The sequence below is a fragment of the Pleurodeles waltl genome, chromosome 5 (genome assembly GCF_031143425.1).
Source record: "Pleurodeles waltl isolate 20211129_DDA chromosome 5, aPleWal1.hap1.20221129, whole genome shotgun sequence".
NCBI lineage: Eukaryota > Metazoa > Chordata > Amphibia > Caudata > Salamandridae > Pleurodeles > Pleurodeles waltl.
In genome coordinates this window covers 366,448,141-366,520,229 of record NC_090444.1, presented here as the reverse complement: position 1 = coordinate 366,520,229, position 72,089 = coordinate 366,448,141, and positions in this window count along the sequence as shown.

Below are 72,089 nucleotides of genomic sequence, written 5' to 3'. Positions count from 1 at the left end.
TTTTTTGTGAAATACAAAAGCACCTACAACAAGCAAAGAACTGAAAACTAACTGCAATAATGGGGTAATTATGGCAGCTACATAGCCATAACTTTTAATGTCATGGGACAGACTTTCATAGATCAAGCAGGCATTGTAGTAAAAAAGAGAGAGAGAAAAATATGCGCTGAACAACGGAGACCATAGTTAACTATAGTGACTATGCTCAGGAGACACTAGAACAGAAGTATACGGTTCCCGCGATTTTGTCAGACTTCACAGCAATATTGGAAGAAGATGTCAGTAGATATCTCTCGACCATTAGATCAAGATCTCCCTTAGACCCATCCCCTCCTCAAGTACTGACGCTGGGTGCACCATTGACACTTCCTATCATTAAAGATCTTATTAATCTTTCACTGTCCTCTGGAGTAGTGCCAGAGCAGTGGAAACACACAATTGTTAAACCACTCTTAAAGAAACCCAACCTTGATCCGGTACTGCTTAGCAATTATAGGCCCATTTCACTATTGCCTCTTCTATCCAAGATTGTTGAAAAACATATTAACATTCAACAATCCAGTTTCACAGAGGACAATAATATCCTACACACCACTCAAATGGGCTTCAAACCATTACATGGTACTGAGACTGCATTGATTGCGGTTACGGAAGAGGCCAGAAGGCGCCTAGACCAGGGTTTGGACACAGCTATTATCCTCCTGGATCTGAGCGCCACCTTTGATACAGTGGATCTTGACATTTTAATTGATAGGCTACAAAAACTTGGAATATCTGGAGTGCCTTAGACTGGATCACTTCCTTTATCAAGAATAGATAATTTCAAGTTTTAGACAGATCATATTTTTCAGAGTGCATTAACAATAGCTATGGGGTCCCACAGGGGTCCTCCCTTAGCCCCACTCTTTTAAATATTTACATGTGACCACTGGCAGAAATAGTTGAACCTTATGGATTAGCCTTAGTGTCCTATACAGCTAGTCGTCTCTCTATCTAATGACTCCCGCAATAAAGGTACATCACTTGTCCCCTGCCTCCAAGCTGTGGCTGCATGGATGTCTAGAAGTAAGCTAAAACTTAATGATGACAAGACGGAGGTGATGATACTCGTACAACACACAAAGCCAATTCCCAATCCATCAATCATGGAGAGCTTGGGATCCTTACCTCCCCCGAAAGGACTTATTAAAAGTCTTTGCGTATGGCTTGATCCCCAACTCTCGATGGCTCATCAAGCCAACAAAATAGCAGCTACTTCTTTTGGCATCCTTAGGCATCTAATGAGGGTCTTTACAATCTTACCTTTCATAGCAAAAATAATTATTATACAGGCACTGATTAGCTCACGCCTAGACTACGGAAATGCATTGTTTCTTTGTGCACCAGGATACATAATTAAAAGATTGCAGACAGTTCTGAATGCTTCTGTGCGTCTGCTGTTGAACATCCTTAAACATGAATCTATAAGAGCAGGAATCTCTGTGCTTCGTTGGCTACCTGTGGCCAAGAGGATTCATTTTAAGACATTGGTGGTCATTCTGACCTCGGCGGTAAAAGGCGCCTACCGCCGGTCAGAAATCCTCCATAATCCCGCCGCGGTCGCGGAAACCCGCCACGGTCATTCTGACCCGCAGAAGGCAAACCTCCGAAAATCTGACCGCCACAACAGACCGCCAGACCAGCGGTCGGCGGAAAGGTGGAGGTGACCAAACCTCCACCGCCACGCCAACAGAAATACGCCCATCCCATTACGACCCACGAATCCACGCGGCGGTCATTCAAACGCGGTATTCCATTGGCGGGACACACCGCCGCGGTCAGAATACACACAAACGAACAAAACTCAGCCACATTGGACGATTTGAATCCCACACACCTGATACACATACACACACCACTCCCACACACACAATACAATATAAAACACACACCCACATCACCCACAAACCCCTACGCTAAAAAATTCGTCAAGAAGGCAAGAGCGAGACACCAGCATCCAAAAAATAACAGCCACAGCCACTCAACACCATCACCCACACACTATCCACACACAAAACAACACACACCACCACACTCAACTCACTTAAATACACATACTCCACCCCACACATCATACACACCACCCCATGGCACCCCAAAGACAACCCCGCTTCACAGACGAAGAACTCAGGGTCATGGTGGAGGAAATCGTTCGGGTAGAGCCCCAGCTGTTCGGCACACAGATACAATACACCAGCATTGCCCGGAGGATGGAGCTATGGCAGAGGATTGTCGACAGGGTGAACGCAGTGGGACAGCACCCCAGAAATCGGGAAGACATCAGGAAGCGATGGAACGACCTACGGGGGAAGGTGCGTTCCATGGTATCCAGGCACAACATCGCCGTGCAGAAGACTGGCGGAGGACCCCCACCTCAACCCCCACAATTCACATCATGGGAGGAGGAAGTCTTGAACATCCTGCATCCTGACGGCCTCGCAGGAGTCGGCGGAGGAATGGATACTGGTAAGTTGAAGCTTCAATACTGCTTCCCCCCCACCTGCATGCCAAATCAGACCCCAACCCTCACCCCCATCCTCGAACCCCACCCTCACCCCCACCCCCATCCTCACCCCCACCCTCACCCCCACCACCATCCTCACCCCCACCACCATCCTCACCCCACCACCATCCTCACCCCCACCCCCAGCACACCTATTCCCCGCCAATGTCTCACCATCACAACCCACACATCCCAAAACCTAGGCCTGCATGTGTCCACCAAGCATGGACACCCATCACCAAAGCATGCCCAATGCATATACACATCCCCCCCACAAGCCACCCTCACCAAAGCCCCCACACACGAATGCCAGCACTTGGGGACACGAGAACCCACAGATACACCCATATGCCACACATTGAAACTATAACCATACCACTATACCCCTGCAGGACCCGACCGTCAACACACCGCGGCGGAGGGGCCAGAATTCTCCACACCCCCCACCCAAGAGGCTGTCAGCGATGACAGCAGCTCTGTCGACCTGGACACCGATGACCAGCCCGGACCATCGGGGACCTCTGGACAGTCGGTTCCCCTCACACAGGCCCAGGCCACTACAGACCCAAACCCCTCTGGGAACACCAGCACAGCTCCCACCCAGCGGGCCCATGCCTCTGTCTCCAGGGCGCGTCAATCTGCGGTGTGTCTACCACTACAGGGCACCCAGGATAACCCACCACCCCAACAACAACAGGGACCTGGGGGCAGTGGTAGTGGGCACACCGGCCAGGGGGCAGAGGCCCAGGGAAACAGGGGAACTCGGAGGGCAGCTGTGCGACAGGGGGGGGAGGAGAGGCCCAGGGAACCCACTCTCCACGAGGTCCTCACCACCATCATGAGAGCATACAACCGCTCCCAGGAGACGATGGCGACGGTACTGGCCCGGTTCCAGGAGATCCAGGTACTGCAGGAGGAACACTATCGGGGGTACAGGGAGGACATCAGAGCCATCAACACCACCCTGGTTACCATGGTAGGGCTGCTGCAGGACCTCGTCAACAACAGGGCGGACACTGAACAACACCCAAGGGCCCCTGCCACTAGCCTGGACCAAGAACAGCCAACCACCTCCGCCGGCGCTAGTGGACAGGAGGCCCCCGCACAGCAGCAGCCCACCAGACCCCCACCTCCTGCAGGAGAAGAACCACCCCGCAAGAGGGCCCTGAGATCTCGCAAGAAGACAGAGTAGGATGTCAAGACCCCCGCCAGCAATGGATACCACCTGATGTCATCCCACTGTCCCACATTGTCACCCTGTCCATCCTTGAACTGCCCATGCTCCATCTCTCCACAGGCCTCTGGACAATGCACCTGTGTGACTGTTACTCTGGACTCTGCCATGGACATTCCTTCACCATAGCCCCCACCCACTTGAAACCACCCATCCCATTTTGAGCACTTCAATAAACACCTATTTTGCACCAAAATATCTGGAGTCTGGCTGTGATTTCAATAGATTGTAATTGACATGACAGTGCAAATATGTCCTTGTACATGGTGAAGTCAACAAACAGCTGCCACAAAGCTGTAGTCCATGGGGAAACGAAGCACAGGACTCGTAGTGGGGACCCCAGATCTGAAATAGGGAGGGAAAAGCCAAAACTCAGTCATCATACACTGGGGCAAATAGACAGGCAGCAGAGATGCTGGAGAGTAGTTAACATTTACTAAATTATCTTTGAAATGTTACCTGTGTCCTATTGGAAGTACCGTTCAATGATTCTGTCCCTGTTGTCTGTTTCAGCCCCGTCGTCTTCCTCCTCGTCACTCTCCTCAGGTTCCACCGCTGCCACAACACCACCGTCTCGACCATCCTCCTGCAGGAAAGGCACCTGGCGGCGCAAAGCCAGGTTGTGAAGCATGCAGCAGGCCACGATGATGTGACACACCTTCTTAGGTGAGTACATTAGGGATCCACCTGTCATATGCAGGCACCGAAACCTGGCCTTTAGGAGGCCAAAGGTGCGTTCGATCACCCTCCTAGTACGCCCATGGGCCTCATTGTACCGTTCCTCTGCCCTGGTCCGGGGATTCCTTACTGGGGTCAGTAGCCACGACAGGTTGGGGTACCCAGAGTCCCCCACTAGCCATACACGGTGTCTCTGTAGCTGTTCCATCACGTAAGGGATGCTGCTATTCCTGAGGATGTAGGCGTCATGCACTGACCCTGGGAATTTGGCATTTACATGCGAGATGTACTGGTCAGCCAAACACACCACCTGGATGTTCATTGAATGGTAATTTTTTCTGTTCCTGTACACCTGCTCCCTGTCTCTTGGGGGAACCAAAGCCACATGGGTCCCATCAATGGCACCAATTACGTTGGGAATATGTCCAAGGGCGTAGAAATCACCCTTCACTGTAGCCAATTCGCCCACCTCAGGGAAAATGATGTAGTTCCTCACGGATTTCATCAGGGCAGACAACACTCTGGATAACACCTTCGAAAACATGGGCTGAGACATCCCAGAAGCAATTCCCACGGTTGTCTGAAATGACCCACTTGCCAAGAAATGGAGTACTGACATGACCTGCACCAGAGGGGGAATCCCTGTGGGTTGGCGGATGGGGGACATCAGGTCGGGCTCCAGCTGGGCACACAGTTCATGGATAGTGGCACGGTTAAGACGGTAGGTCAGGATAATGTGGCGTTCTTCCATTGTCGACAGGTCCACCAGCGGTCGGTACACGGGAGGATTCATCCGTCTCCTCGCCCAACCCAGCGGACGGTGCCTAGGAAGGACAACATGGAGCACACAGTCAAGCAACCCACAGGTACGTACTCACAGCTAGCACAGTATACGATTCTCTATGCAGTGAATGGCGTGTCTGAGTGGCTATGCAAGGCCTAGGCCTGTGTGACGCAGTTGAAATTGAGCCATGTGGGCCCTGGAAATGGCGGCTGCCTGACCTGTGAAGTGTGACAATGGGATGTGAGGTCAATGCGCTGGCGTGGCACACCGCGGCGGGCGGCGGGCGAAGACCGCGGCGCGAAGCCGCATTGGTTAACATTGAAGCCTATGGGTTTCAGGAGCCAATGGCGAAGGGCGCCGGCGGTGGCGGGACGCACCGCCGCGGTACGCACCGCCGCGGACGTGACCGCCATTTTCTATCTACTTATCCACTTGCGACTTGAACTTTCACAGGAGAGGACCTATACTGCAAGTGTTGCTGTGACCTCGGTCTGGAAGGGACAATGGCTGCTGCGCCTGGGGAAAGGGCCCCTGCCTTCACTGGAGAGGAGTTGGAGAAACTTGTGGATGGGGTCCTCCCCCAGTATGCGCTACTCTACGGTCCTCCAGACCAACAAGTGAGTTTAATTCAATATGGATTTGGGGCCACTGGCTGGCTTGGGGGCCTGGCGGGGGGCCTGGCGGGGATGGGGGGCATGTTGGGCCTGGCGGGGGGCATGGCGGGGGGCCTGGCGGGGATGGGGGGCATGTTGGGCCTGGCGGGGGGCATGGCGGGGGGCCTGGCGGGGATGGGGGGCATGTTGGGCCTGGCGGGGGGCATGGCGGGGGCCTGGCGGGGATGGGGGGCATGTTGGGCCTGGCAGGGGGCATGGCGGGGGGCCTGGCGGGGATGGGGGGCATGTTGGGCCTGGCGGGGGGCATGGCGGGGGGCCTGGCGGGGATGGGGGGCATGTTGGGCCTGGCGGGGGGCATGGCGGGGGGCCTGGCGGGGATGGGGGGCATGTTGGGCCTGGCGGGGGGCCTGGCGGGGATGGGGGGCATGTTGGGCCTGGCGGGGGGCATGGCGGGGGGCCTGGCGGGGATGGGGGGCGTTGGGCCACTGGAAAGGAAAATGCTGAGAAACTTGAACGTGGTATTTCTCCCTCCCTGTACGTGTCACATAGGTCCGCGCCCATGAGAAGATCGGGATTTGGCGTGCCATCGCCAAGGAAGTCCGGGCCCTGGGGGTCCACCATCGACGGGGCACCCACTGCCGCAAGAGGTGGGAGGACATCCGCCGCGGGACCAAGAAGACCGCCGAGTCTCTGCTGGGGATGGCCTCCCAACGTAGGCGGGGTGCCTGCCGTCAACTGAGCCCCCTGATGTTCCGGATCCTGGCGGTGGCCTACCCTGAATTGGATGGGCGCGTGAGGGCAGCACAGCAGACACAAGGGGGTGAGTACAAGCATTATCTACTCTGTTGTCGCGCAGTGGAGGTGTCTGGGTGGGGGAGGAGGGCTGGGGGTCCCCCTAGGCCAGGGCGATATCTGTAGGCTGGGCACCCCCGTAAGCCCCTGTGTCCCCAGCCACCACCCTCAGTAGTTTGTCAGTACAGCCATCCCTGGGCCGTGTCATCCATGGGTGCAGTTGTCAACTCTAGGCGTGTAGGGCATGTTCCACGGAATGCGTAGCGTACCCCAAGTGCGCAACTTAGTGCAGGGGGCATCTGTGTCTGTCATGTCCGCTAACTGTACCGGAGATCCATGTACTCAATATCCCTTTATTTCTCTCTCCCCCCCCCTTTTTGTTTGTCTTTCTGTGCTTGTGTGCATCAGCATCATCAGGCGGAGGAGAAGTGGCATCGGGGCAGGAGGGAGCTGCATCTCACATGGCCCAGGAGGGCCATGCCACAGAGTCAGACTGGACCAGTGAGACGGAGGGCGAGGGGAGCTCCACGACGGGGACGACTGGACCCTGCAGCGACACGGACACGTCCTCGGAAGGGGGCTCCCTTGCGGGGGTGGCACCATCCGTGCCCCCCGCCATTACAGGTACAGCCGCCACCCAGCGCACCATCTCCGCCCTCCCAGCAGCCCCTCAGCGTTCGCCCCGTGCCCGCTCTGCCAGGAAGCCGGGCATCTCCTTCGCCCCAGGCACCTCAGGCCCTGCCCCTGTTACCCCCGCTGCCCTCAGTGAGGAGGTCATTGACCTCCTCCGAACGCTCATTGTTGGGCAGACTACCCTTTTGAATGCCATCCAGGGGGTGGAGAGGGAGGTTCATCGCAGCAATGCGTACCTGGAGGGCATTCATTCGGGTCAGGCTGCCCATCAGCGATCGTTCCAGGCTCTGGCCTCAGCACTGACGGCACCCATTGTCCCTGTCTCCTGCCTGCCTCTACTAACTCCCTCCTCCCAGTCTCCTGTTCCTCTGCCTGTCCCACCCACACCATCAGACCAGCCTGCACACACCTCAACACCCAAGAGAAGCTCATCCAAACATAAGCACCACAGATCACGCAGACATTCACACACGCAACATTCCGATGCAGACATGCCAACAGTCACTACCACCTCTGTGACCCCCACCTCCTCGTCTCCCTCCTCCCTCCCTGTGACGTCTACACTCACACCTCCATTCACCTCACCATCAGCCAGTGTTTCCATCACCAGCACACCCTCCACTCCAGTCCGCACACGTGCAGTCACCACCCCCACTGCCATTTACACGTCCCCTGTGTCCTCTCCCACTGTGTCTGTCACCCCCTCTTCCACACCACACAAACGCAGCCACCCACCCACCCAACAGCCATCCACCTCACGACAGCCTATCCCTCCTGCACCTGCACCCAAAGACAGCAAACGTGACTCACCTACAACCACATCCTCTCCCTCCACTCCCATTCCCACTGTACCTACCACTCTCCATTGTCCCAAGAAGCTCTTCCTCGCCACTACTAACTTCTTTCCTGACCCTGAGCCCCCCCCTCCTTCTCGTCGGGGTAAGAAGAGCACCTCAGCCACCACCAGCCCTGCAGCCCCCTTGACAAGGGTGCAGGGGTATTGGAGCCCGCCAGCCCGCATGTCTGGATCTTCGCCCAGCAGCAAGGGGACAGCCAGCCCACCCCCTGGGAAGAGGAGCAGAAGGCGGAAGGGTCGCCGCAGGAGACCGCCTTCTACATCCCCCCCGGACACCACCCAGAGACAGTCACCAGCCACAGCTCCAAAGGGAGGAAAGGGCCACAGGCCCACGACTAAGGAGGGCAAGGGCAGCAAGTCGGAGAGGTCAGGCAGCAGGCCTGCTGCCCAGGAGGAGCCCACAACCCCCATAGCCGCTGCCCCGGGAGGAACCGGCACAGCTGCCCCGGGAGAGCCCACCACCCCCATAGCCGCTGCCCAGGGAGGACCCAGCCCAGCTGGCCAGGAGGGCCCCACCACCCACAGCCCAGGTGGGCAGTGAAGGAGCACCATCCCCGCTGCCCAGGAGGGCACCACCAGGCAATTAGCAGTTGGCCATAGACCGGCCGCCGTCTCAAGAACCGCTGAACTGGGCCCTTCAGGGCAAGGACCGCTGAACTGGGCCCCGCCGTCTCAAGAACCGCTGAACTGGGCCCCGCCGTCTCAAGAACCGCTGAACTGGGCCCTTCAGGGCAAGGACCGCTGAACTGGGCCCCGCCGTCTCAAGAACCGCTGAACTGGGCCCTTCAGGGCAAGGACCGCTGAACTGGGCCCCGCAGTCTCAAGCACTGCTGAACTGGGCCCTTCAGGGCAAGGACCGCTGAACTGGGCCCCGCCGTCTCAAGAACCGCTGAACTGGGCCCCGCCGTCTCAAGAACCGCTGAACTGGGCCCTTCAGGGCAAGGACCGCTGAACTGGGCCCCGCCGTCTCAAGAACCGCTCCGCTGGGCCCCGCCGTCTCAAGAACCGCTCCGCTGGGCCCCGCCGTCTCACGCACCGCTCCGCTGGGCCCCGCCGTCTCAAGAACCGCTGAACTGGGCCCCGCCGTCTCAAGAACCGCTGAACTGGGCCCTTCAAGGCAAGAACCGCTGGCCCTTTGGCAGACGTGGCAGGGCAGGATCTATCTCGGGCAGGGCTGCAGGATGTCCTCTGGCCAACTTGCCTCCTCCAGTGGCAGTGGGGTCTGTTATGGACTGTATGGACTGTGGCTTTGCTCTCCCCAGGATGGCCCAGTGGGCAGGCCACCCACTGTATGGACTGTTTGGACTGTGGCTTTGCTCTCCCCAGGATGGCCCAGTGGGCAGGCCACCCACTGTATGGACTGTTTGGACTGTGGCTTTGCTCTCCCCAGGATGGCCCAGTGGGCAGGCCACCCACTGTATGGACTGTATGGACTGTGGCTTTGCTCTCCCCAGGATGGCCCAGTGGGCAGGCCACCCACTGTATGGACTGTATGGACTGTGGCTTTGCTCTCCCCAGGATGGCCCAGTGGGCAGGCCACCCACTGTATGGACTGTTTGGACTGTGGCTTTGCTCTCCCCAGGATGGCCCAGTGGGCAGGCCACCCACTGTATGGACTGTTTGGACTGTGGCTTTGCTCTCCCCAGGATGGCCCAGTGGGCAGGCCACCCACTGTATGGACTGTATGGACTGTGGCTTTGCTCTCCCCAGGATGGCCCAGTGGGCAGGCCACCCACTGTATGGACTGTATGGACTGTGGCTTTGCTCTCCCCAGGATGGCCCAGTGGGCAGGCCACCCACTGTATGGACTGTTTGGACTGTGGCTTTGCTCTCCCCAGGATGGCCCAGTGGGCAGGCCACCCACTGTATGGACTGTTTGGACTGTGGCTTTGCTCTCCCCAGGATGGCCCAGTGGGCAGGCCACCCACTGTATGGACTGTTTGGACTGTGGCTTTGCTCTCCCCAGGATGGCCCAGTGGGCAGGCCACCCACTGTATGGACTGTATGGAGTGTGGCTTTGCTCTCCCCAGGATGGGCCAGTGGTCATGGAGTCCCCTCGTGGATCTGGCGTCGTGTACTCAAGTGGCTGAGGTGCCCCCCTTCCCTTCCCCCTGAGGTGCCTGTCCTATTTTCTTTCTGATGCCCCTGCAGTGTTCTCTCCGTGGAGTTCTTGTCGTGGGACTGGGCCTTGCCCCTTTGCACAGGACCCCTGTGATCCACGGACAGTGGTTGGACTACATTTAGTAGCTGTATATATTTTGTACATAGTTTATTTATTTATTGGGATTACTGGTGTACATATTTCAATATATCTGCCCGTTTATGATCTCTTCTTTTGGTCTTTGCATTATTTCGGAGGGGGGTGGTTTGTGGGTTGTGACAGTGATCTGTGGGAATGCATTGATGTGTGTGTTGTAGTGGGTGTGGGTGGGTGGGTGTGTGCCGGTAATCTTTTCCCTCCCCTGTGTCGTAGGTGCAGTACTCACCGATGTCTTCCGCGCCGCCGGGCGTGCTCCTGGTATATGAGCAGAAATAGGAGTGCGGGGATGACCTGCAACTCTGGTTCCATACTGCCGGAATCTCGCGTGGAGTGCGTAGAGGTGAGCGTTTTCCCGTTCGTAGTCTGTTTCCGCCGTGTTCTTATCGGCGGTGCTCCCGCCCCGGAAAAGGTGGCAGATTGGTGGGTCGTAATAGGGTGGGCGGTACATTGTCTGCCGCCTGGCTGTTGGCGGGAACCGCCGCGCTGTTTGTTTGTACCGCCGTGGCGGTCGGAGTGTTAAGTTGGCGGGCTGTGTTGGCGGTTCCCGCCAGGGTCAGAATTGCATATTTTAGACCGCCGGCCTGTTGGCGGCTTGGCCGCCGCTTTATCACCGACCGCCAGGGTCAGAATGAGGGCCATTGTGCCATATGCATAGAGCTCTTCATAATAAGGGTCCAGTAATGCTGAGGACCCTTCCATCCTTCTATTCACCTAACAGACTTCTTAGATCTTCATCTGCCTACTTGCCAGTGATCCCAAAAGTGAGGAAAGCTAGATGGGGTGGAAGATCCTTAGCATACCGGGGGCAAAGCTTTGGAATTCCTTACCCCATGGCTTACGAGTAATCAGCCATGAATTGAATTTTCGCAAGGCTTTAAAGACCTGGCTGTTTAAAATGTAACTCCCTCTTTTTGTTCATTCTTGCTATTGTTTTTAGCCATAAGCGCTGAGAGGCCTTCGGGTAGCCATGCGCTATGTAAGTCCATATAACATAACATAACATGACAGATGATATCATACTTATATTCATTGGGTCACTGTATGGGACTCTAAAAACATGTTTTAGCTTTGCTATCAAAGAGAGTGAAAGATACTGGCACAGAGCTCTCTGGTTTCCTCAGTAACATGAACAAAATCATGGGGCAACCTGCAGAATGTGAAGAGGAGCCCCCACTCCCCCTTATCTCATTCTTTGGACTGAATGGAGCCCCCTGAAGGTTTAAGGCTTTGTAAATAAAATTGTGACAGGAGACTAGGAGCAATAAATGGGCTACAGAAATTCATAGATGTCATTTGAAAAGAACATTGGACATGACAATAGGTTTCTGCTTCAAAAAGCAGAGTTCTAACATGGTGGACAACAATTTTCGAATGGTATATTGAAAACAAGAAAAAGTGAAACATTGCAGAAAATGAATAATCCACCTCAGTAGCAATTTGCAGCTGCTAAAACATTGAACAGAAAAAAATGAAAGTAATTTTGCAGTGAATTCGGGATAGGGAGCATCGGGGAGGGTAGTAAAAAGTGCAGAAGCAAGGAAAAAGTAGAGGAGAGAGCAATAAAACACATGCACTCTCACAGAGTGCTATCTGCAAGAGTCCAAGCACTGGCAAAGCACCGATCTCTGGCCTTGGCCTCCTCCATTTTAAGTAAAAGCCCCGGAAAGGTGGTGGTTCCCGAGGCATAAGGAAGCCCTTGGAGGTGGGCCCTGTGCTCCCCCTGCATTTTTCTAAATAACTGGCCTGGGACCTGTCTCACCTAGGGGCTTTATTAAAAACAAGTGCACCAAAATTCACAAATGTAAACAAAATTCCCCATGAAGTATAAAAAATACTTTTTGCCCTGACACAGTCCCAGGAGGACCCCAGGTCCACGGTTAAGGGATTAGAGTATTTGTACCATGCCTCCATTTCTTGTTTTTTGTGTTTTTTTAGGGCAAGTCCCCAAATGGCTGCCAACACTTCCTGGATGAAGTGTTGTCACCCAATCAGATCTCTGCATGAAATTGGGGGTATTCACAAAGTAATAGAGGCCCTAGATATAAAAATTTGGATTGCCTGTAATTTCTCCAAAACATTTGAACCGATTTACACCAATTAAGAAAAAGGGCACTTTCTGGACCAAATGCTACCTTTCTGCCACATTTGCTGTAATTTTGTCCAGCAGTGACTAAAATCTCTATGGGAATGAACATGAGAAACACACTTTTTTCAGCCCTCACTTGACAGACCACCCTAAAACTTTTCATGTGCAACACAAACCTAGAGGACACTTTTTTGGGAAGATTTCTTAAAGATTCGTCAAATGGTGCCAAAGATATAGCCAAGTAAAAACACTTTTCTTTGGAAACTAGGAGCCTGGTTTAGACATAGGCAGATGGTGGGGCTTAAACCGAGTCCCAAGATGGCTGCCAACACTTCCTGGTTGAAGTGTTGCCAGCCAATCAGAGCTCTGCAGATTTCTGCACAAGCTCATTATTATTTGCAAATCCATCGCACCTTTACATTCTATACTCCTTTTCCTTTTAATACTTTAAAAACGAATGAAAAGATTTACACCAATTAACAAAAAACACTCTTTCTGGACCAAGAGCTACCTTACTGTCAAATTTGGTGTAATTCCATCCTGCTGTTCAGACTGTAATCATGTCTGAAACCCCTATTGAAATTATAAAGGGTAAACACACTTTGATTGACCCCGCCCTTTTTGTTGGCCCCCACAGGATGGATCACCCCAAAACCTTCCATGTACAACAGGATTCCCTGGAACACTTTTTTTGGAACATTTTGTGAGCATTTGTCAAACGGCACCAAAGATATAGGCAAGTCAAAAAACACCTTTTGAAAGGAGACAAGGTCCTAACTATACCTACCTGTGTTACATAAAGGCCCTCCACCATGCACTGCGTTATCAGCAATGATGTGATTTCAGATGTTACAGTCATGTTATCAATGATGTCAGTGTTGTCATTGAACATGTCATGAGTGATGTTATGTATTAGGTAATTAGCAAAGCATGCAGATGGCACAAGTTATGGCACAAGTTATAGTTACTTTATGGAATTAGTTATATTTACTTGAGATAACTACAACTGGTGAATTTCAGTGGCTTTTTTTCACTTAAAATGGTATTTTCTAACTGACATTTTCATCTATCTATAACGTCCCTTTAGCCTTTGTTTTTTTCAGTGAATTTCAACATTTTTTCAAAGTAAGATAATATTACAATTCCTAACTATAACATTAATTTGTTTTTCAGTGAATTATATTTTTTTATAACATAAAGTAAGATGTTGATTGCCATGGGTGACATGAGGTTGGACATGGGACATGGCTCACGGAAAAATGAATGGGGAAAATGCTTTTTGGGACCCCACCTTTTTTAAGCCCCCACTTGACATATCACCCTGAAACTCTACAGGAAGAACATAAGGTGGATAAGATTTTGTTAGGAAAGTTTAGTGTAGATTTATCAAATGGCACTAGCGTTATAAGCCAACCAAAAAATACTTTTCCTATGGAAACATGGTCCTAACTATAATCACCCATAGATAGACAGATAGATAGATAGACAAGACACTATGGTGGTCATTCTGACCCTGGCGGTCTTTGACCGCCAGGGCGGAGGACAGCGGGAGCACCGCCGACAGGCCGGCGGTGCTCCAATGGGGATTCCGACCGCGGCGGTAAAGCCGCGGTCGGACCGGCACCACTGGCGGGCTCCCGCCAGTGTACCGCCGCCCCATTGAATCCTCCACGGCGGCGCAGCTTGCTGCACCGCCGCGGGGATTCCGACCCCCCCTACCGCCATCCAGATCCCGGCGGTCGGACCGCCGGGATCCGGATGGCGGTAGGGGGGGGTCGCGGGGCCCCTGGGGGCCCCTGCAGTGCCCATGCCAAAGGCATGGGCATTGCAGGGGCCCCCGTAAGAGGGCCCCTACATGTATTTCACTGTCTGCTGCGCAGACAGTGAAATACGCGACGGGTGCAACTGCACCCGTCGCACAGCTTCCACTCCGCCGGCTCGATTCCAAGCCGGCTTCATCGTGGAAGCCTCTTTCCCGCTGGGCTGGCGGGCGGTCTGAAGGCGACCGCCCGCCAGCCCAGCGGGAAAGTCAGAATGACCGCCGCGGTCTTTCGACCGCGGAACGGTAATCTGACGGCGGGACTTTGGCGGGCGGCCTCCGCCGCCCGCCAAGGTCAGAATGAGGGCCTATATTATTGTCTAGTGAAAGCATTTACAAGATAAAAATTAAGCCATATTGTTTGCACATCACTGCATTGCACCCACTGCACTGGATACCACTGTACTCTATCCCACTGCACTCAACGCCACTGCAGTGGAGTGGTATAGTCATTAGGTAATGCACTCCTCTACTTGCATCCCATTTCTAATGTAGTACTTTCAAGGGAGTACTGTGATACTTCAAAAACTTAAAAAAATATATATAAAGCAATATAAATAATTGTATCTACATGTACAACCTATGCTAATCTACCTCAGGTCTTACTATAGCTTAAACACATATGATTAATCTACATCTCATGTACAGACCCACAACACACCCAAACTGTGGTCTACACAATATGACTGCCTTTTTATTTCATTCTATGCCACTGCACTGTATGCTACTGCAGTGTATTCCACTGCTCTTTTTGTCACTACACTCTACACCTCTGCACTTTATGCCACTGCACTGTACCCCACTGCATTCTGTGCTACCGCACTTTATGACACTGCACTGAATGCCAGTACACTCTATGTCATTGTTCTGTACAACACTACACTATGGTGGTCATTCTGACCTCGGCGGTAAAAGGCGCCTACCGCCGGTCAGAAATCCTCCATAATCCCGACGCGGTCGCGGAAACCCGCCACGGTCATTCTGACCCGCAGAAGGCAAACCTCCGAAAATCCGACCGCCACAACAGACCGCCAGACCAGCGGTCGGCGGAAAGGTGGAGGTGACCAAACCTCCACCGCCACGCCAACAGAAATACGCCCATCCCATTACGACCCACGAATCCACGCGGCGGTCATTCAAACGCGGTATTCCATTGGCGGGACACACCGCCGCGGTCAGAATACACACAAACGAACAAAACTCAGCCACATTGGACGATTTGAATCCCACACACCTGATACACATACACACACCACTCCCACACACACAATACAATATAAAACACCCACCCACATCACCCACAAACCCCTACGCTAAAAAATTTGTAAAGAAGGCAAGAGCGAGACACCAGCATCCAAAAAATAACAGCCACAGCCACTCAACACCATCACCCACACACTATCCACACACAAAACAACACACACCACCACACTCAACTCACTTAAATACACATACTCCACCCCACACATCATACACACCACCCCATGGCACCCCAAAGACAACTCCGCTTCACAGACGAAGAACTCAGGGTCATGGTGGAGGAAATCGTTCGGGTAGAGCCCCAGCTGTTCGGCACACAGATACAATACACCAGCATTGCCCGGAGGACGGAGCTATGGCAGAGGATTGTCGACAGGGTCAACGCAGTGGGACAGCACCCCAGAAATCGGGAAGACATCAGGAAGCGATGGAACGACCTACGGGGGAAGGTGCGTTCCATGGTATCCAGGCACAACATCGCCGTGCAGAAGACTGGCGGAGGACCCCCACCTCAACCCCCACAATTCACATCATGGGAGGAGGAAGTCTTGAACATCCTGCATCCTGACGGCCTCGCAGGAGTCGGCGGAGGAATGGATACTGGTAAGTTGAAGCTTCAATACTGCTTCCCCCCCACCTGCATGCCAAATCATACCCCAAACCTCACCCCCATCCTCGAACCCCACCCTCACCCCCACCCCCACCACCATCCTCACCCCCACCACCATCCTCACCCCCACCCCCAGCACACCTATTCCCCGCCAATGTCTCACCATCACAACCCACACATCCCAAAACCTAGGCCTGCATGCGTCCACTAAGCATGGACACCCATCACCAAAGCATGCCCAATGCATATACACATCCCCCCCACAAGCCACCCTCACCAAAGCCCCCACACACGAATGCCAGCACTTGGGGACACGAGAACCCACAAATACACCCATATGCCACACATTGAAACTATAACCATACCTCTATACCCCTGCAGGACCCGACCGTCAACACACCGCGGCGGAGGGGCCAGAATTCTCCACACCCCCCACCCAAGAGGCCGTCAGCGATGACAGCAGCTCTGTCGACCTGGACACCGATGACCAGCCCGGACCATCGGGGACCTCTGGACAGTCGGTTCCCCTCACACAGGCCCAGGCCACTACAGACCCAAACCCCTCTGGGAACACCAGCACAGCTCCCACCCAGCGGGCCCATGCCTCTGTCTCCAGGGCGCGTCAATCTGCGGTGTGTCTACCACTACAGGGCACCCAGGATAACCCACCACCCCAACAACAACAGGGACCTGGGGGCAGTGGTAGTGGGCACACCGGCCAGGGGGCAGAGGCCCAGGGAAAGAGGGGAACTCGGAGGGCAGCTGTGCGACAGGGGGGGGAGGAGAGGCCCAGGGAACCCACTCTCCACGAGGTCCTCACCACCATCATGAGAGCATACAACCGCTCCCAGGAGACGATGGCGACGGTACTGGCCCGGTTCCAGGAGATCCAGGTACTGCAGGAGGAACACTATCGGGGGTACAGGGAGGACATCAGAGCCATCAACACCACCCTGGTTACCATGGTAGGGCTGCTGCAGGACCTCGTCAACAACAGGGCGGACACTCAACAACACCCAAGGGCCCCTGCCACTAGCCTGGACCAAGAACAGCCAACCACCTCCGCCGGCGCTAGTGGACAGGAGGCCCCCGCACAGCAGCAGCCCACCAGACCCCCACCTCCTGCAGGAGAAGAACCACCCCGCAAGAGGGCCCTGAGATCTCGCAAGAAGACAGAGTAGGATGTCAAGACCCCCGCCAGCAATGGATACCACCTGATGTCATCCCACTGTCCCACATTGTCACCCTGTCCATCCTTGAACTGCCCATGCTCCATCTCTCCACAGGCCTCTGGACAATGCACCTGTGTGACTGTTACTCTGGACTCTGCCATGGGCATTCCTTCACCATAGCCCCCACCCACTTGAAACCACCCATCCCATTTTGAGCACTTCAATAAACACCTATTTTGCACCAAAATATCTGAGTCTGGCTGTGATTTCAATAGATTGTAATTGACATGACAGTGCAAATATGTCCTTGTACATGGTGAAGTCAACAAACAGCTGCCACAAAGCTGTAGTCCATGGGGAAACGAAGCACAGGACTCGTAGTGGGGACCCCAGATCTGAAATAGGGAGGGAAAAGCCAAAACTCAGTCGTCATACACTGGGGCAAATAGACAGGCAGCAGAGATGCAGGAGAGTAGTTAACATTTACTAAATTATCTTTGAAATGTTACCTGTGTCCTATTGGAAGTACTGTTCAATGATTCTGTCCCTGTTGTCTGTTTCAGCCCCGTCGTCTTCCTCCTCGTCACTCTCCTCAGGTTCCACCGCTGCCACAACACCACCGTCTCGACCATCCTCCTGCAGGAAAGGCACCTGGCGGCGCAAAGCCAGGTTGTGAAGCATGCAGCAGGCCACGATGATGTGACACACCTTCTTAGGTGAGTACATTAGGGATCCACCTGTCATATGCAGGCACCTAAACCTGGCCTTTAGGAGGCCAAAGGTGCGTTCGATCACCCTCCTAGTACGCCCATGGGCCTCATTGTACCGTTCCTCTGCCCTGGTCCGGGGATTCCTTACTGGGGTCAGTAGCCACGACAGGTTGGGGTACCCAGAGTCCCCCACTAGCCATACACGGTGTCTCTGTAGCTGTTCCATCACGTAAGGGATGCTGCTATTCCTGAGGATGTAGGCGTCATGCACTGACCCTGGGAATTTGGCATTTACATGCGAGATGTACTGGTCAGCCAAACACACCACCTGGATGTTCATTGAATGGTAATTTTTTCTGTTCCTGTACACCTGCTCCCTGTCTCTTGGGGGAACCAAAGCCACATGGGTCCCATCAATGGCACCAATTACGTTGGGAATATGTCCAAGGGCGTAGAAATCACCCTTCACTGTAGCCAATTCGCCCACCTCAGGGAAAATGATGTAGCTCCTCACGGATTTCATCAGGGCAGACAACACTCTGGATAACACCTTCGAAAACATGGGCTGAGACATCCCAGAAGCAATTCCCACGGTTGTCTGAAATGACCCACTTGCCAAGAAATGGAGTACTGACATGACCTGCACCAGAGGGGGAATCCCTGTGGGTTGGCGGATGGGGGACATCAGGTCGGGCTCCAGCTGGGCACACAGTTCATGGATAGTGGCACGGTTAAGACGGTAGGTCAGGATAATGTGGCGTTCTTCCATTGTCGACAGGTCCACCAGCGGTCGGTACACGGGAGGATTCATCCGTCTCCTCGCCCAACCCAGCGGACGGTGCCTAGGAAGGACAACATGGAGCACACAGTCAAGCAACCCACAGGTACGTACTCACAGCTAGCACAGTATACGATTCTCTATGCAGTGAATGGCGTGTCTGAGTGGCTATGCAAGGCCTAGGCCTGTGTGACGCAGTTGAAATTGAGCCATGTGGGCCCTGGAAATGGCGGCTGCCTGACCTGTGAAGTGTGACAATGGGATGTGAGGTCAATGCGCTGGCGTGGCACACCGCGGCGGGCGGCGGGCGAAGACCGCGGCGCGAAGCCGCATTGGTTAACATTGAAGCCTATGGGTTTCAGGAGCCAATGGCGAAGGGCGCCGGCGGTGGCGGGACGCACCGCCGCGGTACGCACCGCCGCGGACGTGACCTTCATTTTCTATCTACTTATCCACCTGCGACTTGAACTTTCACAGGAGAGGACCTATACTGCAAGTGTTGCTGTGACCTCGGTCTGGAAGGGACAATGGCTGCTGCGCCTGGGGAAAGGGCCCCTGCCTTCACTGGAGAGGAGTTGGAGAAACTTGTGGATGGGGTCCTCCCCCAGTATGCGCTACTCTACGGTCCTCCAGACCAACAAGTGAGTTTAATTCAATATGGATTTGGGGCCACTGGCTGGCTTGGGGGCCTGGCGGGGGGCCTGGCGGGGGGCCTGGTGGGGATGGGGGGCATGTTGGGCCTGGCGGAGGGCATGGCGGGGGGCCTGGCGGGGATGGGGGGCATGTTGGGCCTGGCGGGGGGCCTGGCGGGGGGCCTGGCGGGGATGGGGGGCATGTTGGGCCTGGCGGGGGGCCTGGCGGGGGGCCTGGCGGGGATGGGGGGCATGTTGGGCCTGGCGGGGGGCATGGCGGGGGGCCTGGCGGGGATGGGGGGCATGTTGGGCCTGGCGGGGGGCCTGGCGGGGGCCTGGCGGGGATGGGGGGCATGTTGGGCCTGGCGGGGGGCATGGCGGGGGGCCTGGCGGGGATGGGGGGCATGTTGGGCCTGGCGGGGGGCATGGCGGGGGCCTGGCGGGGATGGGGGGCATGTTGGGCCTGGCGGGGGGCCTGGCGGGGATGGGGGGCATGTTGGGCCTGGCGGGGGGCATGGCGGGGGGCCTGGCGGGGATGGGGGGCATGTTGGGCCTGGCGGGGGGCCTGGCGGGGGGCCTGGCGGGGATGGGGGGCATGTTGGGCCTGGCGGGGGCATGGCGGGGGGCCTGGCGGGATTGGGGGGCGTTGGGCCACTGGAAAGGAAAATGCTGAGAAACTTGAACGTGGTATTTCTCCCTCCCTGTACGTGTCACATAGGTCCGCGCCCATGAGAAGATCGGGATTTGGCGTGCCATCGCCAAGGAAGTCCGGACCCTGGGGGTCCACCATCGACGGGGCACCCACTGCTGCAAGAGGTGGGAGGACATCCGCCGCGGGACCAAGAAGACCGCCGAGTCTCTGCTGGGGATGGCCTCCCAACGTAGGCGGGGTGCCTGCCGTCAACTGAGCCCCCTGATGTTCCGGATCCTGGCGGTGGCCTACCCTGAATTGGATGGGCGCGTGAGGGCAGCACAGCAGACACAAGGGGGTGAGTACAAGCATTATCTACTCTGTTGTCGCGCAGTGGAGGTGTCTGGGTGGGGGAGGAGGGCTGGGGGTCCCCCTAGGCCAGGGCGATATCTGTAGGCTGGGCACCCCCGTAAGCCCCTGTGTCCCCAGCCACCACCCTCAGTAGTTTGTCAGTACAGCCATCCCTGGGCCGTGTCATCCATGGGTGCAGTTGTCAACTCTAGGCGTGTAGGGCATGTTCCACGGAATGCGTAGCGGACCCCAAGTGCGCAACTTAGTGCAGGGGGCATCTGTGTCTGTCATGTCCGCCAACTGTACCGGAGATCCATGTACTCAATATCCCTTTATTTCTCTCTCCCCCCCCCTTTTTGTTTGTCTTTCTGTGCTTGTGTGCATCAGCATCATCAGGCGGAGGAGAAGTGGCATCGGGGCAGGAGGGAGCTGCATCTCACATGGCCCAGGAGGGCCATGCCACAGAGTCAGACTGGACCAGTGAGACGGAGGGCGAGGGGAGCTCCACGACGGGGACGACTGGACCCTGCAGCGACACGGACACGTCCTCGGAAGGGGGCTCCCTTGCGGGGGTGGCACCATCCGTGCCCCCCGCCATTACAGGTACAGCCGCCACCCAGCGCACCATCTCCGCCCTCCCAGCAGCCCCTCAGCGTTCGCCCCGTGCCCGCTCTGCCAGGAAGCCGGGCATCTCCTTCGCCCCAGGCACCTCAGGCCCTGCCCCTGTTACCCCCGCTGCCCTCAGTGAGGAGGTCATTGACCTCCTCCGAACGCTCATTGTTGGGCAGACTACCCTTTTGAATGCCATCCAGGGGGTGGAGAGGGAGGTTCATCGCAGCAATGCGTACCTGGAGGGCATTCATTCGGGTCAGGCTGCCCATCAGCGATCGTTCCAGGCTCTGGCCTCAGCACTGACGGCACCCATTGTCCCTGTCTCCTGCCTGCCTCTACTAACTCCCTCCTCCCAGTCTCCTGTTCCTCTGCCTGTCCCACCCACACCATCAGACCAGCCTGCACACACCTCAACACCCAAGAGAAGCTCATCCAAACATAAGCACCACAGATCACGCAGACATTCACACACGCAACATTCCGATGCAGACATGCCAACAGTCACTACCACCTCTGTGACCCCCACCTCCTCGTCTCCCTCCTCCCTCCCTGTGACGTCTACACTCACACCTCCATTCACCTCACCATCAGCCAGTGTTTCCATCACCAGCACACCCTCCACTCCAGTCCGCACACGTGCAGTCACCACCCCCACTGCCATTTACACGTCCCCTGTGTCCTCTCCCACTGTGTCTGTCACCCCCTCTTCCACACCACACAAACGCAGCCACCCACCCACCCAACAGCCATCCACCTCACGACAGCCTATCCCTCCTGCACCTGCACCCAAAGACAGCAAACGTGACTCACCTACAACCACATCCTCTCCCTCCACTCCCATTCCCACTGTACCTACCACTCTCCATTGTCCCAAGAAGCTCTTCCTCGCCACTAATAACTTCTTTCCTGACCCTGAGCCCCCCCCTCCTTCTCGTCGGGGTAAGAAGAGCACCTCAGCCACCACCAGCCATGCAGCCCCCTTGACAAGGGTGCAGGGGTATTGGAGCCCACCAGCCCGCATGTCTGGATCTTCGCCCAGCAGCAAGGGGACAGCCTGCCCACCCCCTGGGAAGAGGAGCAGAAGGCGGAAGGGTCGCCGCAGGAGCCCGCCTTCTACATCCCCCCCGGACACCACCCAGAGACAGTCACCAGCCACAGCTCCAAAGGGAGGAAAGGGCCACAGGCCCACGACTAAGGAGGGCAAGGGCAGCAAGTCGGAGAGGTCAGGCAGCAGGCCTGCTGCCCAGGAGGAGCCCACAACCCCCATAGCCGCTGCCCCGGGAGGAACCGGCACAGCTGCCCCGGGAGAGCCCACCACCCCCATAGCCGCTGCCCAGGGAGGACCCAGCCCAGCTGGCCAGGAGGGCCCCACCACCCACAGCCCAGGTGGGCAGTGAAGGAGCACCATCCCCGCTGCCCAGGAGGGCACCACCAGGCAATTAGCAGTTGGCCATAGACCGGCCGCCGTCTCAAGAACCGCTGAACTGGGCCCTTCAAGGCAAGGAGCGCTGAACTGGGCCCCGCCGTCTCAAGAACCGCTGAACTGGGCCCCGCCGTCTCAAGAACCGCTGAACTGGGCCCTTCAGGGCAAGGACCGCTGAACTGGGCCGCGCCGTCTCAAGAACCGCTGAACTGGGCCCTTCAGGGCAAGGACCGCTGAACTGGGCCCCGCCGTCTCAAGAACCGCTCCGCTGGGCCCTGCCGTCTCACGCACTGCTCCGCTGGGCCCCGCCGTCTCAAGAACCGCTGAACTGGGCCCCGCCGTCTCAAGAACCGCTGAACTGGGCCCCGCCGTCTCAAGAACCGCTGAACTGGGCCCTTCAGGGCAAGGACCGCTGAACTGGGCCCCGCAGTCTCAAGCACCGCTCCGCTGGGCCCCGCCGTCTCAAGAACCGCTCCGCTGGGCCCCGCCGTCTCACGCACCGCTCCGCTGGGCCCCGCCGTCTCAAGAACCGCTGAACTGGGCCCCGCCGTCTCAGGAACCGCTGAACTGGGCCCTTCAAGGCAAGGACCGCTGAACTGGGCCCCGCCGTCTCAAGAACCGCTGAACTGGGCCCTTCAAGGCAAGGAGCGCTGAACTGGGCCCCGCCGTCTCAAGAACCGCTGAACTGGGCCCCGCCGTCTCAAGAACCGCTGAACTGGGCCCTTCAGGGCAAGGACCGCTGAACTGGGCCCCGCAGTCTCAAGCACCGCTCCGCTGGGCCCCGCCGTCTCAAGAACCGCTGAACTGGGCCCCGCCGTCTCAGGAACCGCTGAACTGGGCCCTTCAAGGCAAGAACCGCTGGCCCTTTGGCAGACGTGGCAGGGCAGGATCTATCTCGGGCAGGGCTGCAGGATGTCCTCTGGCCAACTTGCCTCCTCCAGTGGCAGTGGGGTCTGTTATGGACTGTATGGACTGTGGCTTTGCTCTCCCCAGGATGGCCCAGTGGGCAGGCCACCCACTGTATGGACTGTATGGACTGTGGCTTTGCTCTCCCCAGGATGGCCCAGTGGGCAGGCCACCCACTGTATGGACTGTATGGACTGTGGCTTTGCTCTCCCCAGGATGGCCCAGTGGGCAGGCCACCCACTGTATGGACTGTATGGACTGTGGCTTTGCTCTCCCCAGGATGGCCCAGTGGGCAGGCCACCCACTGTATGGACTGTATGGACTGTGGCTTTGCTCTCCCCAGGATGGCCCAGTGGGCAGGCCACCCACTGTATGGACTGTTTGGACTGTGGCTTTGCTCTCCCCAGGATGGCCCAGTGGGCAGGCCACCCACTGTATGGACTGTTTGGACTGTGGCTTTGCTCTCCCCAGGATGGCCCAGTGGGCAGGCCACCCACTGTTTGGACTGTATGGACTGTGGCTTTGCTCTCCCCAGGATGGCCCAGTGGTCATGGAGTCCCCTCGTGGATCTGGCGTCGTGTACTCAAGTGGCTGAGGTGCCCCCCCTTCCCTTCCCCCTGAGGTGCCTGTCCTATTTTCTTTCTGATGCCCCTGCAGTGTTCTCTCCGTGGAGTTCTTGTCGTGGGACTGGGCCTTGCCCCTTTGCACAGGACCCCTGTGATCCACGGACAGTGGTTGGACTACATTTAGTAGCTGTATATATTTTGTACATAGTTTATTTATTTATTGGGATTACTGGTGTACATATTTCAATATATCTGCCCGTTTATGATCTCTTCTTTTGGTCTTTGCATTATTTCGGAGGGGGGTGGTTTGTGGGTTGTGACAGTGATCTGTGGGAATGCATTGATGTGTGTGTTGTAGTGGGTGTGGGTGGGTGGGTGTGTGCCGGTAATCTTTTCCCTCCCCTGTGTCGTAGGTGCAGTACTCACCGATGTCTTCCGCGCCGCCGGGCGTGCTCCTGGTATATGAGCAGGAATAGGAGTGCGGGGATGACCTGCAACTCTGGATCCATACTGCCGGAATCTCGCGTGGAGTGCGTAGAGGTGAGCGTTTTCCCGTTCGTAGTCTGTTTCCGCCGTGTTCTTATCGGCGGTGCTCCCGCCCCGGAAAAGGTGGCAGATTGGTGGGTCGTAATAGGGTGGGCGGTACATTGTCTGCCGCCTGGCTGTTGGCGGGAACCGCCGCGCTGTTTGTTTGTACCACCGTGGCGGTCGGAGTGTTAAGTTGGCGGGCTGTGTTGGCGGTTCCCGCCAGGGTCAGAATTGCATATTTTAGACCGCCGGCCTGTTGGCGGCTTGGCCGCCGCTTTATCACCGACCGCCAGGGTCAGAATGAGGGCCTATATGCCACTGCAATGTACATTACTCTACTTTGCACCACTCTATACATGCTACTGTAATTTATGCCACTGCACCCTGTCACTGAGCTGTATGCCATGCCACTCCACACAATGCAACTGTACGCTACTATACCCCACTCCACTGCACACAATGTCACTCTACTGTAAGCCACTCTACTCTATACCACTCTATTCTATGTTACTGCAAGCCACTGTGACCCACTTCACTCTATGCCACTCTACTCCACCCTACTGTACTCCACTTCGTACCGGTCTGCACCTCTTCATTCTATCCTACTTCACTGTACCCTCATCTATTCAATTACACTCTAGTCTACTCTACACCACTTTACTGAATGCCACTCTGTCTACCCCACTTCACTGTACCCCACTTCACTTTACACCAGTCTACTATACCCCACTCTACTGAATGCTAATGTACTATATGCCACTCTACTTCACTGTATGCCACTCCACACCACTGTATGCCACTGCACTGTATACCACTCCACTTTAGTCTGCACTACAGGCTACATTATGTTAGTCTGCACTAGTTTACTTTTCCTCGACTGCCCTCTACACCACTTCAAGTCACTGTATGCCATTGCACCTATGCCATTCTACTTTAGTCTGCACTACTCTACTCTAAACCACTGCGCTCTACAGCACTCCAAGCCACTGTACTCCACTCTACTCTACGCAACTGTACTTCACTGTACTCTACTCCAACCTACGCCACTGCACTCTATGCCACTGCACTCTATGCCAACTTACTCTATGCCATTCTACGTTACACCACTCTACTCTACCCCAGTTCACTCTTCGCAACTTCATTCTACCCCACTTCACTTTGCCACACTCTAGGCTACTCCACTCTATGGCACTCTACTCTACCTCACTTAACTGTAATCCACTTCACTCTATTCCACTTCACTCAGTGCCACTCTACTGGACACTACTCTATTCTCCGCTAGTCTACTGTAAGCCACTTCACTCTACCCCACTTCATTTTACCCATTTCACTCTATGCCAATCTACTGTACTCAGCCCCACTCTACTGTATGCAACTGCACTCTATGCTGTTGCACTGTACACCAATGCACTCTACTCTACCACACTTCACTGTTTGCCACTCTACTCCTCGTCACTTTATTCTACTCTTCGTCACTTTATTCTACTCCACTTTAATCCACCCCTCTTCACTGTGACCAATCTACTCTACTGCACTCTACTGTACACCACTCTTCTCTACCCCACTTCACGCTGTCATTTCACTCTACCACACCTCATTCTACACCACTGTGCTTTATGCCACTCTACTCCACCCTGCTTCATGCTCCCTCACTTCCTTCTAACTCACTTCTCTGCACACCACTCTACTGAACACCACTCTACTCTTCTTCACTCTACCCTACTTTACTCTATGCTACTGTACTCCATTCTGCACCACTCTACTCTGTGCCACTGTACTCTGTGCCACAATGTTCTATGCAACTCTACTGTACCCCACTCAACTCCACACCACTGTACACCACTCTACTCCACTCTACCCTATTCCACTGTATGCCACTCCACACCACTTTGCGTGTCACCACTTCACTCTATGCTGCTCCAGGAGAAATTATCAAGAAAGGACTGAGGTAATATTCAACAGTGACAGATGTCCCATCTGCTGAAATCCAAATCCCAAATCAAGCCCTTAATTTATTATTGTTATATAAAACCAACATAAACAACACAATCCTTAGAAATTAAAAAGTTATAGTCATAACTTAAAGTTATAATTTCTACCCTGACCAAAACCTGCTATAACTCACACACCCTTGCACAGAGTGTTGACAGCTAGTGAACTAAAACTATAACTTCTGCCTTCACCATGCACTGCTTATACCTTTTCATATTACATCACTTAGAACATGTTAAATCATAGCATTTACAACAACACTCATGACATCTCAAATTACTTTATTTATGAGAACACTGTGCATGGTAGAGGGCCAAAGTATAGTTGCTTTATTCTTTCTAGTGAATCAAAAAAACTCTGTAGGGAGATGCATGAGCTATAGATATTTTTTTCAATTAAGAAAAACAAAGGTTAACATTACAGTTAGGTGAAAATGTCAACTAAGACAAAATATACTGCTTTCTATGAACAGAACCAGTGAAATTCATCAGTTATATTTACCTCATCACTATAACTCATGTCCTAAACTAACTATACACCGCGCCTAAACCATACACTGTGTTTTCATCACGAATGCAATTTCAGATGTGGCAGTGATGTTGTGAATCATGGAACATGTCATGAGTGATGTAATATTAGAGGGAATTAGCAGTGCAAGATAACAACACACACAACACATCATAACTTGTGACATCCACAATGCACAAAACACCAAATTGGCAAAGGTACAGAAATAAAGAAAAGAGCAAACTAGAAAGCAACATAGCACCATAGTGGGTACCATGAGTTATGGTGTGTGATGTGTGCTTTTTCATGGAATTTCTTTGTTTTGTTTTTTGATTTACTACATTTTTAACCCCTTCTAAACACAGTTTTGGCCATGCCCAGCTTTGGCTATGCATTGCCTATGACCAGTCCCTGTTTCCCACCCACCATTGCCAACCAACCCATGTTGTGAATGGCCTGTGTCTGTGAGCTGTGGGGTTTGGCTGCAAGGCCAGGCGCTCTGCCCAAGATGGCAGCGCAACCTTTACTGTGCACGACCTGCCTTGTACTCATTCTGACCTGTGCACAGCCTTAGGCCTGGATCTGTGCACAACCACCACTAGCTGTCTGCAGTGGAGATGGTTGCAGCCCTTGGCGGGCCTTTCACCAGGATTAATGCAAATGTGCTACATAGTAATTAAAATGTGCCAATGTTATTAGTGAATGAAACTCTAATTGCCCTCTCATTTACCTTTGTCCCACTGGTCGATCTACTCAAAACTTGATGTACAGTAAGCTAAGCCCCTAAACATCAGCCAAATTGTAAGTGGATTCATCAAACAGTGTCAAATGTATTAGTAGCTGAGTACCTCTTCACCCCCTCCCATTAAGTCTCCCTCCTCTTGATGGACCTGCATGAAATTGAGAAAAACAAGTGTAGGCTAAACATGCTATGTCTCTGTCACATTTCATTAGCATCCATCAGATGGTGCCAACATTTTAAGTAAATAAAAAATGTCTTGTCTTCTCTAAATCCATTAACTTTCTTTAACTACTCCCCACAATGGATATGTTTAAAATCTTGCACTAGGTGTAACTTGCCAACTGCCTGCTTTTTTTATTTAGATTTATCAAACATTTCTAAAGTTATAAGAAATGTAAAACTGTATTCTCTCCCCCCCTTTGTTTTTCGGCCATCAATGGATTGGCACAAAATGTGTCAATCCAAAATCAAAGCCTCCAAGTTTCTGTCACATTTTGTTGAGATTCATCACACAGTGACAATGTTATTAGCAAATGTAAACCACTCCTCCTCCTTTTAACTCAACAACCCTTGGTGGATCTGCACAAGCTTACAAATACTAAAAGAAGATTACAAGTGTTAAGTTCCTGCCAAATTTCAGGCAGATCCATCAAACAGGGCCAAGATTATTAGTAAATCAAAAATTACTTTCACTCATTGATAACTTTGCTCCCCCATTAAATCTTCACAAAACATAATATACCTGCACTTGGTATCATTTGCTAACTACTTGCCACACTTTCCACAGATGGATCAAACTGCACCAAAAGTATATGCAGATTAAACTTTGACTACCCCACCACCTTCAACTATGCCCCCATTATGGATTGGTACACAACCTGACATAGAAGCAGAAAATGAATCCTCTAAATACCGCAAAATTCAGTGAAAATTCTACACACAATGCCATTATCATTAGCAAATTAACACATTTTTGACATAAAGCCACTTTTTAGCTGCCCCCTTTTATGAATGTAAAGTAAAGATCTACTTTCATTCCAAATGTGATGTTATTCTGTTCAATGTTTTTTTCTCTATCTTTCCCCAAAAATTCTAATGGCAGTTAAAATGGAAATTATACATGTTTTTGTCACCTCTTAGCCCTTTTTTCCAGTGGACGTCAAAAGATTTTATGCAAATCTATCCATTTGATCAAAAGTTATAAGTAAATCAAAAAATGCCTTTAAGTGGAAAGTAACACTAAACCATAAATGCTCACCTAATCACTGTGTAGTTAACACGCACACACACACACACACATATGTTCTTATTTTGACTTTTTTCCAAACATGTTGCTAGCTAGACAGATAAAGCTGTCTCTTTGATAACTACAATGGAAAAAGGAATGCATCAAAATAACCCTCCTGGGCTTCCTAAATCAGGAGGCACTGGAAAAGGGTGCTCTACATACAGAGGGATACTTTTTCTTTACAGATTTGTGAGTAGCAGCAGTTATACAGCATTTTTTTATTTAAACTAAAAAAACAAATTGTTTCAAACAAATAAACACGTCCAGTCAGATTAAACATGAGATGACACTAGAGTGAAAGCGGGAATAAATAAGGCATATTTCCGATTAGTGAAACATTTAGAATAAACATAACATCTTCTCGGGTTCTTAGGGTGGCCTAAGGCTTGTAAAAAGGAAACAGATAGCAAAAATGACATTTTATTATCAGTCCCTGATTTAGGCCCTCATTACAACCCTGGCGGTCGGTGTTAAAGCGGCGGTAAAACCAGCAACAGGCCGGCGGTAAACAAATTGGAATTATGACCGTGGCGGAAACCGCCAACAAAGAGAGACACTTTAACACTCCGACCGCCACGGCGGTACAGACAAACAGCGCGGCGGTCACCGCCAACAGACAGGCGGAGGACAATGTACCGCCCACAGTATCACAAACTACCAATCCGCCACCTTTTCCGGGGCGGATTCACCGCGGATAAAAAAACGGCAGAAACAGCCATTTCAAAGGGAAAACGCTCACCTCTACACACTCCACGAGGAACGACGACACCATGGAGCGGGAACTCCATATTCTGCCAGCGATAGTCTTCCTGCTCCTATACAAGGATCATCAACGCCGGCGGCGAAGACCACGGTGAGTACTGCACCTACGACATAGGGGAGGGGGAGGGAAAAACACAGGGACACACACAACCAACATCCCAACCTCCACCCCGACCCTCACCCACTACAACACACACCAATGCATATCCAAACATTACAGTAACAACCCCAAACCCCCCCGGAAGAATGCAAAGACAAAAGGAAATGAGTTGAACCATTGTAATATATCAAAATACAGTAATCAAAGATATACATATATATAGATATATATATATATATATACATATATATATATATATATATACACCTTAAACAAAATATACACCACGATTAGTGGTGCAGGTAATGCACCATTCATTGTCCGTGGACCACTAGGCCCAAAATGCATGGGCGAGGCCCACACTAGATACCTGATCAAAACGGAGAGAACACTGCAGGGGCATCAGATAGAAATACAACAGGCATCTCAGGGGGAAGGGAAGGGGGGGCACCTCAGCCGGATGAGTGCACCACGCCAGATCCACGAGGGGGCTCCATGCCCATTGATGTATCCTGGGGAGTGCAAAGCCACAGTCTCTCAAGTCTCTACAGTGGGTGGCTTGCCCACTGTACCATCCTGGGGAGTGCAAAGCCACAGTCTCTCAAGTCTCTACAGTGGGTGGTTTGCCCACTGTTCAATCCTGGGGAGTGCAAAGCCACAGTCTCACAAGTCTCTACAGTGGGTGCCTTGCACACTGTTCTATCCTGGGGAGTGCAAATCCACAGTCTCTCAAGTCTCTACAGTGGGTGGCTTGCCCACTGTACCATCCTGGGGAGTGCAAAGCCACAATCTCTCAAGTCTCTACAGTGGGTGGTTTGCCCACTGTTCAATCTTGGGGAGTGCAAAGCCACAGTCTCACAAGTCTCTACAGTGGGTGGTTTGCCCACTGTTCAATCCTGGGGAGTGCAAAGCCACAGTCTCTCAAGTCTCTACAGTGGGTGGCTTGCCCACTGTTCAATCCTGGGGAGTGCAAAGCCACAGTCTCTCAAGTCTCTAGTGGGTGGCTTGCCCACTGTACCATCCTGGGGAGTGCAAAGCCACAGTCTCTCAAGTGGATGACAGTCTCCACTGGTTCTGGAGGGGGACTGGTGCCCAGAGTGCTTCATCCTCTGCAGGACAGACGGAATGGATGCATGACTCCACTGGTTCTGGAAGGGGACTGGTGCCCAGAGTGCAGCACTCACCCCGTGACGGTCCCAGTTGCGTCACTGCCCCTGCCGCTAATGGGCTAGCGGTGCTCGCCTTGGCGGTCTTTGTCCTGTTCAGCGGTGCTTGAGTTGGCAGTTTCTGACCTGTTCAGCGGTGCTTGCCCTGTTCAGCGGTGCTTGCCATGGCGGTCTTTGCCCTGTTCAGCGGTGCTTGAGTTGGCAGTTTCTGTCCTGTTCAGCGGTGCTTGCCCTGTTCAGAGGTGCTTGCCATGGCGGTCTTTGCCCTGTTCAGCGGTGCTTGAGTTGGCAGTTTCTGACCTGTTCAGCGGTGCTTGCCCTGTTCAGCGGTGCTTGCCATGGCGGTCTTTGCCCTGTTCAGCGGTGCTTGAGTTGGCAGTTTCTGGCCTGTTCAGCGGTGCTTGCCCTGTTCAGCGGTGCTTGCCATGGCGGTCTTTGCCCTGTTCAGCGGAGCTTGAGTTGGCAGTTTCTGTCCTGTTCAGCGGTGCTTGCCCTTTTCAGCGGTGCTTACCAAGGCGGTCCTTCATTGCCCAGCAGGCCTGTGGATGGCGGTCCTTCATGGGTCAGCTGGGCTGTGGCTTGCGGGGCCCTCTTGGCCAGTGACTCTGGGGCTGGCGCTGGCATCCTGGCCAGTGACGATGGGGCTGGCCTCCCGGGCAGTGACGATGGTACTGCCCTCCTGGGCAGTGGCGATTGGGCTGGCCTCCTGGGCAGTGAGTCTGGCGGTGGCCTCCTGGCCAGTGACGATTGGGCTGGTGGTGGCCTCCTGGGCAGCGGGGATGATGGCGGTCTTTTCCGCTGTGCTGCTCCTCCCAGACTTTGGAGATTTCTTCTGCCCCTTCCTCACCTTGGGAGGAGTCACAGCTGAGTCGACACTCCCCCCGGGACCCTTGTGAGCGGCTTTGCTGGCTGGAGTCTTCCCCCTCTCCCGCCGGGCACTGTCCAACTTCTGGTGCTTCACAGGGGGGGGACTGGCTGTGCTGTGGCTCCGTGCCACACTGGCTGGCCTGGTGGCCGGTGCACTCCACATACCTGTAACAGGCACCACTGGTCCCGGAGATTTTTTGGCTGAGGTGCTAGTACGGGACCTATGAGTTGGAGGGGGGGGTGGTGGGAAAGAGGTCAAGCTTGGCCAGGAAAAGTTTCTTACGAACACTGGGACAGGTAGCTGCAGGAGGTTTGAGAGTGGAGGAAGAGGTAGTGGTTGTAGGAGGTGTAAGTTTGGTGACTTTGGGTGAAGGTGCATGGGCTGGAGGCTGTCGTGAGGTGGATGGCTGTTGGGTGGGTGTGTGCCTGCGTTTGTGTATCTTCGGAGGGGGCGTCACAGACACACTGGGAGAGGACACAGGGGATGTGTAAATGGGAGTGGGGGTGGTGACTGCACGTGAGCGGGGTGTGGTGGTGGGTGTGCTGGTGCGGGACGTAGTGGCTGTAGTGGTAGTGCATGCAGGTGAGAGTGTAGACGAGACTGGGAGAGAGGAGGGAGACGACGAGGAGGGGGACACAGTGGATGTTGGTGTGTCTGTATGTGTGTGATGCTTGCGTGAGTGCCTGTGGGATGTGTGGTGCTTATGTTTTCCTGAGCTTCCCTTGTGTGGTGAGGTGTGTGCAGGCTGGTCTGATGGTGTGCTTGGGATAGGCTGGGGTACAGGGGATTGGGTCTGGGTGGAGGAAGTTGGTGGAGGGAGGCTAGAGACAGGGACAATGGCTGCCATCAGTGCTGAGGCCAGAGTTTGCACGGTTCGATGAAGGGCAGACTGACCAGAATGAATGCCCTCCAGGAATGCATTTGTGTGTTGCAATTCCCTTTCTACACCCTGGATGGCATTCAAAATGGTAGACTGCCCAACAGTGAGGGACCTGAGGAGGTCAATGGCCTCCTCACTGAGGACAGCAGACGTGACAGGGGCAGGGGCTGAGGTGCCTGGGGTGAAGGTGATGCCCACCCTCCTGGGTAAGCGGGCACGGGGAGAAGGCTGAGGGGCTGCTGGGAGGGCGGTGCTGGTAGGGGAGGTGGCGGCTGTACCTGTAGAAGTGGGGGGCACAGATTTTGCCGCCACCACAAGGGAGCTCCCATCGGAGGACGAGTCCGTGTCGCTGGTTGCAGATCCTGTGACCGCCGTCGTGCTCCCCTCGCCCTCCGTCCCACTGGTGTATTCCGAGTCCGTGGTGTGGCCCTCCATGGCCATGTGGGATGCAGCTCCGGTGCCACTGTACCTCCGCCTGATGATGCTGATGCACACAAGAACAGGGAGACCACAAAAAGGGGGGGGGGCGACAGAAGAAAGACAGGTTGAGTGCATGGCTTTCCGCTACCGTTGGCGGTCAATACAAGCACAGCAGCCCCCTGCACTACGTCGCGCTGTTGGGCTCTACAGATGCAATTCCTGGGATATGTCCTACATGGCTATGGTCGACATCTGCACACATAGATGACACAGGGGCATGTATACCTGTACTTGGCACTCTACAGAGGTGGGGTGGGGTGCCACATGGCCTGCATTACGGAGGGGCCTAGCCTACGGAACTCGCCCTGGCCTAGGGAAACGCACAGCCCTCCTCCCCCACCCAGACACCTTCACTGCGTGCAAAGTCCGCTGAATGATGTTGTACTCACCCCCTTGTGTCTGCTGTGATGCCCTCAAGCGCCCGTCCAACTCAGGGTAGGCCACCACCAGGATCTGGAACATCAGGGGGGTCATGGTTCGACAGGCACCCCTCCCACGTTGGGAGGCCATCCCCAGCTGAGCCTCCGCCGTCTTCTTGCTCCAGCGGCGAATGTCCTTCCATCTTTCACGGCAGTGGGTGCTCCGTCTGTGGTGGACCCCCAGGATCCGGACGTCCTTGGCGATGGCACGCCAAATATCCTTCTTCTGGTGGGCGCTGGCCTACATGACATGTACAGGGGAAGAAGAGAAGTCATTACCAACTGCACCGCTGAAGTGAGTGGCCCACATCCCTACCCTTGCCATGTGGCACATGCATTCACAGTCCTTCATGCACGCAGAACTGTGCCCTCTTCCTTCTTACAACCAGCCCTCTCCACACAGGCATTGCCCATACAACGTGCTCCCTGTGTACTTACCTGTTGGTCTGGAGGACCGTAGAGTAGCGTGTACTGGGGGAGGACCCCGTCCACGAGCTTCTCCAACTCCTCTACAGTGAAGGCAGGGGCCCTTTCCCCAGACGCACTAGACATTGTCTCTTCCAGACCGAGGTCACAGCAGCACTTGCAGTGTAGGTCCTCTCCTGTCGAAGATCAGGTATCGAGTGATTGAACAGATAGAAAATGGCAGTCACGTCCGTGGCGGTCACGTCCGCGGCGGTGCGTACCATCACCGCCGGCGTACATCGTCATTGGCTCCTGGGACCCATAGGGTCCAATGTTAACCAATGCAGCATTGCGCCGCGGTCTTCGACCGCCTACCGCAACGGTGTACAACGCCAGCGCAGTTACCTCACATCCCATTGTCCCACTTTAGAGGTCAGGCAGCCACCATTTCAGGGGCCCACATGGCCTAATTCACAACTGCGTCACACAGACCTAGGCCTTGTCACACAACACAAATACAGGCCAGATTCTGTGTATGATTGGTGTTCTTTGTAGACTGTGGGTACATACCACTGAGTTGTTTGACTCTGTGGTCGCTGTTGTCATTCCTTGGCACCGTCCGCTGGGACATGTGAAGAGATGGCGGAATCCTCCGGTGTACCGACCGCTGGGGGACCTGTCGACAATGGAGGAAAGACATTTGATCGTCACCTACAGGTTTGACCGTGCCACAATCCAGGAACTGTGTGCCCAGTTGGAGCCAGACCTGATGTCAGCAATCCGCCATCCCACAGGTATTCCCCCTCAAGTGCAGGTGCTATCAGTGCTCCATTTCCTTGTAAGTGGGTCATTTCAAACAACAGTGGCCATGGCATCAGGGATGTCCCAGCCTATGTTTTCCAACGTGTTGTCCAGAGTGTTGTCTGCCCTGCTGAAACACATGCGGAGCCACATCGTTTTCCCTCAGGTGGTGGATTTGCCTACAGTTAAAGGTGACTTCTATGCCCTTGGACATATCCCCAACATCATAGGTGCCATTGATGGGACCCATGTAGCTCTGGTCCCCCCCCACAGGAGTGAACAGGTGTACAGGAACCGGAAGAGTTATCATTCGATGAATGTACAGATGGTATGTTTGGCAGACCAATACATCTCCCAGGTAAATGCTATGTTCCCTGGCTCTGTGCATGACGCCTACATCCTGCCGAATAGCAGCATCCCTTATGTGATGGGTCAACTCCAGAGGCACCAGGTGTGGTTATTAGGGGACTCTGGTTACCCCAACCTGTCATGGCTACTGACCCCAGTGAGGAATCCCAGGACCAGGGCAGAGGAACGTTACAATGAGGCCCATGGGCGGACTAGGAGGGTGATCGAACGCACCTTCGGCCTCCTGAAGGCCAGGTTCAGGTGCCTCCAAATGACAGGTGGTTCCCTATTCTACTCACCAAGGAAGGTGTGCCAGATCATCGTGGCCTGCTCTATGCTTCACAACTTGGCTTTGCGACGCCAGGTGCCTTTTCTGCAGGAGGATGGTCCAAATGACGGTGTTGTGGCAGCTGTGGAGCCTGTGGACAGTGATGAGGAGGAAGCAGAGGAAGAAGACATTGACAACAGGGACTCAGTTATCCAGCAATATTTCCAGTGACACACAGGTGAGAACACATTCCTGCCTACTACAAGTACTTTCACACTTCTACCTCTATCCTGTCTGTCAATTTCAACCAGTATATGGTAAATGAGTTGTACAGTTCCCTTACGGTTTCACAGGTGTGGTTTCCAACATGTGTCATCTGCTTAGATTCCTCATGGACTTGAGATGTGTGACATAGGTATGTTGACATTACATTTGAAAACGCATTTTGTTACTGTCATTGCTAATACACATTTTCGAAATCACAGACTGACTCCAGATTGTTTTGTGCTTCAAGGGTGTTTATTGAAGTGCTCAATATTGGAGGGGGGTTGTAAAATGGTGAGGGGTGATGGTGGATGAATGTCCATGGCAGAGTCCAGTCTATTAGTCTCACAGGTGCATTGCCCATATGGGCATCGGAAGTGGAGCTGGGGCAGTTCCAATATGGACAGGGTTACAAAGTGGGACAGTAGGATGACAATCAGGGTGGTCTCATTTCTTGGCGGGGATCTTGGCATCGTGCTCTGTCTTGTTCCTGGATCTCAGGGACCGTTTGGGGGTGGTTCTCCGTCTGCAGGGGGTGGGGTGCTGGTGTGGTGGTCCTGTGGCGGGGCGTCCTGTCCACTAGCGCCGGCGGAAGTGGTGGGCAGTTCTTCATCCATGCTAGTGTCAGGGGCCTCTTGGAGTGCCACAGTGTCCCTCCTGGTGTTAAGTATCTCCTTCAGCACCCCTACGATGGTGCCCAGGGCGGAGCTGATGGTTCTGAGTTCCTCCCTGAACCCCAAATACTGTTCCTCCTGCAGCCGCTGGGTCTCCTGAAACTTGGCCAGGACCGTTGCCATCGTCTCCTGGGAGTGGTGGTATGCTCCCATGATGGAGGAGAGGGCCTCATGGAGAGTGGGTTCCCCTGGCCTGTCCGCCCCCTGTCGCACAGCAGCCCTCCCAGTTCCCCTGTGCTCCTGGGCCTCCGTCCACTGGACCGTGCACCCACTACCACTGCCCCCAGGTCCCTGTTGTTGTTGGGGTGGTGGGTTAACCTGGGTTCCCTGTAGTGGTGGACACACAGCTGATTGACGTGTCCTGGGGACAGAGGTATGGGGCCGCTGGGTGGGTGCTGTGCTGGTGTTACCAGAGGGTGGAAGGTCTGTGGTGGCCTGTGACTGGGTGTGGGGAACCGACTGTCCCGAGGCCCACGATAGTCTGGGCTGGTCATCTGGATCCAGTTGGACAGAGCTGCTGTCATCACTGTGGGCCTCTTCTGTGGGTGGGGTGGAGATGTCTGGACCCTCCTGTCTGGTGAAGTTGGGTAGTGGTCCTGCAGGGGTGTAAAAGCATGATTATTGCATCTGTGAGTGTCATGGTGGGCAATGGGTGGGTGACCGAGTAACCCAGTCCTAGCATTCCTGTGTGGGGGCTTGTTTGATGATGGTTGAGGGGGGTGTTATGAGTACGTGCAGTGGGCATGCTTTAGTGATGGGTGTCCATGCTTTGTTGTGTCATGCAGGGCTTGGTGTTGGGATGGGTGGTTTGTGTTATTAGTACATTTGTGAGGAGTTGGAGTGATAGGGGAGGGGGCGAGGTTGGGGGTCTGTGATAGCATGCAGGTAGGGTGGGGGATATGATAGTTAAGATTTGACTTTCCAGAGTCCATTCCTCCACCGACTCCTGCGAGGCCCTCAGGTTGCAGAATAGTCAAGACCTGCTCCTCCCATGTTGTTAGTTGTGGGGGAGGAGGTGGGGATCCGCCGCCAGTCCGCTGTACCGCGATGTTGTGTCTTGAGACGACGGAACGCACCTTCCCCCGTAGGTCGTTCCACCTCTTCCTGATGTCGTCCCGATTTCTTGGGTGCTGTCCCACTGTGTTGACCCTGTCGACTATTCTTTGCCATAGCTCCATCTTCCTAGCTATGGAGGTGTGCTGCACCTGTGATCCAAATAGCTGTGGCTCTACCCGGATGATTTCCTCCACCATGACCCTGAGCTCCTCCTCCGAGAACCTGGGGTGTCTTTGCCGTGCCATGGGGTGGTGTAGGTGATGTGTGGGGTGGTGTATGTGGTGATAAGTGTGGTGATATGTAGTGGTGTGTGGTGTTTTGTGCGTGGAAGTAGTGTGGGTAATGGTGTTGAGTGCCTGTGGCTGCTAGTTTGTGGATGGTGGTGTCTCTCTCTGGCCTTCTTTCTGAATTTTTGGTCGTAGGGGTTTGTGGGTGATGTGGGTGTGTGTTTTATATTGTATTGGGTGTGTGGGAGTGTTGTGTGTATGTGTATCAGGTGTGTGTATTTCGAATTGTCCAATGTGGCTGTGTTTTGTAAGAGTGTGTGTATTTTGAGCACAGCGTTGTGCTTCGCCAATGGAATACCGCGGTTGAAAGACCGCCGCGTGGATTCGTGTGTCGTGATAGCATGGGCGTATTTCTGTTGGCGTGATGGTGGAGGTTTTGTTTTTGCCAGTTTATCACTGACCTTTGGTTTGGCTTACTTGTGTGGGTGTCTGAATTTTGTCGGATTTCGGGATGTGGGTTGTAATAGCTGTGGCGGAATTCCGTGGCTGCGGCGGTGTGTTGACGGTCTTCTGCACGGCAATAAGCGGCTTTTACTGCCAATGTTGTAATGACCCCCTTATTGCTTAACTTGAGCCGGTGATTTTCTGGTGCTCGGCACCCACACCTAATTGTCAACACCACCATCTATTACAGCTGGATACATAGAGGTTTAATAACTCTATATACATTATAAATCACAAACACATCCAACTCACAGCATTAAAAAGTAGCTTGAGCGGCAGGAATTAGTCATTTTTAATGTGTAAAAAGTCTGAATTGTCCTTGGTCACACTGACATTGGCATCAGGTGGTGCAAGCTGCAAAGGTCTTCTGACAAGGGCCCTTGCACTTATGTTTTTTTTTTTTTTACAAATGAAGTGCTGCTGGTCTGATTCCTCACCCAGCAGCCTTCCCCTGTGCTGTTGTTAATAGCCTCAAAATAAAGAGCATGAAGCTGGGATACATTTGGCAATTCTTTCTTTTAAGACATGAAACTCATATGACACTGACTGCCCCCACTTCCCCGAATCTGCTGGACATGATTCTGACAGGGACATCGTCCTCTTAGTAAATGCGCCTTCCTCACTGTCTCTTTTGTGAAATTGAGAAAAGTTACAAAGGCCCTTTTATGAGCCAGAACAACTTTTGTTATTCCTGAAAGGAAATTTTTACATTGTAAAAAATCATTCTGTAATTTATGATTTTTGTAAGAGGTGAAGGCCAGTAGAAAATGCACAAAGAAACATCAATTGACCACTTCAGTAATCTTCTGTCTCACTAAAGGTCCAAAGGGATCTGATATTGGAGCAGAGGACCATGGAAGATTCATGGCCAACGCCAAGGGACTGACAAAGTATTCTGAAACCTCTAGGTTAAGCAGAGGCATAGACACAGTACGGAACAAGATAAATGTCTTCAAGAATGCAGTGTCCATGATTTTACCAAATATCTTTGAGGATGATGTGCCAGCAGTGCTTACTCTGAGCCAGACGTTGCAGGAGTGGCTCACCTGCACTCATTTATGAGAACCAGCACTTATTTTTCTTCATTGGACATTTCTTGCGAGCGAGAGAGAGAAATCCAAACAAAGGAGAAAGAAGGAAAAAGAGAAAGATGGAGAGCTGCCATGAAGGGAGAGAGCAAGAACTTGCAACAGTAAGATAAAGGGATACAGTTTGTCTGACAGTTGATTAAAAAGACATGAGGTGGATTCCAGACTATGCAGCATTGGCATTTGGCACCCCAATCTTCTGGAGCATCAGCAGGGTGTCTCTGAGCAGAGCATTAGGCCCCAGCACTCATTCGTATACAAATTAAGCACTGGGGGGCAGGTTCTGGCACCTTTTGGTGAACATACTGTCAAAATGCACTAAGCCTACAGAACGTTTACCTTTAAGCAACAGTTGGTAAAAGTGTTTGCAGTTGATCACTTGCAGCTCTAAATGGTTGCAACATACATAGTTCACTTTCATTAGAGAAAACAAAGCATCTACAGTGAGTTAATGTAATCATAAATGCAGAGTTTATGTTGCGGCTGTAGGAGGCTGGCTCTCTCTATAGTGTACAGAAATGATGTGCACCGTGCAGAGAGTCCGTACGAGCCCACCTTGGTTTACAGAGGTAAAAACTAGACCACCTAATGCTCTATTTTTTTGGTAGCTTGGTCCAGCAGTTAGGCCAATCTTGGAGAAGTGCTAAGCATTGCTTGTACTCACAGTATCAATATGTGAGAGAACAGGGCTGATTGCAGAGGCCCCCTAACTTTTTGCCCCCATTTTCCACTTTTTGCTGGTGTTTTCCTGACTCTGATGGTGTCCTGGGTACTGCTAACCAGTCCCAGGGCCTGTGCTCTGTGTAAAATCAGTATGCAAATTAGGCTAATTATAATTGGCTAAGTCAACCTACCTATAAGTCCCTAGTATATGGTAGGACAAGGAGGTTTAGGGGCCCCAGCATAGTTAGTGCCCCCATAGGTGCACTACTGAGGTGCCCAGTGTCATTTTAAAGGCAGGCCTGCCTTGCTGGCTGCTTTTAAATAAAATTACATGCAAATTCGACTTTGGAATTAAAAGTAGTTCCAAAGTCTTAAACAACCTTATTTTTACATATAAGTCACCCCTAAGGTGTGCCCTATGTGCCCCTAGGGCTGGGTGCCATGTAACTATAAGCAGGGACCTTGAAAAATTAGTGTTATAAGCCTTGGTGAGGTAAAACAGCCAAATTTGTTTTTCCCTCATTGTAGTGAATGGCCTCCATAGGCTAGAATGGGGAGACTTTATTTTAATTTTAAAAGTCCCCTCAAGTAACAGATACTAGAAGTTGGGTATCAAATTAATTGTTATAATAGATCCCACAACTTCCAGTTGTGGGATTTCATGTAACTTGTTCAGGTAAAGAGTTTTAAACTTTACCTGAAAAGTGGCCAACTTCAGCCCTGCAGTATTTTTGCTGATATGCTGTGATTGGCCAGCCTCTGGCAGCCTGGACAGGCCGCCTTGATGAGGTGTGAAGTGGCCTGGCTCCACACAAAGAGATGTGCCTGGGGTAGGAGATCTCCCCTCAGCAGTTGGTGAAGCAGGAAGGGGGGTGGCTGCCAAACTGGTCTTCAAAGGCAGAGAAGGACTTTTGGAGCAACCCAGCAACACCCTCACATTCTGCAAACCCAGACAATTAGGTGCCCCCTTGATTTGATTAGGGAGGGCAGGAGAGAGCTGTGTTTAGGATTTTTACCCACACCAGTGGGTGGGCTCAGCCAGATGTAACCTCCAAAAATCACTTTCCTGGGAGTGATTTTTGCCACACTTCACAGGAAGTGGTCATCACAGGGGGAAGGACCCTGCGCCTGATTGGAGAACCAGGACCTCCCTGTTTTTCACCCAGGAACAAGGATAAAACTGGCAGACCTGCACCCACACCTCAGATCCCTATCAGATTCCAACAAGAAACAACTACAGGAGAAGAAGGACTGCCCTGCTGGACCTCTGACCTGCACCTGGACACTGCACTCTGGAGCACTGCACGAGCTGCTCACTTGGGCTTCACCACTAAAAGGACTTTACCTGTCTTCTATTGCTTCAAGAAGGGACACCCTGTTTGCTACAGGTACAAAGGAGCTGCCCAGAGTTCCCTGCATCAAGTCCTGCAAGCAGAGCCCAGCTGAACAGCGTCCAGTGGCCATTTGAGGATTCTGACCAGGTGCATTCTGGGAATTGTAGTCCCAACTCCCAAGGAGCAACTCAGAGCTTCTGGATCCTTGGGTCAAGTTGTGGACACTTCAAGGACACAAAAAGGACCTCTGTAAGAAGATCCAGAAGTTTGGAGCAACTCCAATAGTTGAAGAGGTGCATTGTGGGAGTTGTAGTTCCAGACCCCAAGAGGCACACCAGAGCCTCTGAACCCTTGGCTGGTGCTGAGGACCACTTTCCTGAATCAAACACTTCTGAGAGTAAGTGTGACAGTGTTACCTCGTGGGTGGCCTGAACTCTGGACTTTGTTCCTTTCCAGTGTGACCTTTTTTAACCCTTTGAGCGCTAGTTGCTTCTATGCGCAAGGAAGCATTAATTCTTTTTAAATTCATATCTCTGGTTCCCCTTATACGATTTTATTCGTTTTGGTGTCATTTTAAAGATAAAAATATAATCTATTTTTATAAATTGATTTTGGATTTTTATACTGTTTCCTGTATTTTATTTGATTACTGTTTTGTCATATTTGAATGCTTTACGCTTTGTCTCCTAAGTTAAGCCTTGTTGCTCATTGCCAAGATACCAAGGGTTGAGCTAGGTTTAATTTACTGAGACCTGACTGGACCTAAGTGGAGGTTAGTGGCCTATTGCTAAGTGTAGATACCTACCTGCCCTTACCAATAACCCATTTTCCAACACAATAAATGTGGACAAACACTCAAAACCATACTTTGAGACAAATTTCCAAAAATACATCAGATTTGTATACATGTTTTAAGATCAAGATCATCAAAATCAGGCAAGTACATTTTAAGTTTTGATTTCCAAAGTTTTACAAAAATAATATTTTTGTGCGTAACTACGCATCATATGAATCAATAAGCTGCACTAAAAGATTCCAGACCAGCAAGGACTTGGTTCACCAACCCTCGGAAGGTGGCAGGGGCATTATTTAATCCAAAGGGCATAACTGTAAACTGATAATACCCACTTGGAGTGGGGAATGCAGACCTCTCTTTTGCTCCAGGGGTCAAGCCATTCTGCCAGTACCCAGATGTCAAATCAAAAGTACTCAGATATTTGGCTTACCCTAATTTGTTTATGAGCTCATCAGCTTTTGGAATTGGGTTTGCACCTGTCTTTGTAACTGATTTGATGCCTCTGTAGTCCACAATAAATCTAATTTCCTTGTTCTCTTTCTTAGAGTGAGGCTTGAGGACTAAAACTACTGGGCTAGCCCAGGGGCTCTGTGAGGGTCAAAGTCACCCAAATCCATAATTTGTTTTACTTTTGCCTGGATGCTCTCTCTGACATGGCTTGACTGTCTGTAAATTTTGTTTTTAACAGACAAACTGTCACCAGTGTCCGCATCATGGATATACCAATCAGTCCTACCAGGGGTCAGAGAGAATAACTCAGCACACTGGTTGATGACTTGCCTGTAATCAGCCTGCTGTTGTTCTGTGAGAGTGTCTGACAAGACTACTCCATCCACAGAACCATCTTGTGGGTTGTTGGATAGCAGATCAGGGAGAGGCTCACTCTCCTCCTCCTGTCCCTCATATGTAACCATGAGCATAGTCACTTTAGCCCTGTCATAATAGGGCTTTAGGCGGTTGACATGAATTAACCTTTTGGGATTTTTGCAACTGCCAAGGTCAACTACCTTAGTTGACCTCCACTTTCTTCTCAGGCCGGGGTAGGGCCCAGACCACTTGTCTTGGAGAGCCCTAGGAGCCACAGGCTCCAATACCCAAACTTTCTGCTCTGGTTGTAATTCCACCATAGCAGCCTTTTGGTCAGACCAGTACTTTTAAAGCTGCTGGCTGGCTTGAAGCTTTTTGCTTGCTTTTCCCATGTGTTCAGCCATTCTAGAATGTAGGCGAACTGCATAGTCCGCTATATCTTGCTTGGGCTCTTTGAAAGGTCTCTCCCAGCTTACCTTTACAAGAGTCAGTGGTCCTCTAACAGGATGTCCCAACAAAAGGTTAAATGAAGAAAATCCTACTCCCTTTTGTGGCACTTCCCTTTAGGCACAAAGCACACATGGAAGTAAGACATCCCATCTGCTTCTGAGTTTTTCAGGGAGTCCTCCAATCATGCCTTTTAGGATTTGGTTAAATCTTTCAACACACCCATTAGTGGTATGGGGTAGCGACCATATTAGTTACACCACATTCCTTCCACAAGTGTTTCAAGTATGCAGACATGAAGTTGGAACCTCTGTCTGTGACTACCTCCTTAGGAAACCCAACTCTAGGTAAAATACCCGGAAGGGCTCTGGCTACTGCAGAAGCAGTGATGGTCCTCAGGGTATCTAGAAGCTTAGTCTACTACCACTAGGATATATCTATTCCCTGATGCTGTCTGGTGTTCAAGGGGGCCAACAATACCAACCCCTTCACTCGCAGAGGGCACCCCAACGACAGGGAATAGGATTAAAGGGGCCTTTAGGTGGCCACCTACTTTTCCAATGGCTTGGAAGGTGCCACAGGGCTTGCTAAAGTCCTTCACCTTCTAGGACTTTCAAAGCCAGTAAAAACAATTTACTAGCCTGCTACAAGTTTTATTTTGGCCCAGATGCCCAGCTAGCTGAATGTCATGGGCTACATAGAGGAGGAACTCTCTGTACTGCCTAGGTACTACCACCCTCCTGGTTGCACCAGGTTTGAGGTCTCTGGCCTTAGTGAACAGGAGTCCAGCCTCCCAATAAACCCTGTGGATACTACCCTTTTCTTCCAGTGCAACTTGCTGCCTCAGGCCTTCAAGAGTGGGACAGGTTCTCTGTCCCTTGAACAGATCCTCCCTCGAGGGTCCCTCTGGGACTAAGAGATCTGGGTGGTAAGACCCATGCTCTGCAGGTTCAGTTCCCTCTGGGAATAACAAGTCCTCTTCCTGAGAAGAGGGGTTCTGACCTGTCATCTGTATAGAAGCCGGATCCCCATTCTTCTTGCTTTTTCTGTTGCCAGTTTGGTCCACTATTTCAGGATTCAAAACTTATTTTTCAATCTGGTTTGCTCTGTTCCCTAGTTTAGGAAGTTGGCTCTGTAGATACTATCTCAAAGTAAGAGATAGTGTGCACAGAGTGCAAGGGTTCCCCTTAGAGGAAAGATAGTGGCAACATTAGATAATTCTAATACTCTATTTTGTGGTATTGTGGTCGAACAGTAGGCTTATCAGAAGGTAGTGTTAAGCATTTGTTGTACACACACAGGCAATTAATGAGGAACACACACTCAAAGACTTAACTCCAGGCCAATGTTTTTAAATAGAAAAATATATTTTCTTAATTTATTTTAGAACCACAAGATTCAAGATTTGAAGTAAATACATAAAATGCAAGGCACTCTACACAGGTAAGTAGGGAACTTTGAATTAGAGCAGTAACATACACAGTTTTAGTTAATATGGCAATAAGCTATTTTAAAAGTGTACACAGTGCAAAAATCAACAGTTCCTGGGGGAGGTAAGTAAGGTTAAGTTTCTGAGGTAAGTAAAGCACTTACAAGTTCAGTTTCCTGGGCATAGGCAGCCCACTGTTTGGGGTTCAAGGCAACACCAAAGTCACTGCACCAGCAACACAGGGCCGGTCAGGTGCAGAGGTCAAAGGAGGGCCCAAAACACATAGGCGCCTATGGAGAACAGGGGTGCTCCGGTTCCAGTCTGCCAACAGGTAAGTTCCTGCGTCTTCCGAAGGCAGACCAGGGGAGTTTAGTAGAGCACTGGGGGGACACAAGTAGGCACACAAAACCCACCCTCAGCGGCACAGGGGGGGCCGGGTCCAGTGTGCTTAGCAGGCGTCAGGTTTTCGATAGGAATCAATGGAGGGACCCGGGGGGTCACTCTAGCGATGCTGGAAGGGCACAGGGGGGCTTCTCGGGCCAGCCACCAACTGGGCTAGGTAGAGGGTTGCCTGATGGTCACTCCTGCACTGGAGTTCAGTTCCTTCTGGTCTTGGGGGCAGCGGGTGCAGTGCTTGGTCCAGGCTTCAGGTTCTTTGTTCCAGGCAGTCACGATCAGGGGGATCCTCTGGATCCTCTCTACATGCGTCACTGTGGGACTCCAGGGGGGTCGTCTCAGGTTACTCACGAGGTCTCAGTCACCTGGGAGTCCTCCCTGCAGTGTTGGTTCTCTGGAGCACAAGCCGGTGGTGTCAGGTGCAGAGTGTGAAGTCTCATGCTTCTGAGGGAAGAGTGAAGTCTTTGATAGTTGCAAGAAAGTTGCAAAGTTGTTGCTGTTTTTGAACAGTGCCACTGTTTTTGAACGGCGACGCTGTTCTCAGGAGTTTTTTGGTCCTTCGGTTCAGGGCAGTCCTCTGAGGCTTCAGAGGTCGCTAGTCCCTGTTGGATGCGCCACTGTGCAGGTCCTTTTAGTCTGTAGACAGGCCGGTAGGGCTGGGGCCAAGTCAGTTGTCATCTCCGTCGTCTCTGTAGGGCTCTCAGGTCAGCAGTCCTTCTTCTTGCTGTAGGTTGCAGGAATCTGGTTTCCTGGGTCACTCCTAATTACTAGATTTAGGTGTGTGTTTAGGTCAGGAGGGCAGTAGCCAATGGCTACTGTCCTGGAGGGTGGCTACACCCTCTTTGTGCCTCCTCCCTGAGGGGAGGGGGGCACATCCCTAATCCTATTTGGGAATCCTCCAATCTCAAGATGGAGGATTTCTAAAGGCAGGGATCACCGCAACTCAGGGCACCTTAGGGGCAGTCCTGACTGGTGGGTGACTCCTCCTTGATTTTCTAATTATCTCCTCCAGCCTTGCCGCCAAAAGTGGGGGCAGTGGCTGGAGGGGTGGGCATCTCCTCTAGCTGGGATACCCTAGGGTGCTGTAACAAAAAGCATGAGCCTTCGAGGCTCACCACCAGGTGTTACAGTTCCTGCAGGGGGAGGTGAGAAGCACCTCCACCCAGTACAGGCTTTGTTCATGGCCACAGAGTGGCAAAGGCACTCTCCCCATAAGGCCAGAAACTCGTCTGGTTGTGGCAGGCTGGCAGAAACTGGCCAGCCTAGCACTAGGAGTCGGACTGCTATTCAGGAGGCATCTCTAAGATACCCTCTGGGTGCATTTTACAGTAAATTCCACACTCGCATCAGTGTGCATTTATTGTGCTGAGAAGTTTGATACCAAACTTCCCAGATTTCAGTGTAGCCATTATGGAACTGTGGAGTTCGTGTTTGACAAACTCCCATACCATATACTCTTTATGGCTACCCTGCACCTACAATGTCTAAGGATTTGCTTAGACACTGTAGAGGCATAGTGCTCATGCACATATGCCCTCACCTTTCGTATAGTGCACCCTGCCCTAGGGCTGTAGGGCCTGCTAGAGGGCTGACTTACCTATGCCACAGGCAGTGTGAGGGGTGGGCATGGCACTCTGAGGGGAGTGCAATGTCGACTTAGTCATTTTCTCCCCACTAGCACACACAAGCTGTGAGGCAGTGTGTATGTGCTGAGTAAGGGGCCCCGGGGTGGCATAAAATATGCTGTAGCCCTTAGAGACCTTCCCTGGCATGAGGGCCCTTGGTACCAGGGGTACCATTTACAAGGGACGTATCTGGGTACCAGGGCTGTGCCAATTGTGGGAACAAAGGTAAAGTTTAGGGAAAGAACACTGGTGCTGGGGCCTGGTTATCAGGGTCCCAGCACACTTTCAATCATAACTGGCATCAACAAAATTCAGAGGGTAACCATGCCAAGGAGGCATTTCCTTACAACTAGTCTTAACACAGGCCAATTCTGGGATCTCAAGATTTGAGTGGACCAGGTGCTGGGTCACCATGGTGACACAAGCCTCTGTATCCCTCAGGGCTTCTACTTTTTTCCCTAATAATCGAAGGGTGCTGTGTGTATTTGTGCATATTACTAGTGTTAGCTTATCTGACCTTATTTCATGATTTATTATTGGTTTATAAGGGAACGCATTAGAGATTCGATGGACCTTTTGACTGCGCTTAGAATAGTTCCCACCACAAGGCTCAGATCCAATACAAATCAATATCAATATCAATAAACAACATCAATAATCTTGGGAGACAATAATTTCCACACACCATGGCCCCTTGGCCATGAATACCCACACCTTTATTTAAAAATTAGAATGTTAATTTCCCTATATTAACAATGCTAACATCACGTAACTTAGTCTCAAAATCAAATGGTACGCATACAGAAACAATACTGGTTGACTGAATCTTCTAAAGAATTACAATTCAATCAAAGCTTGGATCACTACACATTCCAAAGTTACAGTACAAATCAATAGTAAGAATAATTGTGCAATAGAAATGACATGCATTTAGAATTCAGCAAAGAAAAGACATAAACTGTTGTTAATATTTAGCAGGCATCAATCAGTGAGTATCCTAACTAACCTCCAATTAGAATAGCATGTTTGGGCTTCTTGCTAAACAATTTAGTCAACACAAATTTGGAAAACATCTAACTATGGATCTATCAAAATTAGCGGTTGATACCTAAGGACAAAAGCAAATAGACATAACAATCAGTAACATCATCTTATACCTTGTCTCAGTATGATTCAGCAAGCTGGGAATTTCTTAATCAATTGACATGTGTTTGGTCAGCAAAGCATCCGAATTCAGCATTAAAGTTCAAGATAGGAATGTCTCTTCATGTAGTTGAGGAAGAATAATGACTATCCTTTTGGGACAGGTAAGAAACAGAATGGCCTCTCTCCTCTCGGTGAAGTTTCCTAAAACTACTTAAGAATTGCATGTTTACATTTAGTCCAATGAAAGTAGAACCTAAAATCGAAGAATTTACTAAACCATTGTTCACATGTCAATGATTGGCTCCTCTTCTCCTGTTCCCATCATTGGGCTTGTCAGGTAACAAACTTGTATCAGCTTATACTCCAGTCAGTGCACCTATTGTTAATTTCTGGAATCATTGCCTTTACACACACTAACTTATACAAAGTATCCTTACCTAGTACAACATATTCTAGCAAGCTGTTCTCATGTGAAAGAATTCTAGTCACTAACATTCTGTCAATGCAATGGAAAATTACAATTTAATTCTCTAAGCAGCTATTTTATAATTCGTCTAAGCAATGCATCTTGACATGAGGCCATGACACTAGGCCAAAGACCTCGCTAAATTAAGGCCTATTATTAATAAAGCAAATACATAATACATGGCCATTGATGTGACATACTACTACATTAATCCAAACATGAGCTCGCCATTTTACATTAATAAGCTGTTAATAAGTACACTTTGTGATTATTGGTGGTCACTCGAGTAGGCACATTTTCAAACTTGTGTAGTTTTTTACTACAGTAACTCATTTTCCATGCAGATTTAACATTACAAATCCATGAATATTCTTTAGTAAACTTTCAGCGTTAACAATCCCTCCTCTGATGAATATATATCTCATCACATTTACATCTTCCCACACAAAGTTTTGCTTCAGCTACAATTTGTCATCTTTATCCCTTTTGATCTTGGTTCCCTCCTTGATTTTACCCTAAATAATTTTTCCATCTTTATCTCTTCTCTCATCTGATAATTTTTCATTTTCTTTGATTTAATCACATGATACAATTTACATGTTCCCCATGCTCCAATTATGCAAATCACAATAATCAATATTCCTCGCATTATTTTCAATATTAGCCCCTTCCCAATGTTGTTGAGCCAATTTCTCATTAAAGCAATTTTTCTCCTAAACTCCTGGTTTCTTTAATTCTTTCAAATCAGCACTATCATTAGTCAGATTAGTAGGTAAGCTTCTAATTTCCTTTCTGTTAGACCTGACAGCCTTAGGGTAGTCACCCCTAACTTTTTGCCTGCCTCCCTCCTCGTTTTGGATACTGTTTTGCTGGTTTTTAGACTCTGCGCACTTTACCACTGCTAACCAGTGATAAAGTGTATATGCTCTCTCTCTGTAAACATGGTAACTTTGGATCATACCTGATTGAACTGTTTAATCTACTTATAAGTCCCCAGTCATGTGCACTCCAGGTGCCTAGGGCATATAGATTAAATGCTACTAGTGGACCTGCAGCACGGATTGTGCCACCCACTTAAGTAGCCCCTTTTCCTTGTCTCAGGCCTACCATTGCTAGGCCTGGGTGTGCAGTTTCACTGCCACCTCGACTTGGCATTTAAAAGTACTTGCCAAGCCTAGAACTCCCCTTTTTCTGCATATAAGTCACCCTTAATGTGTGCCCTGGGTATCCCCTAGAGCAGGGTGCTGTGGAGGTAAAAGGCAGGACATGTACCTGTGTAGTTATATGTCCTGGTAGTGTAAAACTCCTAAATTCGTTTTTGCACTACTGGAAGACCTGCTCCCTTCATAGGCTAACATTGGGGCTGCCCTCATACACTGTTGAAGTGGCAGCTGCTGATCTGAAAGGAGCAGGGAGGTCATATTTAGTATGGCCAGAATGGTAGTACAAAATCCTACTGACTGGTGAAGTCGGATTTAATATTACTATTCTGGAAATGCCACTTTTAGAAAGTGAGCATTTCTTTGCACTTAAATCCTTCTGTGCCTTACAATCCACGTCTGGCTAGGTTTAGTTGACAGCTCCTTGTGCATTCACTCAGACACACCCCAAACACAGGGTACTCAGCCTCACTTGCATACATCTGCATTTTGAATGGGTCTTCCTGGGCTGGGAGGGTGGAGGGCCTGCCCTCACACAAAGGACTGCCACACCCCCTACTGGGACCCTGGCAGACAGGATTGAACTGAAAGGGGACCTGGTGCACTTCTTAGCCTCTCTTTGAAGTCTCCCCCACTTCAAAGGCACATTTGGGTATAAAACAGGGCCTCTGCCCTACCTCATCAGACACTTGCTGGAGAAGAAACCGGAACCAGAAACTACATCCTGCCAAGAAGAACTGCCTGGCTGCTCAAAGGACTCACCTGTCTGCTTTCTACAAAGGACTGCTGTCTTGCTGTTGCCCTGCTGCCTTGCTGAACTCTTGTCTGGCTGTGAAAGTGCTCTCCAAGGGCTTGGATAGAGCTTGCCTCCTGTTCCTTGAAGTCTCAGGACCAAAAAGACTTCTTCCTTTCACTTGGACGCTCCGTGCGCCGAAAATTTCGACGCACAGCTTGTTTCGCGGCGAGAAAAACGCCGCACACCGACGCTGATCGACGCGACGCCCTCGGGACGATCGAGACTTCGACGCACAACCTCGCAAGGACAAAGCCGCTCGACTTTCCAGGAGAAATCGACGCGACGCCCACCGTGAGTGCGAAACTTTGACGCACGGCCTCGCAAGGACAACGCCGCCCGACTTCCAAGGAGAAATCGACGCGACGCCTGCCGTGAGACCAAACTTTCGACGCACGGCCTCGCAAGGACAACGCCGCCCGACTTCCAAGGAGGAATCGACGCGACGCCTACCGTGAGATCGAAACTTCGACGCGCAGCCCCGCAGAACGACGCGCAGCCGGAAAACAAGCGGGAGAATCCACGCACAGACCCGGGACATCTGGTAATCCCCGCGATCCACAAAAAGAGACTGTCTGCGCGCCGGAAAACGACGCCCGACTTCCCCGCGTGGAAAAGACCGACGCAAGTCTGTGTGTGCTGAGGAGAAATCGACGCACACACCCCTTTTTCCACGCATCTCTTCTCCTGTGGCCCTCCGAGGAGATTTTCCACCAGAAACCAGGTACTTTGTGCTTGAAAGACACTGTATTGCATTCTAAAGACTTAAGACACTCTATATCACTTCCCTGTGATATTTCTACAATTTTCCATTGCAACTTTATTCTTTTTGACCTACAATTATCCTGATAAATATTATATATTTTTCTAAACACTGTGTGGTGTAGTTTTGTGGTGCTATATGGTGGTATTGTATGATTTATTGCACAAATACTTTACACATTGCCTTCTAAGTTAAGCCTGACTGCTCGTGCCAAGCTACCAGAGGGTGGGCACAGGATAATCTTGGATAGTGTGTGACTTACCCTGACTAGAGTGAGGGCTTTTGCTTGGCCAGGGGGTAACCTGACTGCCAACCAAAAACCCCATTTCTAACATTGGTGATCAGCGGTGAGGATAGGACTTGTATTTGTGCAGTGACATACAGTAGCTAAGTATCTCACTACCTACCCACAGTTGAAGGTCAACTTGGTTTTGATCTCTTTTTGAAAATCCGTTTTTTTCCTGACAATTTTCAAAAACTAAATCCTCACTCAACATGTCTCTGACTGGGTCTCAGACAGGGGACTTTGACCTAGTCCAGTTGGATACATACACGGTCAAACAACTAAGAGGATTCTGCAGGGCATTGAGGGTACCCACCCAAGGGGCCTCCAGAAAGGAGGACTTTCAAGTGGCGCTGAGGGCCTGGGCAGAAGCCCATTTAGAGGATGATGAGGAAGGGGAGCCAGAAAATGGCCCCTCAGAAGGATTTTCACTATCTATGGATGGTGTTACCACTGCAATTGTACACCCTTCCAGACCAGGGAGCAGTGTCTCCATGCAAAGCCTGACCGCAGAGGAAAGGAGAGAGGAAAGAGAGTTCCAATTGCAAATGGCAAAAATGAAAATTGAGGCGCAACAGGAGGAGAGGAGGGCAGAAAGAGAAGCCAAACAAGCTGAGGCTGAAAGAGCAGCCAAACAGATTGAAGCTGAAAGGACAGCCAAACAGATTCAAGCAGAAGCTGAAAGGGCAGCCAATCAAGCAGAAGCTGAAAGAGCAGCCAAACAAGTGGAAGCTGAAAGAGCTTTGGCTGAAAAGAAACTATTGTTGGCTCATGAACTGAGTCTCAAGGAGCTGGAGATCAAGGCAAGACAGTCTGAATCCAGCAATAATGGTGGCAGCATACAGACAGGACCTGCTGGAGAAAAGAAGGTTCGTATACCCAAAAATGTGGTGCCCAGTTTTGTGGTGGGAGATGACATAGATAAATGGTTAGCTGCTTATGAAGTTGCACTAAGGGCTCATGAGGTTCCTGAAGGGCAATGGGGGGTAGCTATGTGGGGCTATGTGCCGCCATTGGGGAGGGACACACTTCTCACATTGGATCCACCGGATCAAAACACATACCCACTCCAGAAAGCCACTTTACTTGCCAAGTTTGGGCTGACCCCTGAGGGATACCGTCAGAGGTTCAGGGACAGCACCAAACAAACCACACAAACATGGGTAGATTTCTTTGATTTCTCTAGTAAGGCACTGAATGGATGGGTGCGGGGCAACAAAGTAGCAGATTATAAAAGTTTATATGATTTGATCCTGAGAGAGCATATGCTTAATGTTACTTATACAGATTTGCGCCAGCACCTAGTGGATAGTAAGCTGACTGATCCCAGGAAGCTTGCTGAGGAGGCGGACCTCTGGGTTAGCACCAGAGTGTCCAAAAAGGTACCTGGGGGGGACTCCCACAAAGGTGGTCAGGGTTCCCAACAGAAGAAAGAGGGGGGAGATAAACTTACAGATAAGGAACTCTCTAAAGGCCCCCAAAAGAATTCCCAGGGAGGGGGTGGCAACCCTTCCTTTTCCAAATTTGGGAGAAAGCCAGGGACATTTGACAGGTCAGGAAAATCTAGCCCCAAATGCATGGAATGTTACCAATATGGTCACTACAAAGGCGATCCTCAGTGCCCCAAGAGGGCACCGTCCACTACTGGACAGGCACCTGGGTTGACTAGTGTAGCACTCGGGGGGGAGATGGACCCAACTAGCTTTGGGGAACAGGTAGAGATTTCCCTAGTGTCCCTGGGAGAAGGAGAAATGGTGCCCAAGGCCCACATGCCTAGAAATACTTCCAAGTACCGGCAGTGGGTCACCATTGATGGGCAGAGGGTGGAGGCTCTACGTGACACAGGAGCCAGTATGACTACTATCAAGAGTCAGCTGGTGTCAGCAGAGCAGATAATGCCTAATACATTCCACCAGGTCAGAGTAGCTGACAATCGCGAGAGTCACCTACCGGTGGCTCTGGTTCCCTTTGAGTGGGGGGGGGTCTCTGGTACTCTGAAAGTAGCTGTGAGTCCTGCCATGCCTGTAGATTGTCTGTTAGGCAATGACCTTGAGCACACTGCTTGGAAAGAAGTAGAGCTCAGGTCTCACCTGGAGATGTTAGGGTTACCTGAGTGGGTCTGCATGACCACACGGTCCATGGCTGACCGAGAGGGAAGTCAAGGGCATCTGGAGCCTGGAACGATGGCCCAGAGAGCTGCCAGGAGGGGGGACCAGGGGTGCGGGAAACCGGCCCCCGCTGTTCCCACAGTGGCTGACGGGGCTCCTGAGGAGGAGGCTTCCGAGCCAACTGGGGAAGACATCGCCGCCCTAGGTGACTTACCTGAGCTTGCTGGTTGGCAAGTTGAGGGTGGACCCACCAGGGAGGACTTCTGCAAGGCGCAGAAAGAATGTCCCACTCTAGAAGGTTTGAGGAAACAAGCCTCAAACCAGGCAGCCGGCGACGCCTCTGGCAATCACCACCTATATTGGGAGAATGATCTCCTTTACAGTGAGCCTAAGGTTCCGGGCTTTGGGGCAGCACGTGTGCTGGTGGTCCCCCAATGTTACCGAACCTTCCTACTGGGTCTGGCTCACGACATTCCCCTGGCAGGACATTTGGGGCAGGGCAAGACCTTTAACAGGCTTGACACCCACTTTTATTGGCCCAAAATGAGGACCCACTCAGACAAGTTCTGCAGATCCTGTCCTACCTGCCAGGCCAGTGGTAAAGCAGGAAAAAGGGTTAAAACCCCCCTGATTCCACTTCCTGTCGTTGGCACCCCCTTTGAAAGGGTGGGCATCGACATTGTTGGCCCCTTGGACCCCAAAACTGCCTTAGGCAACAGGTTCATCCTGGTTTTGGTGGACCATGCCACCCGTTACCCAGAGGCAATCCCTCTAAGGACAGTAACTGCACCGGTGGTGGCCAGAACCCTGATGGGGATATTTACCCGTGTGGGGTTCCCCAAGGAAATAGTGTCTGACAGAGGCACTAACTTCATGTCCGCATACATGAAGTCGCTGTGGGATGCGTGTGGTGTAACTTACAAGTTCACCACACCCTATCACCCCCAGACGAACGGTCTTGTGGAGAGATTCAACAAGACCCTGAAAGGCATGATTGGTGGCCTTCCTGAGGCCATGAGGCGTAAGTGGGACGTCCTCTTACCATGCCTTCTCTTTGCTTACAGAGAGGTCCCCCAGAGAGGGGTAGGGTTCAGTCCCTTTGAACTTCTCTATGGGTACCCTGTCAGGGGACCCTTAAGCATTGTCCAGGAGGGATTGGAGAAAGCTCCAAAGACACCCCCTCAGGATGTGGTCAGCTATATGTTGGCCCTCTGCAACCAGATGACCCGCTTCTGGAAAGAAGCCCAAGATAACCTTGAGGCCAGTCAAGAGGTGATGAAACAATGGTATGACCAGAAGGCCACCCTGGTAGAGTTTCAACCTGGAGACAAAGTGTGGGTAATGGAGCCAGTAGAGCCCAGAGCTCTCCAGGACCGCTGGTCTGGCCCATTTGAAATAAAGGAGCGGAAAGGGGAGGCCACTTACCTAGTGGACCTCAAAACCCCTAGGAATCCCCTAAGGGTGCTCCATGTGAACCGACTAAAAGCTCATTGTGAGAGGTCGGAGATCAACATGCTTCTGGTCACAGATGAAGGAACGGAAGAGGAGAGTGAACCTCTCCCCGACCTCCTCTCTGCCCAAGAAGGTGATGGGTCAGTAAGCGGGGTCATTCTGTCTGACACCCTGACACTAAATCAGAAAGGAGACTGTTATGAGCTGTTGGAGCAGTTCTCCCCCCTGTTCTCCCTTACTCCTGGGCTGACCCACCTCTGTGTTCATGATATTGACACCGGTGACAGTCTCCCTGTGAAAAACAAAATTTACAGGTTGTCGGATAAGGTGAAGGCCAGCATCAAGGAGGAGGTCTCCAAGATGTTGACTCTAGGGGTCATTGAGAAATCCAGTAGTCCCTGGGCCAGCCCAGTGGTATTGGTCCCTAAGGCTACTGCCCCAGGTGCGAAGCCAGAACTCCGGTTCTGTGTGGACTACCGGGGTCTCAACTCAGTCACCCGGACTGATGCTCACCCCATCCCCCGAGCTGATGAGCTCGTGGACAGGCTAGGCGCTGCCAAGTTCCTGAGTACGTTTGATCTTACTTCAGGGTACTGGCAGATCGCCCTGACTGAGGGGGCTAAGGAAAGGTCCGCCTTTTCCACCCCTGACGGCCATTACCAGTTCCGAGTGATGCCGTTTGGATTAAAAAATGCCCCCGCTACCTTCCAACGGTTGGTTAACGGGGTCCTGGCTGGCAAGGATGCCTTCTGTGCAGCCTACCTGGATGACATAGCTGTCTACAGTTCCAGCTGGGAGGAACACCTGCTCCACCTCAAGGAGGTGCTTCAGGCCCTGCAACAGGCAGGCCTGACCATCAAGGCTAGTAAGTGCCAGATTGGGCAGGGTTCCGTGGTGTACTTGGGACACCTAGTAGGTGGTGGCAAGGTGCAGCCACTCCAGGCCAAGATCGAAACTATCAAGGCCTGGCAATCACCTCGAACCCAGACTGAGGTGAGAGCCTTTTTAGGCCTCACCGGATACTACCGCAGGTTTGTCAAGGGCTATGGTACCATTGTGTCCCCCTTGACCGAACTCACGTCCAAGAAGCAACCTAGGTTGGTGAATTGGACAGAGGCTTGTCAGAAAGCCTTTGACGCCCTAAAGGAAGCCATGTGCACGGCCCCCGTGCTCAAGGCCCCTGACTACTCCCAGGAATTTATCGTGCAGACAGACGCTTCAGAGCATGGCATAGGGGCAGTCCTAGCACAGCTAAATGAGGAGGGCCAAGATCAACCGGTAGTCTTTATTAGCAGAAGGCTATTACCACGGGAACAGAGGTGGAGTGCTATTGAAAGAGAAGCTTTTGCTGTGGTCTGGGCCCTGAAGAAGCTGAGACCCTACCTGTTTGGGACTCACTTCCTAGTTCAGACAGACCACAGACCCCTCAGATGGCTCATGCAGATGAGGGGTGAGAATCCAAAACTTCTGAGGTGGTCCATTTCCCTACAGGGGATGGACTTTACGGTGGAACATCGCCCAGGGGTTGACCACGCCAATGCTGATGGTCTCTCCAGGTACTTCCGCCTTAGCGATGAGAGCTCCCAGGAGGTCGGGTAGCTCTCCCCACTTTCAGCTGGGGGGGACACATGTTAGACCTGACAGCCTTAGGGTAGTCACCCCTAACTTTTTGCCTGCCTCCCTCCTCGTTTTGGATACTGTTTTGCTGGTTTTTAGACTCTGCGCACTTTACCACTGCTAACCAGTGATAAAGTGTATATGCTCTCTCTCTGTAAACATGGTAACTTTGGATCATACCTGATTGAACTGTTTAATCTACTTATAAGTCCCCAGTCATGTGCACTCCAGGTGCCTAGGGCATATAGATTAAATGCTACTAGTGGACCTGCAGCACGGATTGTGCCACCCACTTAAGTAGCCCCTTTTCCTTGTCTCAGGCCTACCATTGCTAGGCCTGGGTGTGCAGTTTCACTGCCACCTCGACTTGGCATTTAAAAGTACTTGCCAAGCCTAGAACTCCCCTTTTTCTGCATATAAGTCACCCTTAATGTGTGCCCTGGGTATCCCCTAGAGCAGGGTGCTGTGGAGGTAAAAGGCAGGACATGTACCTGTGTAGTTATATGTCCTGGTAGTGTAAAACTCCTAAATTCGTTTTTGCACTACTGGAAGACCTGCTCCCTTCATAGGCTAACATTGGGGCTGCCCTCATACACTGTTGAAGTGGCAGCTGCTGATCTGAAAGGAGCAGGGAGGTCATATTTAGTATGGCCAGAATGGTAGTACAAAATCCTACTGACTGGTGAAGTCGGATTTAATATTACTATTCTGGAAATGCCACTTTTAGAAAGTGAGCATTTCTTTGCACTTAAATCCTTCTGTGCCTTACAATCCACGTCTGGCTAGGTTTAGTTGACAGCTCCTTGTGCATTCACTCAGACACACCCCAAACACAGGGTACTCAGCCTCACTTGCATACATCTGCATTTTGAATGGGTCTTCCTGGGCTGGGAGGGTGGAGGGCCTGCCCTCACACAAAGGACTGCCACACCCCCTACTGGGACCCTGGCAGACAGGATTGAACTGAAAGGGGACCTGGTGCACTTCTTAGCCTCTCTTTGAAGTCTCCCCCACTTCAAAGGCACATTTGGGTATAAAACAGGGCCTCTGCCCTACCTCATCAGACACTTGCTGGAGAAGAAACCGGAACCAGAAACTACATCCTGCCAAGAAGAACTGCCTGGCTGCTCAAAGGACTCACCTGTCTGCTTTCTACAAAGGACTGCTGTCTTGCTGTTGCCCTGCTGCCTTGCTGAACTCTTGTCTGGCTGTGAAAGTGCTCTCCAAGGGCTTGGATAGAGCTTGCCTCCTGTTCCTTGAAGTCTCAGGACCAAAAAGACTTCTTCCTTTCACTTGGACGCTCCGTGCGCCGAAAATTTCGACGCACAGCTTGTTTCGCGGCGAGAAAAACGCCGCACACCGACGCTGATCGACGCGACGCCCTCGGGACGATCGAGACTTCGACGCACAACCTCGCAAGGACAAAGCCGCTCGACTTTCCAGGAGAAATCGACGCGACGCCCACCGTGAGTGCGAAACTTTGACGCACGGCCTCGCAAGGACAACGCCGCCCGACTTCCAAGGAGAAATCGACGCGACACCTGCCGTGAGACCAAACTTTCGACGCACGGCCTCGCAAGGACAACGCCGCCCGACTTCCAAGGAGGAATCGACGCGACGCCTACCGTGAGATCGAAACTTCGACGCGCAGCCCCGCAGAACGACGCGCAGCCGGAAAACAAGCGGGAGAATCCACGCACAGACCCGGGACATCTGGTAATCCCCGCGATCCACAAAAAGAGACTGTCTGCGCGCCGGAAAACGACGCCCGACTTCCCCGCATGGAAAAGACCGACGCAAGTCTGTGTGTGCTGAGGAGAAATCGACGCACACACCCCTTTTTCCACGCATCTCTTCTCCTGTGGCCCTCCGAGGAGATTTTCCACCAGAAACCAGGTACTTTGTGCTTGAAAGACACTGTATTGCATTCTAAAGACTTAAGACACTCTATATCACTTCCCTGTGATATTTCTACAATTTTCCATTGCAACTTTATTCTTTTTGACCTACAATTATCCTGATAAATATTATATATTTTTCTAAACACTGTGTGGTGTAGTTTTGTGGTGCTATATGGTGGTATTGTATGATTTATTGCACAAATACTTTACACATTGCCTTCTAAGTTAAGCCTGACTGCTCGTGCCAAGCTACCAGAGGGTGGGCACAGGATAATCTTGGATAGTGTGTGACTTACCCTGACTAGAGTGAGGGCTTTTGCTTGGCCAGGGGGTAACCTGACTGCCAACCAAAAACCCCATTTCTAACACTTTCTATTATCAGGAATATATTAACAACAATGTTTCGAATTCAGCATTTTGCAAACTCCACCATCCTTTGCTAAAGGAATGTCTAACGCTAGGCAGTTCTGAAGAGTCATAGATCTTACCGCAGCCATTTCTGTATCCATTAGGATCATGGCTCCTGAAAAGTTTGTCAACATGTTATTCATAATGGTAGACAACTTTAGATTCTTTATATAATTCAGAAGAACTCCTACTGAAGGAATTATTGCTCCAAATATATCTTCTACTATACTAGATGGAGACTCTCTCTTTTGTTTAATATGATGTAACTCAGTCATTTTTTATAATCTTTTCAAGTTCTCAAGTTGGAATATCTTTGGAAAAACCATCCCCAAGTAACATGTACCATACCATCCTTTTGGAAGATGGTAATAAGCATTTGGCCCACAGATGTAATAAATTCCAGGAATCGCTGGATCCTGTCCATTCAACAAAAATGTCTACTTACTCTGAAACAAAAACGCATGTCTACCTTCACTCATTCCTACAAACAACGTATCAGTCCTAGACTAAGGCCTATATACACAAAGCTTTCCTATTTGTTGTACATCTAAAGCTAATCTCTCTGTTTTTATCTCACTAAATGCATAATCATTTCTAAATGTCCTTTTCTCTAAGCCTTTTTATAACTTCTCCTTTAATGCCTTTCTCCTGTCATCTGTCTGATCTAAGAAGCACTTTTCTAATGGTGTAAGTATGCATGTCAGATTGTTTCTATGCACATATGCAGTGCCAAAAGTTATTGTAGGCTCAAAGAATCCTCTCACTAACTCTATAGTGTTCTGCTTAGCTGCTCTACTCAGGTAGTTAATTATGGGGACAAAAGAAAACACAACATCATAATTGGAATAGAAATACTGGATGTACTCTGGGATATAGAATCTTGTTAGTAACAGACTACAACTTATCCCATAAGTGAGGGGCAAACTATGATAGATAACTCCTTCCTTGACTGATGAAGGAATCTGTGTGCAAACTTAACAATTCTTGCACCCATCGTCTCAACATGCTCACTCAATAAGCGACAAAAAACATTAGAAGAAAGTTCTCCTTGTGCATTATTTACGTGCAAATACTTCTCATCTAACCTGATCTTCTCTATTCCTGTTGGTGCGGTAGTTGTTTCTAAAGCTGAAGTATGGTTGGCTTTACTCTTGTCAAGAACAGTCATTCCCACAATCAAAACCAGGCACAATATCATGCATACAATTGCCAAACCAACACTCAAGTGTTCACAGCACCTATTCTCCCTACCCTGCTGGCTATGGATACTCATGATCCGTAGAGAATCAGTACATAGAAGAGAAAAATGATAACTATGCAGCAAAATCAAAAACAAACATCTTTCAATCTCCTTCAGCAAGTATTTACAGCTTTCAGTCTTATTTCCAGGATCCTTTTGTCAAAATCAGTAAGATTGTCAAAAGTATTTTCCAGTTACTTTCAACAGTCTCTTTTTCTTTATACTTCTTTGCACTTTCTAAGCTTCTAGTTTCAACAGTTCAGTTCATTGGTTTCCCTCAAGTGCCAAAATATTGACGTGGAATGTCTCGATCAAAACAAAAAGACAGAAATTCCCTTTGCCATTCACTTGTTGTTACATACGCCCATCCAGGACCAGAGTACCTTCGACTTGCAATTCTCTTTCTTTTCAGCTTTTGATTTACATTCAACTCTCTCTAACTCAGATCTTCTCTCCTTGTCGCATCTACTTCCTCCTCAATGTTGTCACTGTAACTACTTCTTTTCTCTTTGCTTGTGTCTGTGGCCACATATCACATTTCAGTGGCCCTTTTGTCAATGCTCTTTTCAGTATCAAACTTGTAACTTCTTCTTGTCCTGCAGGACTTTCTCTTGACGGACCTGCAACTGGTTCAGGAGAAGTCAGACCACAGTGGCTTTGATACGCCTCAACTCTTTCCCCCTAGGGGTCTGTTGTTTGCTCTGTTTGTCTCTCAAAATCATCTGCTTCTGGGAAAGCCCTCCTCTGACTAGACTCTCCTACTGCCTCAATTGAGATTGGTCCGCTTTCATTTTCCTGCAGGTCTTTTCCTTCGTCTCTCACAGGAGCGGCTGAACTGCTCTTGATTTGCTCAGATCCCGTCACAGTTCTTCTTTCTCCTCTTTCCATCTCTGAGGTTGGTCTGGTCATTGTTGGTACCCTCAACAACTCTCGTTCATTGTCCAAAGGACATGCCACTTTTCTCGTATGGGTTGCATGGATCCAGTTCGGAACTCCAGTGCACTTCACAGCTGTGGTAGTGATCAAAACCACCTGGAAAGGGCCTTTCTACGGAGGCTCCAAACAATCTTCCTCACATTTTTTCTGATCACAACCCAGTCACCTGCTCTCAGGTTGTGTCCTTGGTTTTGAGATGATAGCAGTGTGGTGTCTTCCAACTGATGAGAGAAAGAATGAACCACATCAGCCAGACCCTTGCAGTAGTCCAACATCATATCATCTGTTATGTTCACAAGACCATTTGCAGGAACCATTGGCAACCTCATTGCTCTGCCCATGAGGATCTCTTGCGGTGACAGTCCTTTTTTCATGTTGGGGTGTTTCTCATTGTCATCAGAACTAACGGTAGTGCATCTGGCCATTTGAGATTCATGGACACACACATTTTCATCATTCTTGATTTGAAGGTACCATTCATCTGTTCCACAATTCCTGATGCTTCAGGGCGGTAACTACAATGCAACTTCTGCTCAATGTTTGGTCTGTACATAGTAATTTAATTACTTCATTGTTGAAGTGACTTCATCTAACTGATTCTAAAGCGATTGGAAACCCAAAACGTGGTATCAGTTCCCCAAGCAGTAATTTCACTACTGTGAGACTGCCTTTTCTTTGTGTAGGATAAGATTTAATCTAATGACTAAAGATGCAGACAATCACCAACACATACCTCAATCTTCCACACACAGGCATCTCAATAAAATCCATCTGCATTCTGCTGAATGGACCTCCTGCTCTTCCAATGTGGCTCAAATTTACCACTGTCTCTTTACCCGTGTTCATTTGTTGACAAATCATGAAACAATGGCAAACTGCTTCAACAACTTGTCTAAATTTTGGATTGAACAAATTCTGCTTGAAGAATCGAATCATTGCATCGCTCCCAACGTGTAGTTGACCATGATAATATCTATCCATTTGAGTCAACAAACTATTTGGCAGTACTAAATGACCCTCTTCTGAAATCCACAGTTCATCCTGTAGTTGTATACATTTCATTTTGACCCATGACCATTTTTCCTCCCTATCAAGTGTTTTCAGCTCTTCCAAGGTATCTATATCATGTAACGCATAACTTGGACATCTCATCTTCCTCAGGTAACAATTCCCACTTATCCTTGAATGGTATACAGTTCAATGCGTAAAACCTTGCGACTTGATCCGCATCCAATTCCCATTGACACAAAATCTTGCGATTTCAAATATGTACTGCATTTCACCACTGCAATCTTTTTGGCATTTGGATAGCTTGCAACAACTCCTGAATTCTCTCACCATTTCTTACTGGTGAACCAGAAGAGGTCAGGAAACCTCTCTGAGACCACAACTGGCCAAAATCATGCACTATTCCAAATCCATGCTGACTATCCGTATAGATAGTAACTTCAAGCTGTGCAGAAACATGGCATGCTCCAATAAGGGCTATCAATTCTGCTACTTGCGCTGAGTATACTTCTCAAAGCCAGGATGCTTCATGTATACCGGAAATGGTGCACACAGCATATCCTGCTCTCACTTTTCCCGTATTGTCCCTTAGACAGGAACCATCAACAAAGATAATTTGGTAATTTTCTTTCAATGTTAGGAATCCACTGGTGACTGTAGCCTACCATCCCCAAAAACATTCTGACATCTCTCTGTGTGACTGGGGGACTCATCTGCAATATGGCTGTGACCCTTTCTCTGAGTATTTTCCTTATTCCCTTCTCAGTCAGGTGACCCAAATATTCCACTTCTCTCTGCCAGTATTGGAGACACTTTATGACCATTCTTTCCCAAATGGTTCAGTAAAGCAATTGTGTCATACTTGCACTTTTCCTTTGTTTTGGACACAATCAACAAATCATCAATGTACTGTACCAATGTCGATTGGAAAGGCATTTCCAAAGACTGCGGGTTCTTTTTCGAGATCCAATATCATTCCCTGTCAAATCCCACACTCTCTCTTTAACTTTTCTTTGCAAGTCAGAAGGAAGATCCTTTACTGTGAAAACTGGAAAGAATCTAATCAGGGGTACACCTAATTTATTATTTCACACTGTCTCTGGAGCTGGGTCATCCTCATCATCACTGTTTGTCTGTATCTCAGTTCCATCATTTGAGCAAGTAATCGAGCATCTGGTTTTACACAGCAAGTCTCTTCCCAATAGGGATACCGCACTTGAGTCACAAAGTACGAATTTGTACAATCAATTATAGTTGCCAATTTTAACCTGAACTGGTTCGCTAATTGAGTTGGTCAAGTACTGATTAGCTACTCCTACAATCTGGACTGTTTTTCCCAAAAGGGGCAGGTTTGGAACTTCTGCAGTTCTCACTGCAGACTGTGTAGCTCCTGTGTCAACCAAGAATGAAACTTTGTGACTCATTACTTTGCCCTTCACATATGGACCTTTCTGATCTACTTCGAAGGAAGCTGCATGCACACATTCCTCTTCGTCCGAACTCTCGCTCACCCAATCATTGTTTATTCCATTCTTACTGCGTAACAGGAATTGGTGTACTGTGTTTTTACTCAGGCTAAACCTTTGACCTGTGACCCGTTGAAGAAGCATCACCTGCTGCTGCTCCATGGGGGCTTGAGGTATTTGGATTTGCTGTCTAGGGACCATTTGAACATGCTATTGCATTGGCTGTAACTGTGCCATCTGCTGGTACTACTATCTCTAATGTGATGTTCAAATCCGCCCACAGGCATTTTGCAAGTTTCACAAACCTGGCAGTTTGCTGGTACCATTCTACTGGTTTCTCTCTCTACCTGAGATAATCGCTTGTATAGGACAAAGGGGGTCATTACAACCCTGGTGGTCTGAGACCGCCAGGGCTAAAGTGGCGTCCGTACCGCCAACAGGCTGGCGGTACGGAGACCCGTATTTCGACCGCGGCGGTATCGCCGCGGTCGCACCGCTGGGGCCGGCGGTTTCCTGCCGATTTAGCCCCGGCGGTGATAATCTGCCAGGGCAGCGCTGCAAGCACTGCCAGGAAGAGGCTGGCGGTAAGGGGAGTCCTGGGGCCCCTGGGGGCCCCTGCACTGCCCATGCCACTGTTATGGGCAGTGCATGGGCCCCCTAACAGGGCCCGTGCAGCTTTTCACTGTCTGCATAGCAGACAGTGAAAAGCGCGACGGGTGCAACTGCACGCGTCGCACGGCCGCAACACCGCCGGCTCCATTAGGAGCCGGCTCCTATGTTGCGGCCGCATCCCCGCTGGGCCGGCGGGCGTAAACTAGGTTTGCGCCCACCGGCCCAGCGGGGATGTTGTGATGGGCACCGCGGGAGTGCGGCCGCATTGGCGGCCGCATGGCGGTTACAGCTTGGCGGGCGGCTGTTGTAATGACCCCCAAAATGTCACTTCTACTCCAAGGGACGTGGACAAAGTTTCCTCCTAGAATTTCTCTCATGGGTAAATTTTGTACCAAATCTTCAACCTGCTGCACATTCACTGTAGGATTTGCGGAATCCCTTTTCTTCTGATCTCTCTTCTATACCCAACTTCCTTCTCACTAATGCTCCCCATGTCTGCACACTTTGAAGTAACTCCCTAAGGTGTGCCTTCATTCCTGCAGATCTCATGTGTTCGAAATCTTTTGAGTCAAATTCTAATCTGTAACTTTTGTTCAAGTGTTTTTTTTTTCTCTATTTCTATGCCGTATTTCTCTGCTAAGTCCACTAGCTTTTGATGCACATCACTCGCTTCTCTTGTAATTTTTGGGAATAGGTATCTCAATTCTGCTTTGGTATAAGATTTGAGTCTATTCACACCCATAGTTCCTACAAGAAGTTCCCCTGCTTCCATCCCTAGTCTCACGTAGAGCAAGTACCCCTCTCCCCTATGAGCACTCTGCGGGGTATTCAGCTTATCGAGCCATTTTGTCAATTGTTGGGCAGTCAAACCCTGCAGTGAAATGTTGTTAGGCTGGATATTTGGCAACGGTTGTACAGTTAGTTTTGGAGACTGGTGTCAGTAACTTCAGGCTATGACTGATGTTTGACCCTGTCCAGCATTCGGAGAAACTCTGAATTGACTGAGGTTGAATAATGATCCTGTTCCATCAAAGGTCTGTCCTACAAGAGGGACCACTCTGGCACTCTCATTGAGTCCTCCCGTCATTGCATTCTGACTTGGGACTCCCTGTCCATTTGTACTGTTATTTCCCTGGGCAAATAAGGGTATGACTGGACCAATGGTGACAGGTACAGATACAGCGTCTGGGCTTGGTCCAATGTTCGGGTTCTGTGGGTGCATCATTCCCATATCCTGACTCATTAGTATGGACATATCTGTATGTGTCCCTGTTGTAGGAGTGTACTTTAGCATTGCTTGTGACTGCACTTGGGGCAGTAAGAGTGGAGTTGGCTCTGTCTGACCCAATGTTGGTTTCAGAAAAACCTGTCCTGTTGGCACTATTAAGTTTGTTGCAGTTTCCACAATGGGTATAGCAAGGTAAATTCTCGGGACATTCAGCTGTGGCATCTGATTTTGAGCTGTCAATGTAGTAGGCAGATAAATACTGCTCCGCATTGGGCTCTGTGTCATGCCAGGATTAGTCTGCACTGGACTCATCATCTTGTTAACCGGTGTCAGTGCCGTTGGATTTACACTAGTGCTCGGACTGCTCTCTTGTGCTGCATATGGTGGGGGACGATTTCTCAGTAACTGTAAAATAAACTCATCATCATCAGATTCTTCCTCAAGTGTTAGAGATCTCCTAGACTCTTTAGATCTCCACTCCCTACTCTCGGCAGATCTTCTGTTTGTCTTACTGGTAGCTTTCCTTTCTCCTCCCTCGCTGTCCTGTGTAATTGTAGGACACAACTTAATTCCCTGTAAAGTCTCGGTTTGCCAACATTTCTGATCACTGTCCCATCTAGCCTCCACTAGTGTCTTTTCTGCCTTTCTCATTCTCCTCTCAAGTTTCTGTTGCTATTGCCGTCTGGCTACTAATTCCCAGATTGCTAATGCTTCAAACTGTGCTGGTCTTGGAGGAGGTTTCAAATCATATAGCACCCTCCTCAAATTCTCTAAGCTCTTCAAAGTAAATGTTCCATGGGCAGGAAATGCTAAACTCCCATCTTTCTCTGTCACTTTGCACCATTGCTTCAGCCAAAGACGTGGCGCAGCACCCTTTTCTTCGATTACAATGTAAGCTGGTGTACCTTCTGGCGGTGCAATGTCCCCTATGTAATATACATATCTCCCCTTAAAGCACTCTTTAAAGTTTTGAAAAATGTCATTTCCGTGACCTTTATGTCATTCTTAATCAAATCAGGAAGTGACTTTCAATCCCAGAATCCTTTTTGCTGACCTCCTCAACCAATTGGGCCTCATGGTTGTCCGCCAATCCGTGTGTGACCGTTCTCACTAACCAACCTATCCCAGCGCGGCTCCAATGACATCACACTCACACGTACAGTGGCTGACAAAGTCTTGCGGCTTGTCCTCCTAAACTCAGATTCACACCAAACGAATGCAAAATGATTGCGAGCACTAAACAAAATCAAAACCCAATTTGTCCGTTTACTACAGGTGGGGTAACACAATCACTTCAGAAAGCTTACGGATTTTCCCTGACGGGGTTTAGTTCTAAGAGCTACTCCTTCTTTCTCAGTTTCCCTGATTCACAAGCAAAATTTGACGCGCACACTTTACTCTCAAACGATCAGTGGGTCTGACATGGTGCACACGGGACTCACCAGATCTCAGTCGAAAATTCTTTCACTCCCTTTGACTCACACTCAGACTTGTCAAACACACCCGATCAAACTATTAAACCAGACAAATTACAGCAAAAACTAAGTGTCTGATATACTTTTTCAATGTACTCTGGAGTCTTAGACCTCGCAGGGCCTGTACACCAACAACCACATGGACAATTGTTTAGCACAATGTGGCACACACATGTGAAGTTCGACAACTTCCCTACTCTCACACTTCAGAGTATGCAAACTCCTTCATCAACTTTATTTGGAGTACGCAAACTCCCTAAACCCCGATCAACATCACAATTCACTTGCGATTTTCATAAGCTATGCAAGCGCAAAACCTATTTCATTCACACTGTGACTAGCATGCTGAGAACATCTTCAAGCAAGCATTGGCAAGCTCCAAGGTTCTGGGAAAGTCTTTCTAAGTAGTTAGGAATACATTTTCTCTCCACTTTGTATCATTGAATCTGGAAATCTAAACTTTCTATGAATTATTTTCTCTTTAGGGGAATAACCTTGTACCGGGCCTTTATGATGGGCTCTCAAGGAGACGAACCATCATACTCTGCTACCATCACTGTTAGTGCGTCTAACCTTATTTGGTTATTTATTATTGGTTTATAAGCTGATGCGTTAGAGGTTCGATGGACCTTTTGACTGTGCTTAGAGTAGTTCCCACCATAAGACTCAGATCCAATACAAATCAATAGCAATATCAATCAGCGACATCAATAATCTTGAGAGTCAGTAATTTCCACACACCCTGACCTCTTGGCCATGAATAACCACACCTTTATGTAAAACTTAGAATGTTTATTCCCCTATATTAACAATGCTAATATCACATAACTTAGGGCCAGATGTAGCAAAGGTTTTTCCCCATTCTGTGTCTATGGGAAAAAGTGTTTGTACATATGGCCCTTAGTATGGTACGCAGATAGAAATAATACTGGTTGACCAAATCTTCTAAAAAATCTCAATTTAATCAAAGCTTGGATCACTGCTAAATTCTAAAGTTACAGTACAAATCAATAGCAAGAATAACTGCGCAATAGAAATGACATACATTTAGAATCCAGCAAAGAGAAAAGACATCAACTGTTGTTAATTTATGTCAGGCATCAATCACTGAGTATCCTAACTAACCTCAGATTAGAATAGCATGTTTGGGCTTCATGCAAAACAATTTAGTCAATACAAATTTGGAAAACATCTCACTATGGCTCTTTCAAAATTAGGGTTTGGTATCTAAGGACAAATGCAAATAGACATAGCAATCAGTAACATTGTCTTATACCTTGCCTCAGTATGATTTAGCAAGGTGTAAATTTCTTCATCAATTGGACATCTGTTCAGTCAGCAAAGCATCGGAATTCAGCATTAAAGTTAAAGATAGGAACGTCTCATCATGCAGTTCGGCAAGAATAATGACTATCCTCTCAGGACAGTTAGAGAAGAAACGGGCAAATGGCATCTCTCCTCTTGGTGCAGTTTCGTAAAACTACTTCTCAGGTTGCTATTGATAAAAGAATCGTACGTTTACGTTTAGTCCACTGAAAGTAGAACCTCTGACCTAAGAATTTACTAAACCTTTGTTTACATGTTGATGAGTGGCTCCTCTTCTCCTGTTCTCGTTGTTGGGCTCGTGAGGTAACAAATTTGTATCAGCTTATACTCCAGTCAGTGCATCCATTGTTAACTCCTGGGAACATTGCCTTCACACACACTAAGTTATACAAAGTATCCTTAGCTAGTACAACATATTCTAGCAAGCTGTTCCGATGGAAAAGAATTCTAGCCACTAACATTTGGTCAATGCAATAGAAAATTACAATTTAATTCTATAAGCAGCCATTTTATAATTTGCCTAAGCAATGCAACTTGACATGAGGCCATGCAACTAGGCATCGCTAAATTGAGGCCTATTATTAATAAAGCATATACATAAGACATGACCATTGATATGACATATTACTACATTCATCCAAACATCAGCTCAACATTTTACATTAATAAGCTGTTGATAAGTACATTTTGTGATTATTGATGGTCACTCAAGTAGGCATATTTTCAAACTTGTGTGTTATTTTTCTATATTAACTCATTTCCTATGCAGATTTAACATTCCAAATACATTAATATTAATTCGTGAAATTTCAGGGTTAACACTAACCCAGGTAGCACAGGATAAATCTATCCCTCCCTCTGTGAGTAATGTTGCCTTGTGGGTTCACTGACATGGTCAGGCCAAAACTCAGAGCCCACATTAAGATGACCAACTGAATAGGTCTCCGGTTTGGTGCCCTCTATTCTTGGAGTCATGGCACCAAGCCTTGCTGGGATCAAAGTTCCTACCTTTGTACCCACCCTTAGGCTGTGAAGAGTCTCTGGGCCCACCCTCCTGAGCAGGTTTCTTTGGGCTTTGAGAAGACTTTTTATTTTTGTTCTGGCTCTCACCTTTCCCTTGGGGGGGCTTTTTGGTCTCTTCCTTTGGGTCACCCCCTTCAGTGGTAGTTTTGGTCACCCTTATCTTGACTAAATGGTCTGCCTTCTTCCCCAAGTCTAAAGGAGATAGTGAACCTAGGTGTTGGACTTTTTAGTTTATGCAGGGTCATCCCCAATCTTTTTGCCTCCTGCCTCCTATTTGTTTCTGATCTGTTGCTGTTGGCTTTTGAACTCTGAGCACTTTACCACTGCTGACCTATGCTAAAGTGCATATGCTCTCTGTGTAAAGTGTATTGTTGGTTGGTTTATCCATGATTAGCATATTTATTTACTAGTAAGTCCCTAATAAAGTGCACTAGAGGTGCCAGGGCCTGTAAATCAAATGCTACTAGTGGGCCTGCAGCACTGGTTGTGCCACCCACATAAGTAGATCCGTAATCATGTCTCAGACCTGCCATTGCAGTGTCTGTGTGTATAGTTTTAACTGTAAATTCGACTTGGCAGTGTATCCACTTGCCAGGCTTAAACCTTCCCTTTTCGTACATGTCAGTCACCCCTAAGGTAGGCCCTAGGTAGCCCTAAGGGCAGGGTGCAGTGTATGGTTGAGGTAGGACATATTTAATGTGTTTTATATGTCCTGACAGTGAAATATTGCTAAATTTGTTTTTCACTGTTGGAAGGCCTGTCCCTCTCATAGGTTAACATAGGGGCTACCTTTAAATAAGATTAAAGTGTAGATTCCCTTTGGGAGCGGATGGACATGTGGAGTTTGGGGTCTCTGAGCTCACAATTTAAAAATACATCTTTTAGTAAAGTTGATTTTAAGATTGTGTGTTTGAAATGCCACTTTTAGAAAGTGAGCATTTTATTGCTTACACCATTTCTGTGACTCTCTCTTTTTGTGGATTCCCTGTCTGGGTCAGTTTGACAGTTGGGCTAGTTGCACCTCACACTAGACAGTGACACAAAGGGTGCTGGGGTGTAGTCTGCATTTCCTGATGAGCCATCTGTGCTAGGAGGGAGGGAAGGAGTTGCCACTTACACCTGAAAGGGCTCTGCCTGTCCTCACACAATACAGTCTCCAACCCCCTGGTGTGTGTCTGGGGCCTGGCCTGGGTAAGGCAGCATTTCACATTCAAGAGAGACTTTGGGTTGAAGTAGGCCTACTTCAAAGGAGAAATTGGGTATAAGAAGGGCACCCAAAACCATAGACTTTAGAAACACTTCTGGAAACAAGAAGAACCTCTGCCTGGAAAAGAGCTGAAGAGCTGAGGAAGAAGAGCTGCCCTGCATGTGACTGTGCTTTGTGGAGCTATCCTGCAGTTGCTGCTTCTGCCAGAGCAAGAGGGCAAAGACTGAACTTTGTGTGCCTTCCATCTTGAGAAGAACTATCCAAGGGCTTGATTTAGAGCTTGCCTCCTGTTGTTTGAAGTCTAAGGGACATCAAGGACTTCTCTCTGCCAGCACCTGGAGTCTCTGAAGAGACTCCTACTCTGCCCTGTGGTGCCCATCCAGTTCCTGGGACCCTGAAAGGAGAAGCTGGCAGCCCGAGTGAGAAATCCACGCACAGAGTGCCGTGCTGAAGAAATGCCGCGCCGCTGGCTCTGCGGCTGAAAATCGACGGTCGCAGGAAACGCGACCGAAGAATCGACGCACGGAGCTGGAGAAACGACGCGAAGCATTGCTGACGGAAACTTGGAGATCGAAACCCGCACTGCGTGGTTTTTGAATCATTGTGCGGCTGGATTTCCGACGCAAGTACCGCTGGACGTGTAAAAACAACGCAAGGCCTGCCCGGACCCGAAAGTGCTGACCGGATCGACGCATCGCTCTTCTGCGGAGAGAAGTAACAACGTGCCTGACCCGATGAAAGGAGAAACAACGCAAGGTCCCGCTTGTGAGTGGAATCGATGCATCACTCGTCCGTGCGGGGTTATTTTTGCCGCACCCAAGGTACATTTTCAAGCTAACAGTGTTAGTGTGTGTTTTAAACTACATAAAGACTCGTTTTGCTTTTCAATTGATAACTTGACTTGTGTATTGTGGATTTTTGTCGTTTTGGTCTTTCATATTTTTCTAAACCTGTGTACTTTACACCTAGCACTCTGAAGCTAAGCCTACTGCTCTGCCAAGCTACCAAGGGGGTAAACCTGTGTTGTGTCATTTTGTAGGGATTTCATTAAGTTACTCTGTGTGTTGGTACAAATACTTTACACCTAGCTCTCTGAAGCTAAGCCTACTGCTCTGCCATGCTACCAAGGGGGTAAGCAAGCAGAGGTTAGCTGAGGGTGATTCTCTTTTACCCTGACTAGAGTGAAGGTCCTTGCTTGAACAGGGGGTAACCTGACAGTCAACCAAAAACCGAATTTTTAACACTAGGTCTACCAGTTATTGATGTTCTGTTCTCATTGTAACAATTACTTATCAGATGAATAGGCCACACAGCCCATCATAATCCTGTACCTTGTTACCAGCTAACCAACCACCCAGCATTTTTACTGAATAGTCCACAAATTCAACCCGTTTGTCTGTTGTTTTTTTTAGCCTTTCTGAACTCGATGCGGTACTTCAGTTGTAAATCCAAAGCCCTCAATCAGGGTACCCTTCATAAGGTTATAGGATTTATAATCTGCCTCACTAAGTGCCAGGAGCCTATTCCTGCACTTTCCTGAGAACAACTCCTACAACAGTGTGCCACAATGTTTCCTTTCAATTACTCACCCAATACAGGCTCTTTCAAAGGCAGAAAACCATTTGACAATGTCATCTCCTTCTGAAGAAGGTGAGACA